We start from the raw sequence: 71,488 nt of genomic DNA on the forward strand, positions 1-71,488 counted from the left end.
CTCTCTCTCTCTCTCTCTCTCTCTCGGGCAGGCAGGGCAAGTTTGAAATATTATTTCAGCAGGACTGCAACACTTGCTAGCTAGCTAGCTGCTAAATACAACATGAAGTCAAGTATGGTGAAGAAGAGAATAATGGTGATAGTAATGTAACATACACGCGTTTTGCACTTTCACTAACCAAATAAACTTTTTGGTACATTATTATTCTAATTAACCAAAACCTACGTATATTTAAACGTACGTATATATCTTTATCTTGTAGGTGGGCGAAGTGGGGTGTGCTAGCTATATATTATATATTTTGGCAAAAAAAAGAAGCTATATATATAAATATATATATAATTCCTGTGTAATAATAATTAGTATTATTACTCCTACTACTAAACATATATATATTTGAACTACAAGTAGAAAGCATTTATTCACAATCAATATCCTACCCCTTTGTAGGGGAGACCAAAACCCTACCACTATTTGATCCTTTTGGTCCACCCCCTCTCTCTTTTCCATTTACATCACCACACATTCTCTCTCTCTCTCTCTCTCTCTCTCACGTGTAAAAACACACGCTTGCTTGCTTATCATTCTCATCTATCTTTTTGGAAATAGAGTGCATGAGTTATACGCTACAACATGGGGAGGTCAGGTCAGAATGAAATGAATGAGTGATTAATTTCTTGAAAGTTCAAAGCATATATATATATAGAGACATTTTAGTTGAGATCTCTCACACAAGTTTATTTAAAATGACATCCTTTTAGGTTTCATCCGTATTGTATTTTAATAATCCGAACTATCTATGTATTCATTCAATTATCATCTCTGCAAAAATCATTTAAATTCTGAATCCATTTAACCAAACCCACAATATATGTACCAGATAACCCACCACTATATATAGGTGGAGTAAAATTGATAATTCGATTTTTATGCTTTATATGCCATGCATTGTCACTATGCAAAGATCTTTGCCGTTTCATTAGACGAATGAATAGAAAGCAGAGGGTGTGTACTGTCTATATATCTATATCTATATCTAAGCAAAAGTATATACACTCACGTTCTTATCAACTGATGAAGCAATTGTTTTTCGACCCATCCTCGAACACTCAATGGCTCAACCATGCACAGCCTTCTCTGCTTAAAATCCCGAGACTGAAGAAAATCCTTTTTCTCTTTCTTCTCTAGTCCCAAAATTCATGTATATTTTTTGTATTTATATTTAATTCCAAGATACTGTTACCAAGACCTCAAGGAGACCAAGCTTCCCTACACGAGAATATGTATAGATGTTTTGTTTTTCTCTCTATTTTTCTTTTTATTTTCACCTTTGTATTCACATTCCAATACAGAGGGGGACAGCTTTGTCTCCTTTGGCTCGAATATCACCAGCTTTTCCGGTCATATTATAATTTAAGCCACTCATCTTTGCCTTGCCAATTCAATGAATTTTTAATTATAAATAAGTCCTAACTATTGTTTCATTAATTTCAACATATTGTCGGCAGAAGAATATATGTAAAAACAATTTCCTCATCTAAATTAAATTAACAAGAGAATGTGTATAAGATATTTCTTATTTAATAAAGTTGTGGGGTACAATCGCTGTGTGTTTGTTCTTTAAAATATTATTACTCTGGTTCGATTTTTAAGATTGATTTGTTGATTCAAAGGTGTCAAGCACTCATCTTAAATTGAACAGTTGAATTTCAATTGGCATGTGTCAGTAGTGATTAAGGATTCCACAAGCAGTGATGTAAAACCTTGGAAGTTTTTTAGTCTAAGTTTTGTTTGCCTTGGTCAAAGAGTTTGTTTACTATGCCAAACGCTTCTTCTTTTAAATAAGATCATATCAGTCTATGGAGTTCTTGTTCTTGAATCCCTAAATTTTAAATCTGGTAACTTGTGAGATTAAGCCTTAATTTGTGAATTTAAAACTTTGATTTGATTCGCCAACATGATTTAGCCCAATGAAAAAGGATCTTGACTTGCAGACTAGTTGTCTCAAAATCGAATCCCCATGGCACCAGAAGCCCCCTTCTCTCTGTAGTTTAGACTATCGCTTATACTAAAGAAGAAAAAAAAGGGACTTTGATTTGATTCAGATTGTCTTAGTTTTGATTCAGCTTTATTTGACTTAAGATTAAATCAAGAACATTGCTTGGCTCCTTACATATTAAGAAGTCATTCTTACTTACATGTGTGTGAGCAAATAATCACACACCAATAATTAAACGCCACATGTACCCGAATCTACTGTTTGGACCAATGACCCCTAATGAAAGGGGCAGGAGAACCAGAAGCACATCCCATCGCTCACTAATGAGTGGATGAGTGGCGTAATTGCCCCGAATTGCCATAAGTCAATTCCTCTTCCATAATTAAAAAGAGCGTGGGTCCACTAGAAAACCCACGCGCTCGTTAGGCCCAACAGGGCCTTCAAACATCTCGGGCCTTGCTAGGTCGCAGAACCCCAGCTTGGGCCCAAGAACTGGGTATGCTTAAGATAAGCCTTACTTAGGCTTCACATAACACGCCTAAGTAGGGCCAATCTTTGGGCAGCGCGCCTTAAAACATATCAGCATTGATCTCTAAGATCTTCGTAATTATTGCGACAACAATAATCTAGGAGATTATGCCCACAAATTTTGGGCGAATATCTCACACATTTTAAGCCAAGTGACTAATTGATTGGACAAGTGAAATAACGGGTCATAACCCAAGTAACGGCAATATAAAGCCTCTTACGACGACAAGTTAGCCACCAGCGGGCCATATAAAACCCAATCTCCACCGTGGGAGGAGGTAACGTTCATCAGCCTAAGAAACCCTATTTCTTCTAACCTTGGAACTGACTTTGGCATCAGGGATGGACCCAGGATTTCAAAATTAGAAATGCTAGATTTGCCTTATGGGTGGATTGTTAGTTTTGAACTGGACTAAACCTTAAAACTTATATACTAACTATAAGAAGAAAAAATATTTTTTTTAAATTGACCCAAGACGAAAAAATATATATATTATCATGGGCCATAAGCTAGGTCCATCTGTGTTTCGCATCTGAGACTCTTTGGCTCACACCACACCGGTGTGTACAAAGACTCACAATACTTCATTCTTCCTTAAATTTCAGGGGTAGTGAAGTCTTTTCCAAAAGTAGACGAAACCATTCTCCACAACCTGCAAATCACAGTATGAAAAATGTTCAAATTTACTTTATTAAAAATACAAAAAGACATTATTTTTGCAAACATGTTAAACTATGATATATATCCTCTTACATGCAGTAAGCAAGTAATATTTTCCTCTTCAATCAAATCCCGTGATAGCCAATTGGGGATATTCTATCATAATTATGGCATTCACTCAATTCCTTAATCACGTATCATGTGTTTTATGTGTCTTGATAAAATAAAAAATTTTGCATTGACCAAAAAAATTTTGATGTCTACAAAATGTACATGGGAAAATACACAGGGCAATTATTTATTAGCATCAAATATAGCTGTATATCTGGCTGAAAATTCAAAAAGGAAAATAAATGAAAGAATCAAAGTACTTTGATCCCTTAACAATCCATGCATGCTATAAATCGCAGTGGCGTAATTAAAGGTGATGTGTGTGTGCCAGATAGCTTTATGATAAAAGAAGTATGTTTGATGGGAATATTTTTCTCACCATTTTAATTAAAGGTGTGCGATCATTATTTTTCTTAATACTTGATATGTGTTCGTTAGCATAATTGTGGTTCTATAAATACAAAACAAAGAGTTATGGTTATGTCAATAAATACGTGTCAAGTGTTAAGTTGACACGTGTTAAGGATGATGAGAATACACCTTGAGTTAAAAGCGGTGAGAAAAACTAATTCCCTGTTTGATGACTATAATCCTGATGTACCTGCAAGATATGTGTCCATTAAACAAATGCCAACCAACCAATTGAAGGCAGATCTTAGCTTGCTTTTGATCCTCAAAGTATACGTACAAGACAACTTTGTTTGAGAGGCCCCAATGACTAAAGGGAAAAGAGCAAAAGGCAAAAATAATCTTGACCCCATAATGACTTTTAAAAAGAAACAAAAATACTATCAAAATTAAATAAAACACGATGAAACAAAAATCTTCTTTTGGACTATACCTAAGGCTATAGCTTCTCTTTTTCTCATGATCATTATCCATGACATATGCCTGCTTTTTTTTTTTTATCCATTTGATGGTGCTAAAGTTTTCTTGCTTTAATGTTATAGATTCTCCTAGTTGTAGGTATATGATATCATTGTATTGGGAATATAGATAAAAACTTCATGGAGAAGAAAGAGAGCATACTTCAACATAACACACAAATATTTTGGGAGAGAGGGAAGTCTAGCCTTTTTTACTCTGTACTTAAAGGACACAAGGAAAAGTTGTATTTGATGTTCATGCCTATCAAATCACATGGACGGGTATTATCTCATGTTCTGAGAATGGATATATAAAAACTCATAAATTCGAATTCTCAAGCTAGTTCCGGCCATTATATCAAGCTAGTCCCGGCCCTTATATCAGTTGAAAAAATAAATGAAGAGTGCTTGATCGAATTGATCGGGTCATGTAGGAACAAGGTTCAAGTCTACCAATCAATATATAGTCAATTTGGCTCTCTTAGCACAAAAGGGAAAAAAAAAAAACTTATCCATTTGGATATTAATTGCACAAAATCCGATTATATTGGTTTAAGTGAGAGAAAATTGACACTTGTCATGAGTAAAAGGGAGAAGGTCCAAAAAAGAAGGTTAGAGAGAAGGTTGCTAGCATTCCCCTACTTATTTATTAGAAGGCAAAACCCACACAAACACCCTTCCAAGGAGATACCATATGCTAGCTATATAAACTTGGAAGAAATATTCCATTTTCATCAAACAAATTTGAAAGGAAAAAATAAATAAATAAACAAGACTTCACATTTTTGTTGGATTAATAATGCAAAAATTAATAGGTCAAATAATAGTATTGATAACTGATTAAAAATATATATAGCCAATGGGATTCAACCCAATGGAAAAGGGTCTTCACTTGCAGACCAGTGGTCTCAGGTTCGAACTCATGGCACCTTGACTATTACATAAATATATATATATATATATATATTAGATAAAAGGGCAAGGAATTTATATATGTATTGTAGTTCTTATGTGTGAAGGCTTAAGGAAAAGTGTGAGAAATTTCTTTTAGATTGCATGTATCCTTTCTCTATCCAAATGCATATAAAACATTAATATACATTTATACATATATCATATATCATATATCATGTACCTTCATATATATCATCATTATATGTCAAGCGACAACTTCTTCTGCAGGCAGTCTCTTTATGACCTCCAACAAATTTTCAGCACCGTGCCCATACTTCTCAATTATAGATAGTTCTGAATCCACTTCCTATAATTCCTTCCTGTCAGTCTTCTGTTTGGACTTTTTTTTTTAGACATATGCAGCTTTTATATGATCTGCAAACATTCATTCACTCAAATCTTTAATATGGTTAAGAGGTATTTAACAACCACTTCCACTTCCATACAAATACTTCCCTCAATTTTATTTCACACAATGATTTTTTTAATCTCATTTGCTACATGTTAAGCCTTCGTTAAGCCACCCTCATGAGACCATCAAAGAGAAAGAAGAAAAAAAAAATCTCTCTTTTGGGTTTACATGTTTAGGGCAACCTTACATAAAACATAAAAGGGGGGAAGTAAAAAGGTTGGTTAAAAGGGGCGTTGGAATGAAAGTCCTCCAATTTTGAGGTCATACCCTCATTTGAAAGATCGATCCCTCATTTGAAAGATCTCTCTCTCTCTCTCTCTCTCTCTCTCTCTATATATATATCCTCTTTGTTACTCTTGTATATATGATGCAATGGCTTAACAAAGATGAGCCTTTTACAAAAGGGTGCAGTTAAGATGATTATAAGAGCACCTACATGTTTTGGTTTCCTTTTCGTCCTTCAGTGGGTTGAACACCTTTCTCTCTTTTGCTTTTGGTAAATGTCCTTTTATCTCCTTCTTTCCCATACCCTTTTCCCTGATGTAACTTTGGGAAATCCAATCAAAACCTCACCTTTCCCTACATTAGTAGGAAAGAGGACTAAACAAACAGCTTTACCTTCAATTAGTTTCTCTCTCATTTTTGTATCCCTTGCATGACATGTTTGGATTCAATATATCTCTAATCCATTTCAATGACATTACAGGTCGAAGGAGAAATTCAAGCCATCATCTACATGAGTTTGGCTCTGGATTTGTATTTTTTGACGAGATTATGCGCATCGTCTTGTTACAGATTTCTATTTAATTATCATTCTAAAAAACTATGTACTAAACCTTATATGTTCGTTCTTCAATTCATATGAAAATATTTTTTAACATAAACATAATAAGGTCCCTTGCTACGCGAAATCTCGTTTTGCAAGAGATGTGAACAACATGTCGCGTAAAATAGGGACCATCTAAGTAATTTATCATAAACATAATATTCAAAATTTATGTGTAAAAAGAGCCTTAGACCACTCAATTTAGATGGGTTGTGAACTTATGAGATTCTCTATAAAGGGTTCAGAAATTGGTTCATTCCATTGCCTTATTTGGGCCGTCAGTTTGGGCACTGGGAGCATTTCTACTATGCAAAATCATGTTACTGGTCAAAATCATTCTCTTCTAAAATTCAGTTATACTGATTGTCATATAGAACACAGGGACATGGGTTGTGGGGAAAACACATTAATGAGAGAGAGAGAGAGAGAGAGAGAGAGGATGACAAAAATGGGACTATGGCCTGCCCCTTTACGTGGTATATTTAACCTTATAATTGAATTGGCTGGAACGAAAGTGAACCACAAACAGGAGCTAGCATTAGGACCTTACATGTTAAATCCTTCAATTAAGCCAGATTTATAATCCAGTGGAAAGTTCAACTCTATGTTTTGATTGTAGTTGCGTGATCTGGGAGATGACATAGATCCATTATTTTGGATCTTTCGTATGCTTTGATTGTAGTTGCGTGATCTGGGAGATGACAGAGATCAAAGAACAAAAATTGAAATTCATCGGGAAAAATATCTAAACTCAATAACACTTCTTAAATTCACTAATGGGTGGTTAGTTGGATTAGCTCAAGTCTTTAGTGTGCTCCCAAGTGATCCTAAGTTCAAACCTCATGGCACCGGTGTGTGTGAATTTCACCCCTTCTCCTTCCTAACTTTGTTCAAACAAGTAAAATTAATAACACTTCTTAAATTCCTTAAATATTAAATTTTTAATCCATCCCAACGCACAGATCAGCCCGTTTGAGCTCGATAAGGCTTAGCCTGACCAATCTTGGCCCACCTTTGAAATATCATTTGTTAGTTTATAATATATTTAGTATATAAGATACATTGCTCTCAACGAAGTATATAAGGTACATTATATTTTGTCTACGATACACATATACGAAAATTTTCTATAATACAATTAGTATATTTGGAAAAAATTTAATTAAAAAATAATAATAATAAAGATTGTCACATGGCAGATCCAACAAAGCCCTGCCCAACCCATGATAGTGGGCTTGGACTAAGGCAATAAAATTTAGGCTGAAATGACCCAGTTTAAACTCAAACCAAACCCAAAATTTGAGGATTGGGAAAAAGCTTGCTTCTTTGTTTCCACATTCTATCAACCCCATCAAACCCCACCGGCACCACCCTTCACCACCATCGAGTCATTCTATAGTGAGGGCCTTATATATGGCCCTTAGGTGAGGTCCTATCTCTAAACCGTTGAATCAAGCTAACCAATATGATCCAACGGTTAAAAAATAGGGTATCACCTAAGGATCATATATAAGACCCTTACTATAGATTTCTTGCACAACCATCCTCCTCGACCTAGTTCTTCAATCTACCAATCTCTTCCGATTGGGCCACACTCTCCTTCACCACAAGCACACTCCTACCCAATAAACACTTACTCTTATAATCCAACAAGAATTCTATAGTGAGAGCCTTATATATGGCCCTTAGGTGAGACCCTATCCCTTAATCGTTGGATCAGGCTAACCAATTTAATCTAATGACTAACTATTTTGATCCAACAACAAAGAGATACGGCCTCATCTAAGGACCATATATTAGGCCCTCACTATAGAATGAGTCTATAATCCAATACCAAAACACATGCAGGCCAAACCTAATAACCCATTAGAATTATAGAGCCCACATGGACCTAGCCAGCCTATTAATCCACCCGCCAGCAACATGGCAAAACAAAAGTTTCTGTTTGGTTTAACCAAAGTATTCAAAACCAACCTTTTTCATTTTCATTTTCCAAGTATTGAAAGAGAGGAAACGGCCAAAGAGAAAATTCCAGGAACTCATAATTTTTCACCGCAAAAATTATTTCCAGGAACTCCAGCCTCTTACCATGAACACGTGTAGCAAATCCAGAGGCTCTGTGGTGATGGATCTCAGGAGCCACAGAATTAAAGATTCCAATGGACCCCATCAGAATCCCAACAACGTATAACGGTTAACAATATTCAGCTTCTTCCTCATTTCCCTCTTCTTCATTTTGTCCACAAAAGAAAAGAAAAGAAAAGAAAAAAAAAGAAGAAGAAGAAATGGAGCCTCTTTGCCCAAACTTGGATCTCAAGCCCGCACCTTTCTCACCAATTTCACCAAGATTCTCAAAACCCAATTCTCTGTCAGTGCATTCACATCGTTTTTCATGCTCGGATCGGCGTGTGACCAAGAAATGGAGGGTGCCAATTGTGCCCAGATGGTTCAAGGCTGCTAGTTATGTAAAGGCTGATGAAGCTCAGGTTTGTGGTCAGGAGCTGATGAGGTCAGTTGGAAAAGGCTTGCTTGCATTGGCTGCTGCCGCTGCTGCAAATTATTCCATCTTTTGTGATTCTCCGGCTATGGCAGAGTCGCTTACGGTTGCTTTTCCGGTTTCACGCACCACTGAGGTGATAGATTTTGTTTCCTGTTTGATTGACTGTTGTTGGGTTGTGCCATTTGTGTCCATCCAATACTATTCAACTTATGACTTTAATTAACTATGTCAGATAACTTAGATGATATTCATGAATTGTACAATATTTTAAGTAAAAATACACTCTAGAAGATTTCACACACTTTTAAGAAATGGAAAAGAAAAACAGATCATTTTGTAGAGTATGAATTAAACGTAGTTTTGTGTTTGACATTAACTTGACCCGTTTATTATTCGTATTAGTATGTGCCAATTATCTTATGTTGGGTTCTTGAGGTAACAAAATTGCCACCCTAGTCCCCTATTCTATTCTATTGCTGTTGTTTCTTTCTTCTTCTGTTTTTTGTTTTGTTTTGTTTTGTGTGTATGTATGTGTTGTTTTGATATATAATTGGAGTTTGTTTGAGTGATAACTGTAATGCGTTTTGCTAATTTCGTTAGATTTCTTTTACCAATTTTTTTGTGTGTGTTGCTACTTTTGCCAATAGATCACAATACAGTTAATACTAAGTTGGCTGTTTTCAAGTCAGAATTTGACTGTACTTGGATCACAAATTGATGACAGTTACTAAGTAGATCAATTTTTATTTTCCAGGTGAATTCTGTTCAGAGAACTCTTGTGGAGACTTGGGGTTTGATTAGGGAAACATTCGTAGACCCAACTTTTAATCATCAAGGTATTTGGTTACTTTATCCTTCTTTTATCGTTGTTAACTGACCGAGGAATGCAAACCAACGGTTGCTTTTGAAGATCATTTATACTCTATTCTAATGTCCAATATCTAATTGTGTGGTTCTTTTCCTGAAATGAAACTGCTATAATATTTGGAAAACTGTGTTCTTTAGTGTTGAAGACGAGAATTCTTTTTCTGCAGATTGGGATCTTAAGTTGCAGCAAACAATGGTAGAAATGTTTCCCCTGAGGTCAGCTGATGCAGCATATATGAAAATCAGTGGAATGCTTGCTACTCTCGGTGATCCCTTCACGCGGATTATCAGTCCCAAGGTCTTTCAATTCATTCCAGTCTCTGCTATGTCAATTCCATGTTAATTTAAGCTGACAATTGCAATACATATTTGATTAACAAATTGAGTTGAACTGTGATTTGTCCACTTATGGCTATCATGACTATGTTTAACTGTGATATGTCAAACTTACATAAAAAGTAATTATAGCTATCAAGCTGATTACGTTTTTCACTCACAGGAATATCAAAGTTTTCGAATTGGAAGCAATGGAAATCTACAAGGAGTTGGCCTTTTCATAAGTACTGAACCAAGAACAGGCCATTTGGTTAGTGATGGCAAATAATCTTTTGATATTTCCAATCTTTTCGTAAATAAGCATACGGAAAATTGATATATGTTGTTCCTAGGATATGTACAAGTCATTTGACCTTGTGCTTGACCAATATATGGTGGTTCTACAAAAACTACAAAAGTTTATTGCAATTTTGTCTCTTGTATTCTTTCCAAGCTAATTAGCCGTTCATTCTTTATATGGTGTTCTTAGTAATTTAGCTGTTCATCTAGTTGCCAATTATAAATCTTATCACCTTAAGTGCATATATCCAAATTTGGCTTATGTTATTTCCAGCATTTCGGAATGTGAAATGAGGAACTGTGCCTTTATGACTGACCCGGTGACTTTATATGAGAATAAAAACGTCAACTTTCCACTGTATATCAAGCAACCAATCTGTTTTATTATAAAATTTCTGTTATTATTTTTTAAAGAAGTTGTGCTGATGGAGGAGCTGTTGATATGCTAATTTAGATTTTGTGAGCTGTGTTCTGATGTAGGAGAAAGAGACGCATTAATATGCTAATTTACCACATGTAAATTTTATTTTTATTGGACATTGCAGGTGGTTTTGTCTTGTGTAGAGGGTAGCCCGGCTGCTCGTGCTGGTATACATGAAGGAGATGAGTTGGTTGAAATTAATGGTAAATCAAGATTCAAGCATTTCTTTCTACGAAGCTGAAAATGGAAAAATCCTACTTAAAATCCTTTTGGTGGTTGAATCCTAACAGTGGGACATGGTTGACAATGTTTTGATTCAAACCGTCAAAATTATTTCAATCTGTTGTGGATTAATCTAGCTCAAGCGAAATCACATTCTTCATTTATAAACCTAACGCTGCCATCAGACTACAGATACTTGAGATTGTCTACATTCCATTTCTCAAATTATAAATTGGGCCTGCTCCTTACCAGGAACAATGAAAATGCTCTAACGAGATTATCAAGATCCAGTGTCAAGTCCTAATACACTCGGATTCCCAGTAGTATGACTATGAACAATGAACACAGATTTATGTAACTCACTGCTGAGTTGATCTGCTTTTTCAAATATCCTTTTTTTTTTTTGGATAAATAAAAAATGAAACTAATTTTTCCATGCAGGATGCTCCTTAATCAAGAAATGTATACCCAAATTCCAACTTTTTCAATGTCTTCTGTTTCCATTTAAACTCACTTGTCATTATTTCAATACTCTGTATGAGTTCAGGAGAGAATCTTGATGGTGTTGACACTGAAGTAGCAGTTCAGAAACTTAGAGGTCGAGTTGGAACAACTGTTACAATAAAAGTTCAGAGTGTAATCACCAACTCAATTTTTTTTCAAGTTTCAGCAGAAATTAGTGATTGTGATCTATTGTGATACTGTAGAGTGTGGCCAGCAGTTGCAAATGGCTTCAGCTAACTAATTTCACTTTTCTGTTACACAGAGCAATGATTTGGGAAGTTATTCTAGTATACAAGAGGTACTAAGCCATCTATTATTTTGGCTTTCTTATAGTTTCATTCATTTTCAAATGCACTTGTTTTCTTTGTGATCCCCCATGCATCTTCAAAGTTTTTAAATTAACAGCATCAAGCAGAAGCATGTATTTAATTTCACAATGATTTTAGTGAATTGATCTGAAAAATGACTCGTCTGCTTGAAGGTGAAACTACCTCGTGAGTACATTAAGCTTTCCCCAATTTCAACTGCTACCATCCCTCATAGAACTCCAGATGGACGTCTTACCAAAACGGGTTATGTGAAGCTGTCAGCCTTCTCTCAGGTACTTCACTTTTTCTCTTGGCAATGCAGAAAATAAAATTTCCTAATTTATAACAATATAATTGGTTGAAAGTACTTTGTATATTCTAAAATGTCTTCCATCCCTTCTGACAGACAGCTGCAGCTGATATGGAAAATGCTATTAATGAAATGAAGAGTCAGGGTGTACACTCATACATACTGGATTTACGCAACAATCCGGTAACTTTTTCATTCTCATTTACATGAATGAAATCTTCTGATAGTTTATTTTCCTGCTTTGGATTTATGATTATTCAGCATGTTTATCTTCTTCCATTTAAATTCTTCAGGGGGGACTGGTAAAAGCAGGACTTGATGTTGCCCAAATTTGGCTAGATGGGGATGAAACTCTAGTGAACACAATTGATCGGGAAGGGAATTTGCTGCCCATCAACATGGTCAATGGGCATGCTATAACACATGATCCACTTGTTGTGCTTGTAAGTTTTGAACTTTATATGTGAAGTTACGTGCTTTTCATCAGAAAAGTATGAAGTTTTGTAAGCGTTGCATATACATTTATTTTCTTAAAAACTGGTGCAGTGCTGTCTAAAATCATGCCAAACGCATTCTTGTCAATTTTGCTATATCCTAGATATAAAGATTTTATTTAGAAATTCCAATACAAGTGGCAATGCATGATGTCCAACTTTGATTTAGTTATATTCTCTCATGCAAATTGATATGTGTGCAGATTGTCTAAATTTGTCACACAAATAGTTGTTTCTTCTTACATCTTCATAATCCCAATGGATTCTAAATCTTCTACTATTTCAAACAGGTTAATGAGGGTAGCGCAAGTGCAAGTGAGATATTGGCAGGGGCACTACATGACAATCTCCGAGCTACTCTTGTCGGGCACAGAACCTTTGGGAAAGGAAAAATTCAGGTATGAAAAATTGTGTGTAGCTAATTGCATCAACCAGAAAATTTGTTAACTCAAACTCTACTTGACTGTTACAAAATGCTTAAGCTCCATTTCCAAATTACGAACTTTATGGATTGCTGTGATGTCCTTCTCTGCAAGCACCATACCTCCTCTTGTTTTCTCCTTTCACTGAATTTAAATTACATGTAATTTGTAATCTCACCTTTGCTACACTTAATTCTAAATTTATCATGGTCAAAGAATCTGTCATGGTGTCTATTCTACATCTTTATTAAGTCTCAAACTAATGGCTATGTTGCTGCTTGTTTCCCTAATGCTCCTTGCTACAGAGCGTCACAGAGCTGCATGATGGATCAGCTTTATTTATCACAGTGGCCAAGTATTTATCGCCGGGGCTTCATGACATAGACCAGGTTGGCATTGCACCTGATGTGCAATGCACAACAGAAATGCTCAATCCTTCCAAGGAATCGACGTCGAAGGAGAAGAGCTCAGTCTCATCTTTAGAAGCAGATTCCTGTGTGTTGGTAGCAGAACATGAATTGGACATCCAGGAGTCCAAAGGCACTGCTTCTTGAAGACAGGATCATGCACTACTTTAAATTTGTATAGCGTAGAAATAGAAGATATACACATGTGAAAAAGAATATGAAATAGCACAGGGCCTGCTTAAACTTTTGTGCTTGTACATCTTGTGCAAGTAAGAAGTAGGTTACAGTGTATTCCTGATCAATTGAAAAATCAAATTAGCTTAAAGAAAAATCAATTGAAACTTTTGGGTTTTACCAGATCGATCAATTTCCTAACAATTTATTTTTAGGCTTTGTCAAGTTGGTGGCTACTTTTCCGAAGTTGAAATCTGAAAACCGGAATCAAAACGGTTGCCATTGAAACTTTTGGATGTAGGGTGTGTGGTCCTCTGATCTGAATTCCTATTTGATCAGGTTTGATGTTTTCTTTAACTTCAACTCAACAAGGAGCGTTTGGTGTTAACACAAATGGTGAGGGAAACGAAGAAACGAGTTAGAATGAGGATAGGTTAAGGATTTAATCCCTTCCAATATAACGGAAGGAAAAATCTTAAACTCAACATTTCGAATCATAGTCCTATTTTTAATTTAAAGTTGGATTGGATTAGGCAGGTTTAAGTTGAACCATCTTACCTTAACTAGAAAAGGACATTGTAACTCTTTCAAATTCTAATGATCAATAAACCATATCGTTTCCGGCAGAAAAACACCCAAAAATAAAATGTAAAAACCAAACACAAAAACAAATATTGGTGTTGTAGCTGGCCAAAAAGAAAAATTACGACTTGGACAGCTCGGAATTAGATAGCCACTTTTACTCAACACCTCAATACTTTGAGGCTGGCTGGCTGGTTGTGATTGGTTGGCTTTTTATAGGTCGGCTGGCATGGAGGACCATACCAAACCTCATGTGACAGGCCAATTATTTGGTTGATTAAGGTCGACAGTGGGTAGCCACAAATCAATTTTGTTTGATTTATTATGATTATTTGCTTAAAGTGAATTAGGGTGCTTCTCTTTTTCCAAACCCAATTATTTTGTGGCATTCATTCATTTAAATATAAAACTATTGGTCAGATAATTAAATTGTTCATGGTCAAGTGCCTCTCAACAGAGAGATCTCCAGGAGAGATATCAAATGTAAAACATACAAATTAAAATGAATATTGCCCCCTCTTTAATGCCTTCCCAACACGTCATTTTTGGTGTTATAACGTGTTGATTCGTGATATTATGTGACGGTATTTTAGTATTATACAATAATTTCTTCAAGATAGATAAATTTAAATACGTAAATAATGTCATCTTACCCAATGTATGTCATATACCGTTCTCCCACCTAAATACGTAAATTTGTGACAAGTTTTTTCAGGAAAAAAAAAAATTAGTCAGTATCTTTTTATTACAATGTAACGAATCAAAGATCTAACATATAATTCCGCCCAAACAAATAATGAATTTCCATCAATCTAAACAAAACCAAATGAACCAAAAGCCTTGGCGTCTCATATCATTATAGGAGACACATTAATTAAAGCGGTGTGCTTGAACAAGGCAATTGGTTTACTCCCCATTGCCAATTGGTTTTGAGGTGAAGCCTCAACTTCTTTTATGGTATCAGAGCAGGTTACCCAATGTGTATGTAAAATGTACATTTTTTTTTGGCGGAATCACTTGCAATAAACAAGTGTAAATGACTGTAAATATGCATCACAGTCGTGGATATGCAAAATGAGATGGGCAATTGCATTTTTTTTTTCCATCTTTTGCAGGCGGAACCCACACGAGAAATAAGTGACAAGTAGTTTCGGGAAAGAAGATATAATCAGTATCTTTTTATTGAATCCGGCCAAACCAATTAATGAATCAAAAGATCCAACAAAATCAATACCTCAAAGAAAACCCAACTACATATAGTACTAATAATCAAATAACAAATTTCCATGAATCTGAAATCTTTCAGCCAAACCAATATATAAAACCCAAGCTTGGCATCTCCTAAAATTAATTCAGGTAGCGTTTGAACAAGGCGCAAAATGAGACCAGAAGCGATGCCCCGACAACGACGCTGTTCACAGGCAAAGAGTAAGCCGCTCCAGCAAGCATCGGGGACGGCGCTGGGGCGCTCTCCTGAGCCGAGACCATCGCAGCCAAGACCAGCATCTGGACGAAGAAGAAGGCTCCGGAGATGCTAACTTGCGCCATTGGTGACTTGAACTTGGTAAATGATTTTTTCTAAAGTAATGAAGGAGGCTTTGAGTTGAGAATGTTTATGCGTTGTGAGCAAAATGGAGAAGCGGGGTGTTTCTTTATATACTGGAAGATGGAGCGGCGTGTGGACCCCACAATGTGAGAACGTTCAAATGGATGCTGGCAACGTCTATTAACAGCTAGTGTGTGTGTGTGTGTTCACCCACTTCGACAACGCTGCTGGTCACTGGTGTGGTGGCGTGTGAAAGTTCGTCGTTAGTCGGCGCCGTTATATGATTTTCACGCGCTAATTTTTATTTTTATTTTCCAAAAAATATCAATTAAGAATATTAGAGTCATATGGAATATTTTCAATATTGTGGTAACTTATTTCTACTTATGCAAATATTTTGAATGTTATGAATACCAGTTGTTTAAAAAAAAACATGAATGTTGACATAAACTTTTATATATGATTCATTTATATCTTATATTTTGGGGTTGATGAGGTGGATCTCCATAAAATCTTTGTGTTAAGAAGTGAAGCTGTTTGATTTTGTGAATTTACTATGAATTCGCGCTTCGGGTTTAGGAGTATTTGGTAGACGATGTGGCCATGTGTTACAATTATTAGGAAGACAATAATCAAATATTAGCCTTAAAAAATTATTGTTTAGGTGTTAGCCACAATAATTAGTTTTAAATTTATTATATTTAAATCAAATGTCACCAAATTATTAAAATGTGAGAGAATTAGTCACAAATAATAGTGAGGAGTAGACAAAATCATTAACCAGCCATTAACCTGTCACCAATACCAATTTGGTTACTTTAAAAAAGGTGGCTTTTGCCTTTTCTTTCTTTTTGTGGTAATGACAACTCTTATATATTTATCTTTATAGATATTTATAAAAATACCCAATCCTAAACATGTATTTATATAAATACCCAAGCACTATTTAAACATAGAAACATACCCAAAATCAACCCCACAATCAACAATTGTATATTTTTTGGGTGTGTTTATAAATGGGTTTTGAGTGTGCGTAATGATGGATTTTGGGTATGTTTATAAAGTGTTTTGGGTGTTGGGTATTTTTATAATTTCAGCCCCCATTTTGGGTATTTTAGTGAAACTCCCTTATCTTTATTACAATGCCCCTGGAGTATATACTGAATTTCAGATTGCACTCTAAAATACAAAGTGTTGCAAGCAATCAAATGTAATCAACTTTAAATTGTTTATTAATTTCAGCTTGTTTTTATGATGCGGCACGCGTGTAAAACCACACATTATAGATGATATGAACACAAATCTACGAACAAATGAACAAATTGAAAAAAGAGAACAACTTGTCTCTTTTTTTAATTATAAATTTTAGTAGTTTTTTTAATTCGCCGTAGATGCAAATTGTTAATTTTTATGACCTTTCCTATTATATCAAGAACAATTAATAGTTCCGGTAACATTTGGGTATGGTTTGTGCAACAACATTGCCATACGAATTAGTGACAAATTTGTTTCGGGAAAAAAAAACAGAACTTTTTATTACAATGTAAAGAATGAAATATCCAACAACATCAACCCCTTAACAAAATCCGCATACACATTATCCCCCAAAACCAATGCATAACAAATTTCCCACGAATCCAAGCTTGCCGTATCTCACTCCGAACAAATTAATTCAAGTAGTGCTTCAACAAGGCAAAAACTGAGACCATAAGCGACGCTCCAACAGCTGCGCCGTTTACAGGCAAAGAGTAAGCCGCCCCGGCATCCATCTGTGCTGGTGCGGGTGCCGGCGCACTCTCCTGAGCAGAAACCGTTGCAGCCAAGACTACCAAGACCAGCATTTGGACGAAGAAGAAGGCCCTGGACATGCTACTAATTTGTGCCATTGCTAAGGAAGTTATGAAGTTTCTTTGTGTTTTGGGGAGTGAGGTGATGGGTTTATATAGGGGGGTCGAGGGGCGTGTGGAGCCCACAGCGACAACGTTCAAATAGATGGCAACGGCTATCAACAGCGCAGGTCTTCTGTACGCAGTGTCCCACTGCGACAGCTTTATATTAATTTGTTGCTGGTATGGCCTGTAAAAGTTGGTCGGTCGACGGCCGCCGTATACTGTTTCGACACGTACGAGCTATTTGGTAAAAGAGAGAAACATGTGGCATTTGCCCCACACCTTTGAATGAAAATGTTGTTGATAAATTTACTCTTCTGCAAACGACCTCTAAGGACCCAAGTAAATGAAAAAGAAAGTAATTATAACATATCCACCAACCTCTCTATATCCATCTAAAATTATCATCTCTCATCTCTCATCTCTCATATTCAATTCTTTGATTGTTTGCTTTTCCACAATAGATAAGAAAATTGTTGTTGGAGTAAACTTCCCTAGTGAAATAGGTAAGAAAAACAGTCACATTTCATCATGTTTTCACAATTTTTCATGCACATTATTACTTATAATCTCAAATTAGTGGCCTAGTTTGATGGCACCGCCACACTAGTGCCATTAACATATCTACCAACCATCACCCCACATTTATAGATCAATGTCTTTAAAAGATAAAAATTAAGTTATGTGTTTAATCCTACTTTATTTGAAGGTTAGTTAAACAAGAACATTAACTTCTACTATTTTCGCAAAGTAGTCTTAGATTTCCTCATCCAAACGCAGTGTAATGTTGTGCATAATGTTTTCTCTACTTTCTATTTGTTCTTTAATGTTTTATGTGATTCATTTGTGTTTTTTTTTTGTGTGCTTATTTGAGTGTATTTAGTGCCCGTTTAGCATTGCTTATTTGGAGTAATAAGTGATTTTTAAAAAAATTTGGGAAACCTAGTCTGTTTGGTAAATTATAAGAAAATCACATATTATTAAAAATTACTGTGAGAGAAAGGTATAAGGAAAAGCAACTAATGAGGTGCTTTCATTTTCTGATTATGCTGGAATTAGTTTTGAAGAGGCGCTAGGTTTAATGATTATATGGGAATCAATACCAACAACATTTTTAACAAAAAGTTTACTAAACGCCAAACTGCTTTCTCTCACAGCAAATCTGATAGCGATTATTTTCACAGCACAACAATGCCAAACTAGCTCTTAGTATATTTTAGGATTTATAGGTTTAAGATTCAAAATCTATAAATTAGACTTTATAAGAGTTTATATGAGTGATTATACTGCAAAGTTATAGAGATAATGGCGATTACTGCAGTGCAATTTGTTGGAAATTATGAAGATACATGAATGCAATAACTAAGATAAAAATGAGAATTTTGAGTTAAAGCACGAATTAGATTTGCTTTAATTCAGATTATTTTTGTGTTGTGCAAATCTCAAGAATAATTCAGGGACGAATTCAGCTATTGGGCTGTATGGGCTATAGCCCATGCCCTTTTTTTAAGTTGTCAATACCCATGTAGTCTCTCTCTCTCTAGCCCATGCTTTTTTTATATTATATTTTATTTATTTTTATAAATGGTCTCTCTTTTTCTTATTTTCTCTATCTCTCTCTCTCCTCTTCCTATTTCTTTTTTTTTTCTTCCGCCTTTCTCTTGTTTTTTTTCCCCGTTTCTCTTATTTTTTTATGGTTTGGATCTACTACGAAATGAGCTTTTTCCCACAGTTTCTTATTCCTATTTCTTTTCTTTTTTTTTGCTTTTCTCTTCATCTTTTTTCCCTTTGTTTCTCCTCTTTTTTTTTCTTCAACGTTTCTCTTTTTTCTCTCACACGTGTTGCAAAGTCCGACTTGGTGCAATATGGCCCTCACTGTTGAAATTTCCTACGTACGTAAGGTAAATTTAGCCCATGGAGTTTTGAAATCTTGAATTCGTCCCTACTTTAATTTAGATTATTTTTGTGTTATGCAAATTTCAAGAATAATATGAAGTGAGTTTGAGTCGATAGTATCCTGGAGAAAATTTATTTTAAACTCTTTTTGCACAAAGGAATAGAGCGACAAATTAGCCTTTTAAAAAAAAAAAAAAAAGCAAATTCAATTCGTGCTTTAGCTCAAAATTTTCATTTTTATCTTAATTATTGCCTTCATATATCTTCATAATTTCCGACACAGTATGATCGCTTTAATGTTTATAACGATCAATCTACACTAGCCAAGGACCTATTATTTCAAAAGAAAAAGAAATATGGTGCACATTTCCAATCAATTACAAAGTGTATGTCCTTATTAGTGACAAGCACTTTCTTCTTCAAGTTTCTTTTAAACTTAGGATGTAAGTAAGGTAAATTTCTTGTTCTCTTGCCAGACATGTTATAATATCCAGAGATGTTCGTTTAAACGCAAAAATAATCATTAATTTATTTTATACTAATAAACAAACAACATAATTTATAAATGTGTCATGTGTAATCAAGCCATAGATAACTTGTAGAACTTTACAATATTATTCAAATTATGTGATGGTTAATACCAATTAACCATCAAATTACAGAGAAAGTAGGATATCGATGGTGTTCATATGCCTCAAAATTCAAAAACAGTATGTCTTTTCTCCGGATATTAAAGCATACCAATCACCTTATCATTATCATATATTACACAAAATAAAACATTCCAAAACACACATAATAAGGAAAATGTGTCAAATCCAACAATGTCCGTGTATCACAACAGCTCCGCTGCACATCCAAAACTCAAAACTCCACATCCATCCATCCATTCTAGCAGAAAACAAAAGCAGCTGTAAGAGAGACCAACATGGAAGAACAGATCAACGCCACGGAAACTGGAGAAGCAAACCCGGCTCCAGTCACCGGTAACGGCGTAGGTGGAGTGGCGGTACTCTGTGCCATAGTTTTGGTCACATAAAGTAGTGCAGCAACCATGACCATAAGAAGTCTAGCTGAAGATGTGCCAAACCGTGCCATTTCTCTGTAAAAAAAAATTGGCACAGAAACAGAAAGATTTAGACGAAGGTAAAGGAAGGGAATGAGGAATTGATTTATTGAGTTTGTGTTTTTGTTGAGAGCAATGTGGTGCATGAATTTATAGGAGACTGGTTTGTATGTGAAACGTTCTTCAATTTTCAAGCACATAGTACAATTTCTTTGCCTGCCTTTTTGGACACGGCTAATGGGACCAATAAAAGCAATGGCTGGCTGGCTTCACCATTACATGGACATGGGAACTACAGACGTTTCTTGATGAATGATAAGAAAGTTGGTATGCAATCACCTTCATGCACTCAATCCTTTTTGCCGTGCCTTAAATTAATTTTAGTACGGACTTGTGAGTGCACACACACAAGTTTATTTGACATATTATCAAATCAAATCCCCTATGAATTTCAAAGAAAATGGTACCATGTATGAATACAAGTTTAGTGTTTAGTTGGGTCAGTCTTAAATCATTTTGTCCACTTTCTTCTTTCAAACAATCATTTTATACACTTGCAATTATTAGAATTAGTTAACGTAGCTGCAATAAATTTGTAGCTCAAGTGATTAAAAGTAGTTACCTCTTACATTTGAGGTCCTGTGTTTTAAATACGCCTCCCTCGATATCGATTGTATTATAAAAATAAAAATAAAAGTTAACACATAGCATATACTATGCAATGTTTGCCATCTGAATCTGGTAAAGTGATGCTATCATAAAGTAAGCTGTGGTGATTCGTGTTGTGCATCCAAAAAAGGTTAAGCTGTCCTTGTAAAAGAGCAAACTTGTGCAGAGAGATGATGAACCTAATAATATTAGTGATTTTTCACTTTGCAAATGTTACATTATTAAAAGTGAAAAATATATGGGCTCAAATGGATGAGCAGCCGCTTAAGGGGAAAGTCTTGGGCTTGCATTGCTAGGCCTAGACTTATTTGTGGGTAGGTTTTGTTCAAATTAAAACTAGGATTTTGTGTTTATAAAATGCACCCTACTCTTTTGAAAACCTTAAAACTAAGAATTTGTACCTAGGATGATTTGGTATTATAAAATGCTTTCTTTTTGTTATTGGTATGGGATTTGGTATATTTCGACATGATAAGATAACAAGGCGAAAATATGCTTGAAATAATTTCATACTACACGAAACTAATGTGCTCTATATATTGAAACACGACAGGTTGCCACGTCTATGGACACATCCATCCTAAAAATTCACAGTATCCCAAAGCAAACCTTAAAATTTTGTCCTGAAAAAACTACTTGCCTAAAAGAATTTTAATTTTATTAATCTCAAAACTTGAAAAAAAGAAAAGTAAAACCTAACAAAATTGAAGAAATACAGACATGAATAAGAATATTTGTATTCTCTCTTACAATGATGTTTTTGTGTTTTTCCCCTTTAAAACACTAGGCTATTGAGATCTAATCAAGAGAAGATTGAGAATCAAAAAGTAAAAAACACCATTCAAATTCCTAACGTCATGCAAAGCCAAACACGCAAGTACGTAGCTAGCAATTCGTCAACTACAACACTTACTTGACCACAAGTGTTTCATATTCTAATAATAACCAAAATTCTCCCTATAAAATTGTTCATAATTGATTTGCCCAAAGCAAAACTAACAAAGTGTTCTCATTATTTTCATCTCTAAGCCAATCAACTCAAAGCTCACATTCATCAAACACCAACCATGGACATGAAGATCAAGATCTCCCTTGCCATCCTTCTATTGGCTGCCTTGGTGAGTGTGGTCTTGGCTGATAATAAGGAAGCTCATCCCCCGAAGCACTCAGGCGGCGCCCATGCCCCAAAGCACTCAGGCAGTGGCGTGCATGTCCCGAAGGGCGCAGCTTCTGCCCCAGAAGGCTCAGCTTCGGTCTCAGCTGAAGCTCCTGCCCCGGCCAAGGACTCCGCTTCGGCCCCGCAGGCATCAAGCAGTACTACCCCCGCTACATTGTACCTTGTTGGCTCTTTGGCTGGTGCCTTCCTTTCATTTTTCGTTTTCTATTACCTGCAATACTAATTAAGCTCAGAGAATAGGAGATTGTTTTTAGCTATATATATGAAGGAGAATGAGGTAATGACGAGATTTTTATGTACTTGGAAGAACATGGTGGTCTATATCTTTGTTGATATATTCACCATTAGATAATCATCGAGTGAAGTTTGCACGCTAATCACCTTGTCATTTTAGTTACATTAAGCAATAAACACTTTATTTTTTCAAATGTTCTTTCCATTTTCAGAATTATTTTATTTTATTTTATATATGTTGAAAGATTGTACAAATTAATTTAATGTTTAAGGAATTTATACGGGAGCTTTGCGTTCATGGGTTTCAAAATGAAGTTTGATCAAGGTTGATCGTTAAGTAAACTTGGTACTATCGTAAGTGATATTCAATTTTGACAGTGGATGAAATAATACGCGTATCTACTTTGGTGATTCTTCATCATCTTGATGAATAGTATGGGAAGTCTACTTGATTGTTTTATTTTTTGCCATATGTTTGGCTGGTTTTTCCCTAGTATGAAGGTCTCCTCTTTTGAATAAGGATCGAGTATCTCTTAATATGAAGGATTCAACACTGTTAGCTTCTGTTTAGCTGATGTTTTTAGCTTTAATTCCTTGACAAACTTGTAATCTTGTATGTAACCAATTAAGCTCAAGGAATTTAGGGTTGTTTAAGTTTGCATTTCAAGATGATTACATAAGTTGAGATCAACCTTGTCATGACTCAAATGGAATCAAGATCCTTGAAGGTAAAAATCATACATTGCATTGCATGCATTATAGTGTTCTTCTGTATGACTAGTCAAATATGTATGTCTATTCATCATTAGTTGTCATGTATGTAATTCCTCTTAGCTCATCTTTAGAAATTAGGACTAGGAGGGTATTTGCTAGAAAGTTGAAGTACATTGAAGAGCTTTTGAGGCTACAAAACAAAGATAATTTGCGCATTCATTAATAATGGGCATTCTTAGGAAAATCAACATCTACATCACAATACTCTCTGTGTGTGTGTGTGTAAAATCACCATGCTCATGCTTAATTAGTCCACTTGGATTGTAACTAATGACACACTTGAATTTGGAAAGATCTCCAAATGGATGTAAGAATTAATTTGGAAACCTTTTAAAATTTAACAATAAAAATAATTTACCTATTATCTTTTATGAATAATTTACCTATTATCATGATTTAATAAAAATAGCATATATACTATTCAAAATTATTATGTACCTGTTTTTCATTTATAAAAAATGTACAGAATTTTGCTATTACAAAGTAACTACTTGTATAAAAAATAATGTACCTACTTTTTAAATAATTTACCGATACAATCTAATTAAATTAGCATACCTATTTTTTTAAAATAACATATAGGTAAATTAGTATGATATTTTTGAACTAGTATACCTACAAAATATAAGTAAATTAGTAGGTGAATTTTGTATTTAGTATAGCTGCAAAATATATGTAAACAATCTTTACAAGTGTAGGTAAATCAACCTCGTCAATGGCCGGGTCAGGCTAGCTCGATCCAAATTTAATGGTTTGGGCTGGGTTGGACTGGGTTTTAAAGAGGAGAGGGAAAATAACGAGCCGGACTGGGTTTTTTTAAAAAATTCAAAGTCCAAACCCGACTCATGGGTTAGGCTTGAAAAACCACATCGAGCTGGGCCAAATTAAGCTCAATGGACCGGGTTGAAATGGGCCTACTTTATTTTGTATTTTTTTTAATATTGATTTTTTTGTCAATTCTTTTTTTTTTCTTTCTATGTTTTGGTGTGTTTCTACGTTTCCCTTTTTTTTTTTCATAGTTCTCTATTTACATTTATCTATATGTTTATGTCTTCATTTTTTTTCTTTGTTCATTTCATAAATTCATAATACATAAATTAAAATTTAGAAAACTACAACAAAAATTCATATGAATTCTTGTGACATTCTCTTCACCGTAAAGCTCTAAAAGAGGACATGGAAGAAGTGCCTTCTAAGTTGACATAGTTTGATGTAGCTCCAACATTATTGATATGGCTTAAATTCAATTGTGGCAAGGTGTTTGATAAAGCATATATAAATATCAAATGGTGTAGCATATAATCATTAAGTTGTTTATGGCATGGTGGATATAAGTTGTTGATTGGGATGAAAGTGGTAGGTAGGGGCTCGAAACCCCTTGTGTGTGTCTCCATTTCCTTTCACTTTTAAACTAAATTTATATTTATATAAAATATATGGGCCTGCGGGCCGGGCCTTAATAAGCTTTGTGGGCCGGGCCTTCATGGGCTCAAACAGACCTAGCCTATGGGTCGGGTTGGATTTTAGACATCTAAGCCCAAGCCCAACCCACTAAATATCGAGCCGGGTCACCCCATGGCCCACAAAGGGCCGAGCCAGGCTTTTTCTCAATGGGCTGAACATGGTTTTTTCTTGATGGGCTGGGTTGGGCTTTTTCTCGATGAGCAGGGCAGGCCCCCATCGGCCCACGGACCCGTGGCCAAATGATGACCCCTACCTAAGTTTACCTACAAATTTCTATAGATAAATTAGTGGGATCTTTTGTATGCAGTAAGTGTATTATGATCTTATTTCTGTAGGTGTATTGCTATTGCTTGTATATGTAATTACTGCTTACGTCTTTTACAAATTTCACCCTTGTCGTTGTAGTTATATTAGCCAATATGTAGTACTAGTAACACTAGGGAGTATCTAGTATTGTTCTAAATATTATGATAGTTGTATCATTTGTCTCTCATAATCTGCTTTTAATAATATTTCTTGCTTTTACTTTTTGATTTTTAAATCCTAAATGCGCGAAGTCCTAAACTGACCCTATTTCGAAACCTTTCAGTTTCATGGTGAGGATCAAGGTGTTGTCCTAAACTGACCCTGATACAAGTATCAAATATCAAGAACTTAAAATGTAATACAAAAAGAAAAGAATAACATCGATTTCAGTATATTGGGACATCCAATTTCAAAATAGTCATCTTGTACTCTTTAAGGAAAAAAAATATAAGAGAAAAATGAGTGAAGGATGACTATTTTAGAGTACTAATAACAATAATTCCTTTAATATTTTCGAAGTCTTAAAATGAATCTCATCACAACCCGATAGTATCCAAATATGATGCTTGTTTGATATGGTTTGATACAAGTTCAATTCAATAATTTGAATAAGATTAGAATACGATAATCAGCTTATGGATCAACAACACCCATTTCCTATCATCTTGTAGTAGTGCTTTATGCGACCCCACCCCCACCCCCCCACCCCCCCCCCCCCCCCCCCTCTCTCTCTCTCTCTCTCTCTCTCTTGTTATGCTTGTGTCCATATACAGCCCAAGTGTTACGAAACCATACAACTGTTTATACTTGTATCCATATAGCAGCAGCATGGTAGACCAACCCCATAAAATTAGAGAAATTGCAAAAACGTTTGGCCAAAAAAGAAGTAAGAATGTGTAAAAACGAGATTGATTTGGATATGTTTCATACCACTCGAATGAAAAAAAATAAAAACAAGTGTTAACAAAATTCCTCATTACATGCAAAACCAGACACGTAAAGACCTATCCTAACTAATAGCACAACTGAAGACAAGTGTTTCATTCTAAAAATAACCAAAGTGCTCCCTATAAACCTCTCCAATATTTCCTTACTATTCCTCACACTTGCTACAACTAGAGCAGAGCTGTAAACAAACAAGTTCTTCCATATTCGTCTCTCCAGGAACTCTAGATTTATTTTCACTTCAAAGTTCACATTCAACAATTATCAATATTCAACATGGACATGAAGAAGATCTCAATTGCCATCATCGTCATTGCTGCCTTGGTGAGTGTTGTCTTGGCAGCTGAGAAGAAGGAATCCCCAAAGGCTGCTGCCCCAAAGGCTGCTGCCCCTGCCCCGGCAAGCGGCGCCACCTCCACCACCTTTTCGGTTGTTGGGTCTTTGGCTGGTGCCTTCATTTTTACTTTCTTTGGCTATTACCTTCAGTAATGGTTCAGATCAGAGAATAAGTCATTCTTGTAAGGGAAATTAGGAAAATGAGATTCATGAGATCGTGATGGATTAATTTCCTAGAGAAGAAAGGATCACGTTTATTTCATGTATTTTGACTAGCTATGCTAGTTTCGTTAATTGAATTGCCTCTATTCTTTTAGAAATTTTCTATTTAAGCCCCACACTTCTCTTTGTTCACCCCATATTCTAAGTTCACCCCAACTTCTAACTTAAATTTTCACAATTTCTAAGAAAACCCCACTATCTTCCCGAACTACCCTTAAATACACCTCAAGTTGGAAAATAAATAAATAAATAAAAGAGTTTTTCTATTTACACCCCACTATCTTCCTACTACAAACTATAGAATAAAAGCATATATCTAAACTGAATAGTGGGGGAAAAGATGAAGAAGGCCCCTATTTTTTGAGAAGAAGATGAAGGTCCCTATACATACTCGCTAACTATTACAGTATATCGTTTATTGTCAATGGAAAGAGATCCTAGACCAAATAAAGATTTCTAATTAGAAATTAAATGAGGAGATATTTATTTGCATTGTAGACAAGAATGTGCAACTTACCTCGGCAAGAACAAATTTCACTTACATGAAAGGTACAGTAGTAATCATCTACTGTTTACTTTTGAGCATATAAGATGTCAAGTAAATATAAAATTTTAAATTAAAAAAATTAGAACAACTAAGCAATCAACAGCCAAGCAATCAATAAAGGGAAGAGAATAAGATCATTGCAGCCAAGCAATCAACAAGCCTTTCTATCAGCTCCCACACATAATTTAAAGAGATAGGCTCCTCAACGTTTTATATCTTCAAAGATAAGAGTAATCTAGCAATAGAAGTTTGTATTTTTCTAAAACTTAATATGAAGAGTAGTGGGGTGTGTGAGGTGTGTGGGGTGTGTGGAGTGTGTGTATAGATGTACTAAGGTTAAATATTAAGTTGGATGACCTTTTTTGTCTTTTTACACAATAATAAAACTTACACAGCTTAATGATTTAAGTATTATGGTGAAAAAAGAGAAGTGCTGGGTTTAAATAGAAAATCTCTTCTTTTAATTGAATTGCCAATCTTATTGAAAACAAAAGTGATTAATGTCCAAAGAAATTCTAATTTGGATCAAGTGGTAACAAAGCAACAGGTGATTTATGGTCTTAACTCGTGGCCCAAAAACTTGTAGGTCCTTGGCCTTGGATACGTTTGAATTGAAAATAAAAATAAAAATTGAGGATCAAGTCGTGAGATCCTGAGGGCTCTACCTCATAGAGAAGTGTTATGATTTCGGATCCTCTGTGTTGATTTTCTCTATCATGATTTGCTTAATTTTTGCTCTCCATATGCCACTTCATTTAAATTTAATCCAAGGGTGTTGAGAGTTGACACATCACAATATTTTATTTTTAAAACATAATTTGCTTAAAACATAAAATAAAAACTAAAACCCTAAAAGCTTCAGCGTCTCTCTTCTCTCTTCGTCGTTTCTCTTTTTTTTTCCTTCTAATTTTTCTTTTCAATGTCTTCTATTAATTATGCCCAATAACTTATTCTACCCCTTTGATCATATAATCTTTTCTTTTTCATATACTGATTCTGATATGGGATGAAAAAAAACTGTGAGGTGCTGTTTACGTGGGAGACTTGGTTTCCTTCCCCTTATTGACAAAAAAACAACAAGATTTTGCAGAAAAGGGAGATGATTCTTGTGGAGTCGTGAAAAGAATTATAAAAAAAAAAAAAAAAGGAAAGTTGCAGGCTCGTTCAATAAGGTCTACTTTGTTTGCTGCTAGTAATTTCCTATTTGTATTGGAATCCTTGTACGACAAGGATTGTGTTTTAGGCTGAAAACTTATTTTGTATTAAAGAGTTCTGGGATTACGTCAAATCCTATTTAGACAGTTACTATTTGAAAATCAAATTACAACACTATCAAACAAAGTCTGAAGGCCACAACCCTTCATCTTAGTGGCTCATCTCTTCTCTCTGCAATCGGGTAAGTTTTCGTCAGGCTTTTTATTGGTTTGATTTATAGCTTCTTGTGTGTATGTAATTCGATTTCGTTTTCATGAAGTTTTGTGTGTGATTTTTTTTCTTTCTGTTTTTGCCATTTGGCCATTGAAATTGCAACCCCAGAATAGTGAAGCATGTGACAAGAAGTAATCTAAGATGGATTCATGCATATTCCTAATTTAATTTAATCTGAGATTCTGAGCATTGTTAATTTTTGATGGGTCATAATTCAAAGGTTCCTAGTTTCTGAAAAAAAAAACGAGGTGCATTCACGGTGTGATGCTAAATTTCATCTTGATATTGATATCAGGGATGCATCATGTTGCCTCTTCCGAAATCTTTCCTTTCCAACACATGAATGATCTAGAAATTCCCAATCAATGGTTGTCGCTGTCATTATGAGAATATATTTGTATATGTTTATATGAGAATATAGTTATATGTTTCGTATCTTATATGTTCTATGCATAGAATTTTAAGTTTTTTGTGTGGTATAATTTATGAATCATGTCCTTTATAAAATTTGTAATTGGTTTGTAGATGAAGAAACAACCTAGAATTGATGGATTTTTCAAAAGAAAACATATTGAAATATTTGAAGTTATCTCATCTGTACCTGATTCTTATATTGAGACAGTAGCATCTGAAAATTGTTTTGATTATGTGAAATTGCAGAAAATTTTGATATCTAATTAAATAAACAATTGTTTTTTGTCTTTTAATTTTCCAAACATTGTTAAGGTTGAAAAATTGAAATTTTTTAATATCTTGTTTGGTTTATATGTTGGCCCCCAAACACATAATTCCTAGCTCCGCCCAATGCCTATTATGTGTTGCCACGTAGGTCATTAAAGTCTGTCTCAATGAATCAGTATCCAGGATCTTAGTGAAGTTACCGGTTGCTAAAAGTCCAGCTTGATTTGAATGAAATCATATGACTGCTTTCTCCCTCCCCAAAACCAATTTGAATTTCTTTTTCTTTTTCTTTTTTGGGCTTAATAAAGGATTAGGTTGACTATATTAAAGTCTGAAAATGGTAATTTCTGATTATCTGGAGTGGAATGGAGACATAACAGGGAGGGGGCATAATGGTACATTTCCCAACGTATATTTATAGGTTTCTTCAACGACCTCTTACCGAACTGAGATTTCTGAGAATTTTCCCAAGGCTGTAAGGCCTGTAGGTGCCTTGGATCCATCATCACATTCACATACTGTGTTGTCCTTGCCTTGATGCTTTCAACTTTGAGGGCAAGGGATTTTTAGAAAATCTTTTTTTGTTTTTGGTTTGAGCAACTACTGGGCGCAAGTACAGGCTGGGAGAATGGGAACTCAATGATATGTTTGTTTCTTACGTTTTTGTGCATAGAATATGAAACGTAGGATTTGATTATATGTTTGTTTCTTACGTTGTTTTTGTGTATAGAATATGAATTTGTTATTGATTAAAATAGGAGTTTATGAATTTGTTATTAATATGCAAATAATGTGTTGAGCTATCTTTAGGTGCCTCTGTCATCTGTCAATCTGCAAGTAGCAAGATGACTACCACAGTTGAAAGGGCGCAATATTCCGATAGAGTCCCCATCCGATCCATCATTTTGAGGCCTGATGGAGGGTCTGGGTTAGCAGGGCAGCATGCCCGGGTTGGTGGGTGGGTGAAGACTGGCCGGAAGGCAGACAAGGATGCATTTGCATTCCTAGAGCTGAATGATGGGTCATGCGCTGGCAACCTTCAGATCATTGTGGAGGCAGACAAGGGTGACCTTGGGCAGCTTGTGCTGACTGGTGCCTGCTTGCAAGTGGATGGCGTGCTTAAGCTACCCCCAGATGGGAAAAAGCAGAAGGTGGAGCTTCAGGTTGAGAAGGTGATCCATGTGGGTGTGGTTGACGCATCGAAGTACCCGTTGCCGAAGACCAGACTGCCCCTTGAGCTTCTAAGGGACTATGTCCATTTGCGTGCTAGAACCAACACGGTAATTAACCCTGTTTGCATTGTAGGACCTGTTGTGCTTTTGATAACTAGTATTTGATTGTCGTGTATTTGCTTTCAGATGGGCGCAGTCGCTAGAATCAGAGATGAACTGTCATATGCAACCAAGAGATTTTTCCACGAGCGTGGATTCCGTTACGTGAACACTCCAAATATCACCACCAGTGATTGTGAGGGTGCTGGTGAGATGTTTCAAGTCACTACCTTGATTAGTGAAGCTGAAAAGTTGGAAAAAAATCTGATTAAGAACCCTCCTCCATCAGAAGTAGACGTAGAATCTGCCAAGCTTATTATCAAGCAGAGAGGAAATGACGTTGCTCAACTCAAATCTGCTAAAGCAAGTAAGCAGGAAATTGGCATTGCTGTGGCTGAGCTTCAAAAGGCGAAGGAGAATGTCTTGAAGATGGAGGAGAGATCTAAGCTTCAACCCGGTATCCCTCAAAAGGATGGGAAGATTGATTATAGCCAAGATTTCTTTGCCCGTCAAGCCTTTTTGACTGTTTCTGGCCAACTACAACTCGAATCTTACGCATGCGCTCTTAGTACCGTCTATACATTTGGGCCAACTTTTCGAGCTGAGAAGTCACATACTTCAAGGCATTTGGCAGAATTCTGGATGGTGGAGCCAGAAATGGCATTTGCAGAGCTTGAGGTACGTGAAGCTTAAATTTAGTGTAGTTTTTTCAATATACATTTATGATTTTAATGTTTAGTTTGTGCATATGCAGCATGATATGGATTGTGCAGAGGATTATGTGAAATTTATGTGTCAGTGGTTACTTGACCATTGTATGGAAGATATGAAATTTTTTGCTGACAAGATTGATAAAAGTTGCATCGACCGTATAACAATGTCCGCTAAAACACCATTTGCGCGGATTACTTATACAGAAGCAGTGGAGCTGCTAACTGATGCTGTAAAAAATGGAAAAAAGTTTGAAAACCATGTAGAGTGGGGGATTGATTTGGCATCTGAGCATGAAAGGTAGTTTTCATATCTTTATTCTATTGTTCTGTATTGTTACAGTTTCTGATTAATTCAGCTTACCAATTTATCGCTTTGGCTTCGTGCAGATACTTGACTGAGGTGAAGTTTCAGAAGCCTGTTATTGTTTACAATTACCCTAAAGAGATCAAAGCATTCTACATGAGGCTCAATGATGACTCAAAGACTGTGGCTGCTATGGATGTCCTGGTACCAAAGGTGGGCATTATACTCTGAACATTAAATTTATATCATTGAGTTCATTGCTCTGTTGTATGTACTTGAGCATTGTGTGTAATTTGTGTGTTGTTTATGCTTTTCTTATATTTCAGGTGGGTGAATTGATAGGGGGAAGCCAAAGGGAAGAGCGTTATGATGTTATGCTCAGCAGGTATGAGGGTTTTGGTTTGTATTAAGTGATTTTTATCTGCATCTGTTTTTTTTTTGTTTTTTTTATTTTGGAACTCCTGTGCACAATGTGTTTTCTTTTTTTAATATATAAAAACGATATTGGGGGAATGAGGTTTTCTCACACATACACTGCTAAGGTAATGTGAAAATTCGAATCTAAGGCCACTGGCGTTTTCCACAAAGCTAGACCCGTTGGCTTGTGCACAATGTTTTCTATAGCAGCTGTTTTGCCCCTCCCCATAAACCCTCCCCATAATTTGAGTAATGGATAGTTTGAACTGAGAAATGTATGTATTGTTTGATGAAACAATTATTGCAGGATGAAGGAGATGGGGCTGCCCATTGAGCCATATGAGTGGTACCTTGACTTGCGGCGCTATGGGACTGTAAAGCATTGTGGTTTTGGTTTGGGTTTTGAACGAATGGTTCAATTTGCTACTGGGCTCGACAATATTAAGGATTGCATGCCATTCCCTAGATCTGCGGGAAGAGCAGATCTTTGAATGAATTACCAGTCTATGCGTAGCAAATTTTATAAATTTTATTTTAGGCGAATTTTGTACCTACATTTTTGGTGTACTTCTCAAACCAATTCTTTTTCATGTAACTATGTATGATGGAAGGCCTATGCCAACTGTTTAGCTTAAGTTCTGAATTTTTCATAAGCGACTATACAAATTTTTCATAAGATGATAAATGGTCAAAGATATGATTCAATCTGAAGATTTATACGAATTGTTGATGAAATAGGTAATCCCACATTGGATAATTTATCCAATCTAAACATGTGATTAAGTTGTCAACGGGGTCTAGCCGAGTGAAAAAGGACATTGACTTGCAGACTAGTAGTCTCATGTTCAAACCCCTATGATACCACATGAACAAAAATTCAACTCGTATATGATGATACTAAAAATATAAAGGCATAAACTCCTATATGAATTCTCAGCCATAATTAGATGATTTGGAAATTTTTGACATGGTAGAAGAAAAGAAACATTTGTTAACTTTGGATACATCAATGCTTTTAGAAAAATGCCCAAAGTGACATTTTTTGTTGTGAAGATTAATAGGGTGCAATTGCACCAAACAAATTAAAATGGTGGTTTCTTAATTTGGTTCCATTTTTCTTGTTTGTTTCATGCAAATTAAGACATTTGAATTCGTTTCTGACCACTAATATGCAAAAATACCGTTCAATAATTCCTTATACCGTGCAAAACCAAGCACGTAATGGCCCAATTTTAACCAACAACAACTGTTTGATTCTAATAATAACCCAAAATGCTCCCTATATATTGAACTCTCCAATTCCTCAACATTCATCAGCACCTACAGTAAACAAAGAAGAAATAAGAAGTTACTTCATATTCATCTCTAAGGCAGCTGTTGTTGATCAACTTATTCTCACTTCAAACAATTCATCATGGAAATGAAGAAGATCTCCCTTGCCATCATCGTCGTCGCTGCCTTCGTGAGCGTCGTCTTGGCGGCTGACCTCCCCAAGGACCCACTAGCAGCTGCTGCTGCTGCTGTTGGTGTTGGTGCTGCTACCCCCAAGGCCTCAGCAGCCCCCGTGGGCTCAGCAGCCTCCCCAACTCCTTCCTCTCTAACCGGCACACCAACCTCAGCTCATGCCCCTAGCCCATCAGGCGCCGCCTCTGCCATGCCCATTGTCGGCTCTTTGGCTGGTGCCTTCCTGATGTCCTTCTTTGGCTATTACCTGCAGTAAGCTCAGGGAATACAAAATTCTTTATGAGACTATGAGAGTTAAAAATAAACTTGGAAGATGGGATTCCCAAGAGAAATAAGGTTGTTTATTTATGTTATCAATGTTGTTGAATCTTAATGATTTATATATGCTACTTGCTTAAATTCAGTTGCCTGTATTCTTTCAAAACTTTGTTCTATTCTATGGCTCACCTCATAAGGCCAAAACTAAAAGAATAAATGTAGCATTCAATTACAATGCATATTTAGACAGCAGTAAAAGTTTTCACATCCAATTTCTATTAGAGCCAATGTCCAGTTACATTCAGCAATATGTTATTTCCGACTCTAATCTTCAATGTTCAAACACCACTCTGGTTGACAAACAAATTTATGTCAAGAAGATGAAACAAATACCTTTTCTTTTTTTTCTTTTTTTAAACAAGATTGAATAAATTACAGACAAATGTCCATCAAAACTTAGGATCCTCCATTAGATTTTTGTGCAGACATGAGACTCTTTGTCAACCAGATGGCTGTTTCTCTAGACGAGACAGCGTCTTCTCCGAATGGTCTTAGCACCCCAGCAAGCTCTTCAAGTTTGTCCTGCTTTAGTAGCCGCGCGCATAACTCTAACAGAGACTCCAGGGCATCAGCTCTTTGCTGACTTGGATTTTCCCAGTCACTCTTGGAATCATCACCACCTACTGCAGTTAGTGTGCTCAAGGAGATGTCACTTGGTGCCTGATTAACCACATGAGAATCATATTTTTCTGTCTGCGTGGAGCAATTATTATTGTCTGCCTTTGCTCCCACTTCATCTTTTACTTTCTGTATGGAGCAATCATTTTTGCTTTCAGATGACAAGTAGTCCAGGTGACCACCTTCAGGATATCCATTGGAACTTTCCTTCGGTAAACAGCTTCCGGGTTCCACCTCAGATTTAGCTGATGACGAGCATTTATCATCAGGGGATCCAACTTTGTTGGCACAGCCTACATTGGACACAACCAATTCCCTACAATTTTCTTCTTTAGCACCCTCTCCTTCTGTTCTAGCTCCTTCAGGAACTTGTTGGTCTCTACATGTCTTTCCATCTTCATTGTTTGGAGTCTTGACATCAACCTCTGGCAACTGTTTGAAATTTGTAGCAGCAGGTTCTTCTAGTTCTTCATTCTGAGAATTTGGTGTGCTCTCTGATGTAACCTCAATGTCAGACTCGGTATTTTCCTTTTGGTGTATTCTGATAGTGTCAGCTTGCTTATCTCCATTGCAAACAGATGCTTCTGAATCAGTTGGTCCATCTTTTGAACCATCAGTGGCATTGGATAATTCCATAGAACGGCTAGTAGGATCAACCCTCTTCATTTCAAGCTCTTCTGCACTAACTGTGAATACAGGGTTATCAATGTTTGTTATATATCTATGTGTCACATCAGCACCGCTCTCAAATGGATGGACCTTTTCCAGGTGGTTCAGTGTTCCAGCCTCTTTGTCTCTGTTGTCTTTGCCACTGCTGGGTTTGCTAGGCGGTGATTTTCTAGGAGTTTTATCTTTCAAGCTGTTTACTGGCTTTACTGGAAGAAAAACAGATGATGCATTGCGACATTGAAGAAGGTATGGTTGTAAGTGTGGATGCCTTAATAACTCTGCAGCCTAACGTAATAGATTATGGGAGTATTAGAAAAAATAACGGTCCTCAAATTCTCTACATCATGCAAGTCGGGTTAGCTAACTCACTGTTGGTCTGTGTTCTGGACTCTTCCTGAGCATGCTCTTTATGATTTGTTTCCTATGATCCGGAGGCCATACCATATAAGTTGATATAATTAGAAAAGAAAAGACAGGAAATATGCAGTAAGAATATTCATTTAAAATAGCACCATTATGTCTGATGATTTTGAAGATATTACTCACAGTGTGGAAGAATACACGATTGGTAGAGGAGAAATGGTTGATCTGTTAATTTTATTGATGAGCCCAGCCATGTCCTGTTTAATCAGGTAATTTATAGGATTTATTTACTCAAAAATATACGCCAACAGGTTTAGACACATTTTGGAAGCCAATAATATCAATGCAACATCAAACGCTCAAGCTTATACTTACAGGAGCTCTAAATGCAGGCTGATGTGCAGCAATCTCAAACATACAGCAACCTAAAAACCAATAGAAAATAAAAATTATATCTATTCAAAATCATGGGCATGAGCCTGTGAAAATATAACTATAAGATTCTAGAGTTCTTACCAAGTGACCATATATCAGATTTATAGCCATAAGGTATATCTGCGAGGAGCTCAGGACACATGTAGTTTGGAGTTCCAACAACCTATGTTGAAAATATAGGGATTGAAAATTAACTGACATAAGTGGATTTAGTGAAGTAGTTGCAGGTTTTAACAGATCTTAATACTGTAGGTGGGCATAAAGACAATTAAATAATGTAAATGCGAGTTCATACCGAAGAAGTAAGATCTTCTGTGTTGAGTAGTTTTGCGAGTCCAAAGTCACCTACAAGGTCCATGTAAGATACATATCTTTAAAAACATCAACACATGGAAGCCAAACCTTATGCAGCAAAACATCGCTTCTCTTAGCAATCATTATGTCGACATACCAAGTCTGATGTCATTGTCCTTTGTAAGGAATATATTGGAGCACTGCAAACATTATATTTGTATTAAAACAAACATCATATGTATTTATCTTCACTGCAACTACGGGTACACTATATTACCTTAAGATCCCTGTGAAGTACACGATTGGAGTGCAGGTAGTCCACAGCTAGCAACAATTGAGTCAGCCATTTGCAGAGCTTCTGCAGGGCAAAACAGAATGACAACAGAGAGCAGTTGGTTTCTACCCTTTACACAGGTACATATACAGGACGCGAAGTTTCACTGATTACCTCCTCTGGAAAAAATTGTCCCCTGGCCTTCTTTACCATCTCAGCTCTGTTAAGAAATGAGTTGTTTCTCATTTGGTAATCATGGGAAGTATTGTGATTGATTCTCTAATTCTTATGTAATATTGAAAAGGCAAAATCAATAATCTCTGAAGTTCCTTAAATGAGATCTTAGTTCTCATCTACTACATTAGATATAGACGGTTGAGATGCATCACGACTGTCCAATATCTGGTCTAAGGACTGAGAAACAAGACTTCATTGAAGGACTCTATTTATGGACTTTAGAAGAACAGGACTGAACAGTATATATACGTAGTTTCACATGTTGAATATGAAAAATATGATACGAGATCACCTCCTATATTTTGTCCAAAAATCATGTGGATTATCAATGAGTTTCAAGCTAATACTTGGATGAGAATTACGGACTGAAATAAGTGTTTTAACTCATTACAGAAGCAAAAGATGTTTCAAAAATTGGCTGTTTCAAATCAATTCCTCATTTAAGGAAGAAAAAGGGCATTCTATCATAGCAGAGAACATATCTAGAACAGCAATGATCCACATTGTTGTTACTTACATGTCACCTCCTTCGCAATAGCCCGTTACAATGCACACGCAGTCTCCCTACGGAAAATATAAACGTTTAAGCATGCATGTATGAAGTGAAATATTGTTACATCAGCTAAAGACTTCTCCAAATTTATACTCTCAAGCCGTATTCAAATATAAAGAACTTTATAAAAGAATCACAAATTTACCTTGTCAACCCAAGCATCTTTATAATCCACAATATATGGATTGTTTAGCTTTGCAATTAAATTCATCTGCAGAAGAAATTGAGGGAACACATCTTTCAGTATCACTTCAAGGACATTGACAATTAAGCTTTTCTTCATATATGGTGGGTGGAAAACTAGACACAATATCAGAAACACATTAATGAAAAGAAAAAAAAACACTAGTGATACAGTATTGAGCTGGAGGACAAAACAAGTTTTATCGTCTTTTCTAAGTGAGTATAACAGGGGATTATCCAACCAGAAGGTTACAATCCAGGATCATTGTAGTAATGAGATACATATTTCAAATGTCTGTGCAAAAGCATGCTTGTTTCTTCTGTTTTCATATGGATATCGTTTCAAGAGCGCACTTCCCAGTAGATTGTTACATAAACAGATCTTGGTATTTGTACAGAATGAATTGTAGCCCAAGAGGCAGAAATCACAGTACTGATATGGACAAGCAAAGAATGAAGTTGGAGCTTATATATCCTAATTTGACTGCCAAGAAAACAGGAAAGATGGATATTTGATGCTACATTTGATTCATTCTCAGAGTACAGCTGATATGCAAAGAGGGAAAGAACAACAAAACAAAACCTAACCTTTTGATTGGTAATGTATCATGTTGAAAAATGAAACAATTTGAAAAATAAAAAATTGTAGCTGACAGCCAGTTCTACATTTAACAATATGCAAACAGTTTTCGAGAAAGCAACCTCTTGGTGAGCTGTGCGTTTGAACTTCTCTGTTTGCTTAGCCAAACGAATCTTTTTCAATACATACCTATCAAAAGAAAAACTCAATAATTATTAATTAAACGCAGTTGGCAAAACATAGGTTTAATCAAGTTGAGCTGGGTACCAATTGTACTATCAATCAAATACAGAATTTTGGATTCTCGACTACCTTTCTTGTGAAAATTCATACCCTGAGATGTAAACTTTGATAAAGTGTAGAAAAAATCAGACAGTCCCCATTACCCCATTATTCAGTTTTCTTGCTAAATTCTGTCTTCAATTACATAATTGTCTAGCAGATTACAAGAATTACATTATTGAAGAAAAATTCCCTTTAAAAGTATACAAAATTATAAAAAATTATAAATAAAAAAGGTTGGTAGAAAATACTCTTACTTCTTCTTCTGAGTCTTATGAAGAACAAGAAAAGCAGCTCCAAATGCCCCTCTCCCAATCTGCTCTATCACTTCATAATCCTCCATCTTTGACTTCATCTCACCATCATCAGTCTCCATAGCCACCTAATAAGACCTTCAAAACCCAGAAGATACACAGTTCAGTAAGTCAACCCAGCTTCGGGGGTCCGAGTCAAAATTGCTACATTCACCCAATTTGGATCAATTTCATAAACTTCAATACCAAGAAAATTTGCTGCTTTATAGCAAAATTCGACCCAAAATTAAAAAACCCAGAAAAGAAAAACTTGCAGAATTAACAACAAACAAAAAAAAACAGCAATAATCAGCTTGTAAAGCACCAACAGCTCTGTAATGCTCCTCAAAGGGAGAGTCTTGAGACTTTGAGGCTACTAAATTTCCCAAAAACTAGAGAGATCTTATAGGTAAGAGAGAGAGAGAGAGAGAGAGAGATAAATGAGTAAAGCTAAATTCCAGAATAATAATGAGTATCACAACAATACATGAGACTGAGACAAAGACAGAAGGACAAACTCAAGTAAAAGCAACAAGAGCACTGAAATGATGATTAAGAGTGTGATGACTTACCAAAAAAAAGAGTAGAGAGAGTTAGAGATGAGAGGGTGGAAGGGCAGTCTCAAAGTAAAACCAAATGAGGCAGCTAATTGTGTAATCTTTAATAAAACTATACTTAATTGGAAGTTGATTATCTACCAAATAGAAAGTTGGTTTGTGGGGAAGAGAGAGAAAGGAGAGGGCTTGGGAAGCCAAAAGCTAAAGTGACAGGTATTGAAGAGAATGAAGACTTAAAGGAGAAAAGCAAAGCATTGCTTGCATTTTCAGATTCATGGGAGAGAGAGAGAGTCTCACCAGGGAATGTTTTTTCCAGCGCGTAGTTGTGATGTCACTGTCCTTGGAACTTAAAAATCTGTTTTGTTTTTGTTTTTTGGGTTTCTATTTTGGGTTTTCTACAATTCGTGCTGGTCCACTTTAGTCGCTGTGGTTCCATTTAATACTCGGTCTCTAAAATTGTTTATTACTGAAATTATTCTTTTAATATCTCATGAGTTGTCTCTAAAATTCTTTAAGAAATTTGAAGAAGAAAAATAAAAACTCACCAAGATGTTTGAAGTTGACCATGAATCCATGATGGCTTGTTAAAAGAAAAAACTAATCATGTAAACATCCTCAATTACAGTCCAAAAATTAACTTTGGTGATATTTTACTTTGATCTATGACTCTAATCTAGCATTTCGAAAACCTTGTATTGCGTTCATTAGGTTGACTGTCAAGTCAATTGACGTGAACGTAAAATTTGTGAAAAATAAAATTTACCTTATCTTTATAGAATACTGAAAAAGAAAAAAATGTTACCAATATTTTGGGTTGAAAGCTTCAACGCTACACCAAAATCACCTCTAAAACCTAAAGCTATTGGGAGATGTATCGTTCATCCCAATTTGACGGGTGATAAATACTCCATGGTTTACCAACTAACACAGAAAAGGAATCAACATCTTCAAAATTTTCAACTGGCTAAGAAAGACTTTCAAGGAGCAATTGGCCATGTGGACAGTTGCAGCTACCCAACAACACCCGAAACTTTCATTGTAACGAAAAATTCCAACACCACCAAAAACCCTCATTGAAAATGATAAATTAACTGACTGGTCACAAGCACATTAGCATTGGGAAAATGCATCTAAAACCACGAACAGAAGAAAAGGTCACATACAATTTTCATGCACATTTGGATATCTAACAAAAGGGCATTACATTGTTTGCAAAAATAAATTTGTGCACGCTATCAGGAGGTCAAGTTACTTGTGCTTTGATTTTCTGGACATTTTCCTTTCAAGTTTTTTCTGTGTTGCCTCAAATTCTTCTTCTGAGGGTTCTGAAGCAGCACTACTCCCGCCGTATTTGGAAATTAGAGAAGAGAACATAGAATCAAACTGGTTTTTCCTCTCATTTCGGCGCTGAGATATGATTGCATACAGATCCTCTGACTGTTTCTTTGGTCTGTAAAATATTTAACCATAAAGGTTTCTCATTTCTTGATTGAGCTAAACATTAAATTTAAGCAATTAAATAAACTTGTAGCAAAGTACTCACTTGTCCTTCCTCCTTAAAGGGCTAGTAGGAGGTTTTGCTTCAGATACTTTCTTTGCCCATTTCGTGTAGACTTTGGTTGATTTCAGTTCTCCTATGCGAGAGAGAGAGAGAGAGAGAGAGAGAGAGAGAGAGAGAGAGTCAGCAACATGAAAGATACTCCAGCACACCCTTAAATGCAGGAAAATTCAGTATGCCAAGTACATCAACTTTGTTAACATTACTTGCATAGAAAGTCTGACTTCTATGACTTTAAAGATGCGCCAATAACACCCATTGGAGATCAAATGAGAGACCCAACCATGACAGTTAGGCATGTTCAACAATTATTGATAGATGCACCAATCAGGAGTGACTTAATCAAGATAGATGATGGAGCTTAGATGAGTAAAAGTAATTATTAAATATATGACAGGATGTGAATTACATGAAATGATTTGTCATAGGACAAAATGGAGGACCAAGATTCGTGTAGCCGACTCAAAATGATTGGAACAAGACTCTTATAAAGGTTCATTCATTGAACCCAAAAAAACTGAAGCAATGTCAAGAGGAAAGAATCCAAATGGCAAGACCACACTAAGGAGCTAACTAAAGGGGGAATCTGCTTCAACATTCAGGTTAATCTGATTGTCTGCTGTTGTATTGTGGACATCTATAATTTGAAACAATCAAACCATGTCCAACCCCAGATTAAATGACACTACGCAAAGAATATGATGTAAGTTTTGTGGTTGGGCATCTATAAGTTGAAGCAAGCAAACTTGGTCTAAGACATCATTTAAAACAATAAATTAGGATCTTGAGTTTGACAATAAGCTTATATTTGGTAGAACCATAAAAATACTAAATACAATGTATTAGAATTGACTAGATATAATGTAACATCATGAATTTGAAATGACTAGGTTTGATGAATCATTAAATCCATGTACTCCTTCAACCACATGGATAAACTTGCATTGTCAACAATATATTCAAGTAATTAAACTAGAAACAACTGAAAACCCTGTTTTGAAATTTCACATTGAAAATTTAGCTTAAAAGACATCCACACCTGCAGCTATTGCCTCATCAAGAATATCCTTGAAACGGTGTGAATCAAGTTTAGGGTCTGAACAAAGCATTGAACAGAAGAGTCTGCAAGGGAAACAACTGTCAGCGCCAAACAGGAAAACAAAAGGGAAAAAGGATAAACACAATGCTAATACTGCCAATACCTGTTCATATTACCCTTGTACTTGCTATACAGATCAATCAAATCTTTCTTCTCTGAATCGGATCCTCTATAGTTTGCTTCAAACTCTTCAATATCAGCTTCAGTGACCTGCAATTGATGTATATGTTGTCATAAATCTAAAGAAAGCAGAGAAAGTACAAATAACGTTATTACATCAAAAGACAGCATGAAGAGGTGAAAACATTGTGACCTTTTTATATATGACTCGGAAATATTCACGCAGATTCTGAACAACATCACCAGCAAGGTCCTGCTCATGAAAAAAGCACAACCAAAATAAGCACCATTTGATTAGTAAGGCAGCATTGGATTTCCCAAGGATCTAAACCCTCAATTTGATCTTCCAAAGTAGTTGAGTGAGTACGAAGTAGTTATTATAATTTGAGAACACCAGGATTGACACATTTACTTGTCATTTCTAGTAATGAATCCAATTTATCACACTACACAGCATTGTCTAAAAATGAATGAATTACAAAGGATGGGTTTTCTTTAAATTGCAAAACAAAGAAATTACACTCACATCATCGTCAATGCAACCAGTCTGGTCATAGAGTGCCCGTTTCTCCTCATCCCCAAGAATTGATATCACTTTTTGCAATTGCTGAAACTTCTCTTTAGCTTCCTATAAAACAAAACTGACAAATTATACTTGCAAAAAAACCACAGTTCACAGTTGAGAGAAAATCATCAAACAAAAACACGATTTTTTTTTCGACTTTCACCTCATCGCCGGGATTTTTATCAGGATGGAGTCGCAACGCTAACTTATAATACGCCTTCTTTATTTCCTGTTGAGAGGCGCGTCCATCGACTCCAAGAACCTACAAAACAAGAATAACCTAGTGCCTTAAAATCCCCAATTTTCCAAATTAGGAAAAAAAATCTAATTTTTCTAGCTTAAAGAAAGAGATCAATAGGTTAATCAAATCACATCAAGCAAAATTTTGAATATAATTCTTAATCACCTCGTAGAGGGTCTTCTCGTTGGTGGAAGTGGGGTTGTGATCCTCGTCGCTTTGTTGTTGTTCTTCTTCTTCTTCGACTTGTCGTGCTTGCTTTTGCTCAGAAACCCTAGCTTTCTTTCTTTTCCCCATTTTCGAATCAGAGGTTTTGAAATTTGGAGAAATGGTTTAGCAGAAGTAGGGGCTGTATTTATATGTGAACTTTCTGGGCTTCGATTTGTTCCCGCCAATTCACTCTCCAATTTACCCTTTTCCCGCCGCAAGATGTGGTGGAAGAATTCCTACTGGTAGTTAGTGGACCGGACCCAGTGCAGCTGGGCGGGCAAAAACCCGATCCAACTGCCCACACCAACCAAACCAACCGAGTGGGGTCGGCTCAATTTGTCAAATAAAATAAATTGTTTCGATTTAAGACTACGAATTGCTTCAAATAAATGAATTGAATTTTGAACAAATAAATGAATTGAATTTTGAACAATAAGAAAGTGGAGATAAATGTCACCTCACGACACTACTTTTTGTTTCTTCACTATTAAATTCCAACTCAATTTTAAATTACAGGATCCAGCACTTTGAGCCCAGCAAGAAAGATTACAGAGATTGACTTCAGGCCGTGGATTACAACGGTTGACTTGAGGCCGTTGATAGGTCCCATCCGTAACCAATATGCCAAACGTAAGTAAATTACTTGTCATCTCTTTTTTTTTTTTTTCTAGATTATACTAATTCAAAATCTCTCTTATTAGCATACTGTTGGGTTTTTGTGGTAACCGCGTACGTTGAGACCTTGCATACCTTACGCATTGGGAGGAAGACTACACTTTCACCCAAAAGTGTAATTGAACGTCTCTTGGTCGTTTTAAAGAGCGTGCCATAGCTTATAGCTCCGTCAGGGCTCTAGCATTCATATGGATGAATGAGATATATCTAGAACACAACTGTATATGTATATGTGTGTATGTGTTAATTTGTTCTAATTGTGTGTGCTTGTAACACTACTTGTACAATTCAGACAAAGATTAGTATGTTGTTTTGGTGTAGCTCCTTATTCTATGGATGATCCCAATATTATACCTCCTGCCAATTTTACCGTGAAAGAGTACAACAAGGAAATTGTTTGAACATAACATAATTGTTGCAATTTTTTGAAATAATCATTAATATTTTACAAATCGTAGTGATTTTTTTATTATTAATGTTTAATTGTTTGAATTCTACATAATGATCTCCGTTCTATTTTAAAATGCCCAACTGCAACTTGTGAGAGTTTTAAGGGCATGGTGCAAACGTTGTGATCATCATTATTTTCTGAACTTGAAGGCAGTTGATGAGGGTGTGGTTAAAGTTTACCAAGCATTGATTTTTGTATGTAGCCACAAAAGGGAGCTATAATTGTTTGATCTTCTTAATGTTGATAACAAGAGTTTGTTAAAACTAATTTTTAAAATACCTACAATAACTTATAAAGGACTATTTGATTGCAAAGCTAACTAATTTAATTTCTCAGGTATTATTGGACTTATTGGATACGTCGCAGTGCCTTAAATTTGTTTTGTGTCCATGTCAGATTTCTTGAGTATCGAAGCTCAATGAGTTGCTGTAGATGAGACCGGTGAGGTATGTGTTAATCAAGAAAAAAATGATTTAGAAAAAACAAATGCAAATCCAAAATGCACTCAATTCCCCCAAATTCATTCACACATCAATCATACAGGAAATATAATTTTTCTTTCTTTTTTAAATTACGGATTTTTTGTCATATTTTTCTGTCACACTTTCATGTAAGAAAAAAGTTAAAAGTGTTATTATTATTAAAGAAAACGGTAAGCCCAAATTAAGTTCATCATTCTCCCCCTTTTCCCAACATCATTCCCGCTTTTCCTCCTCTCAATTCTTCTCGCAATGGCCATGGCCATGGCCATTCTCCTCAAATTCCAAATAATTGGAACAAAATCAACATTCGGATCCAAACCGCAAGTCTGTGTTAACTCTTCAATTTGATTAAATTTGGAGATTAATTTTTTTTTGTCAAATCAAATTAATTATTATTTTTAGTAATATTTTTTCTGATTTTCAAATGTCATTCAGTTTGTACACCTTTTTTGGTTTTTTTTTCTTATTTTCAATTTTCAATCAGCTTACGGTTTCAGCAAAGGCATGTACAGAAAATGTTCTGCAGTTTCGCTAGATCCAGGTACCAAAAAGTGTTCTACAGTGCATTTTCTTTCTAAAGACATCTAATGGAATTCATAACTTCAAAGAAGATTCGAAAAGTTTTGTCTAAGTACCATTTGATAAAGTTATTTTTTGTTTCTCCACTACTAAATCCCAACTCAATTTTAAATTACAGGGGTCTAGCACTTTGAGCTCAGCAAGAAAGATTACAGAGATTGACTTGAGGTCGTGGATTACAGCGGTTAACTTGAGGCCCTTGATGGGTCCCATCCGTAACCAGCATGACAAACGTAAGTAAATTACTTGCTCTCTCTTTCTTTTCTTCCTAGACTATACTAGTTCAAAACCTCTCTTATTAGCATACTTTTGGGTTTTTTGCGGTAACCGCGTACGTTGAGACCTTGCACACCTTACGCACTGGGAGGAAGATTACACTTTCACTCAAAAGTGTAATCGAACGTCTCCTGGTCGTGTTAAAGAGCATGCCACAGCTTATGGCTCCGCCAGGGCTCTAGCATTCATATGGATGAAGGGAATATATCTAGAACACGACTGTATATGTATATCTATATGTGTGTATGTGTTAATTTGTTCTGATTGTGTGTGCTTGTAACATTATTTGTACAATTCAGACAGAGATTGGTAGGTTATTTTGGTGTAGCTCCTTGTTCTATGCATGATCCCAATATTATACCTCATGCCAATTTTACCATGAGAGAGTACAATAAGGAAATGGTTTGAACATAACACAACTGTTGCAATTTTTTGAAATAATCATTAATATTTTACAAATCGTAGTGATTTTGTTGTTGTTTGTATTAATGTTTAATTGTTTGAATTGTACATAATGTTCTCCGTTCTATTTTAAAATGCCTAACTGCAACCTGTGAGAGTTTTAAGGGCATGGCACAAACATTGTGGTCATCATTATTTTCTGAACTTGGAGGTAGTTGATGAGGGTGTGGTTAAAGTTTATCAAGCATCGATTTTTGTATGCAGTCGCGAAAGGGAGCTATAATTGTTTGGTCTTCTTAATGTTGACAACATGGGTTTGTTAAACTAATTTTTAAAATATCTACAATAACTTATAAAAGACTATTTGATTGCAGAGGTAATAAATTTAATTTCTCATGTATTATTGGAATTATTAGATACGTCGCGGTGCATTAAATTTGTTTTGTGTCCATGTCAGATTTCATGGGTATCGAAGCTCAATGAGTTGTCCTAGATGAGACTAGAGAGGTATGTGTCAAGTAAAAAGAAAATGATTTAGAAAAAAACAAAATCCTCCCATCAATTTTCTCCTCTCAAGTCTCAACCCAACTTACAGAAAACCAACACTTATGCACGAGTCACTCCTTATCGACCCACCAAATAATGATTTGTGCAATTATGAGTTCGGAATTTGTGAAATCGACATCATCATCTCAACTATTGATTTGAGCCCTAAATTATAGTGTGCCTAACCTATCCAATCAATGCAATTTTAGGGTGGACGAAAAAATGTCTACACCATTCAAACCGACTATTAGTTTAGTCGAAAATTCTGTGGTACATCAATTGTACCAGTACAACCACTTATCAAAGAGCTGAGTTTGCGTTTTAAAAATGGATGGCTAAGATTGAATGATTGAATAATATATTCAGCCATTTGTTATTGAACACGTAAGTCACATGTGACTCTGAGAAAGGGTAACAGAACCCAGACGCACGCTCTGTAGGTCGAAGACGACGCTCGCTTCAACTCTTGCCTTTGCTTACCCAAATCCAATCACAAGTGCCTCCAACTCTTGTCTCTTCTTGCCTAAATCCAATCCTAAGCGCCTCTAACTCTTCTCTCTGCTTGCCCAAATTCATCCGACGCGCCTCCAACTCTTCTCTGTGCTTGGCCAAAACGCATCTGCAAAAATCAAAATACGAGACGCACTCCAGAACTCAAGAAACAAGAGAGAACGGATGCCCGAAACGACGACATTTGAGTTGAAGGCAAAAGGAAGTGTAAGGAGGAGACATTGAAAGTTTGGAAACATCAAGTAAGAGTTCAAACAACCCTTTTTTTCTGGTTTAGGAGTTGAATGTATTTTGGGTAATGAATTCATGCAATGAAATGTTTTTGGTTGCAAAACAGTTATCCGTGCGACAATTATTGACGTGACTATATGCAATTGCATGTTGAGATTATTCATTTGTCTGTATTGAAGAGAAAGTATGTTAGCAAATAGATTATAATGTAATTTTAGTTTGAATTTATGTTACTCAGGCACAGAGAGGTCTACTAAGATGGACAGGGGCGTAAAGACATCAAAGGGTGGTTGTAGTGATTCAGGGTACCTAGGTTGTTGTGAAAGGTCGAGTCACGGGGCACCGAAAATAGAGAGTGGGCATATGCCAATCGAACATCCAGTTAGTCAAAGTTGTGATTATAATGGTGTTGACATTAATCTACTGAGGATTAGCAAAAGTTTAAAACGTTTAGAATTAGCAAAAAAATATTATATGAGTTATGGAAATGGCGTTGGATTTAGCGTGAGAAAGGACAAATTGATTCATAATACGAAGGAAAAGTAAGTAGGAGACAGTGGTGTTGTTCTAAAGAAGGTTTGAGAAATAAGAAGTTTAATGATGTACCAAATAAAATTCGGCAACCAAAGCCAATTACAAGAGAGAATTGTCCGACCCATTTTTTGGTGGGTTAGGAGAAGAAACATGATACTTACGTTGTTATGAATTTTGAACCACATCACAATCATGAACTAGATACTCCACTTCAATCTTCATACCTCCGATGTAACTATGTTGTTCGAAATTCCAATTTAGCACAAGTAGTGGGAATGCGAAGAGCATTGATCAGAACATGTCATACATATGAGTATATGATCAACCAATGTGGTGAGTATTTAAATGTTGGTTTTCAAATCAAAGATCTATACAATAAGTTGGATGCATCAAGTAGGGAAATCTTGCTCGACGGTGATACAAAAGTCGCACTCTCTTACTTGAAAGCTAAAGGAGCAATCGATCCTGAATTCTTTTGTAAGTTTAGTGTTGACAAGGAAAATAGGCTTGGTAATTTGTTTTGGAGGGACTCCACTTCACTTTTGGATTACATTGCCTACGGTGACGTCCTCATATTCGACAGCATGTACAAAACAAATATGTATGACAAGCTGTTGTGTAGATTTAGCTCCACCAAAATGGATTAAGCTGCATCCTCAACTTGTGATACTCGCAAGTGCACGAACCGTTGGTAGTATAGCATATGTAAGTGCGAGGTCGATTCCACAGGGATTGGTGATTGAATGATCCAATTTAGTTTCCCTACACAAAATAGAAACAAAAACAAAGAACATAAAACAAGGAAGAAAGAAATAAGTAACTCAAGCAAATAAGTTCCCAAGTTCAATTTAGATTAATGGATTGATTCTAGCTAAAGTATGATTAAGCCATGGTGTGTGGTCATAACCTTGTGTTCCTAATTCCCTAATTTGATCATTTGTTGTCTAACCTAAAATTAAGCATTAGGAACCCATTAAGCATAGAAGAACATTTTAAACAACCAAGCATGTATCTAATCCCTGTTGTCGAATGTCCATACATACTCTTCCTATTCATAGTTCAATTCGAATTAAAGCATGGTGTATACTCTTAATTCAAACCAAGATAGCTAACATGCAAGCCTAAATGGTGATCAATCATTCAAACTAGCATATTAACTTATAAGCATAATGAATAAGAACAAAAACCATAATTGAAACTTGGAAACTAATTAAACTTGAATACTTAAGAAAGAATGTACATTACAAGAAAAATAAATTACAACTAAGAAAACATTAAAGAAAGCTAGAATTGAGAACTAGAAAGGAAAACTAAGAGAATTTGAGGGAGAGAAGGGAAGGGAGCTCTAGAGAAGTGTTTGAGAGCTCCCCCCCTTGGGGTGTGTTTACAAGCTTAGAGAACCTCCCTATTTATAGGCCTAGGGGAAGTGAAAATCTGAATTCAATATGGCTAATGCATACAACACTTGTTTTATAAAATCTGAAATGGTTGATGCACTTGTATTAGAAAATCTAAATTGGGTGATGCACTTGTATTAGAAAATCTTGAATTGGTTGATGCACTTCACCAATAGATCCCACCAGCAGCCCTAGCTCATCTTCATGTCACCATGACCAAGCTTCCAACCAGAAATGATAGCTCATACCTAGCTCACCATGACCAAGCATCCAACCAGCACATGCTGAGGTCAGCATGACCAGCAACTTCAAGGGCTTACAACTTGGGCTTCTCTTAATCAAATTAGGACTTTAAGCACTCGAAATTGAAGTTCAGAATGTCTTCTTTCCAGCCATATTTTATTTGGGCCAATCCAAGGTCGGAGGAAGAAGTTAAGGCCAAAACAAATTGCTAACTCATTTTGCGCGCTGATAAAATCCATCCTGAGCATGGCTCTGTGTTTGCTAGGTAACAGACTCCATATTTATCCAATGGGGCTGAATTGTGGATATGTTATAGTACACACCCATTGGAACAACTTTCATGAAGAATGCTGCCTCATCCGAGCTGTGTAGGTTACTGAAACAAAGCTTGCAATATGACCTACGGAACTGGACTAGCAGGGGGCTGTAGCCAAAATGAGTTTGTCTTTTAAGCTCTTCATCCATTCATCCAAATTAGGCCTTAACATGCTTGAATTGCATGAATTATGCTCTCTTGCTCTATTTGCCTACAAAACACACAAAGGGAGGCAAATAACTTAGAAATCTAAGAAACTAAGCAAAAGAAGTAAGTAAATAGGGCATGTATATGTATGAAATTATGAGCTTAACACAAGCCCCTAGTATTGTTTGTCGATTCGAACAACCACCGTTCTACTGTAATATTTGGTTGTGCATTATTGCTTGATGAGATATGATCGGTTCATAATTGTATATTATTTCTTACCCTTCTAGCTTATGATTTGGTTATGTTTTTGAGTTAAACTTGTGCTTTTAATCCTTTTTGTGTTTATCTTTCAGTTAATTGAGCTTTAGGTAACAATGATGGCTTTGGAGAACATAATTCATGCAATTCAAGCATGTTAAGGCCTAATTTGGATGAATTGATGAAGAGCTTAAAGACAAATTCATTATGGCTACAGCCCCCTGCCAGTCCAGTTCCGTAGGTCATATTGCAAGCTTTGTTTCAGCAACCTACATAGCTCGGATGAGGCCACATTCTTCATGAAAGTTGCTCCAATTGGTGTTTACTATAACATATCCAAAATTCAGCCCCATTGGATAAATCTGGAGTCCGTTACCTAGCAAACACAGAACCATGCTCAGGATGGATCTTATCAGCGCGGAAAATAAGTTAGCAATTTGTTTCGGCCTTAACTTCTTCCTCCAACCTTGGATTGGCCCAAATAACATATGGCTGGAAAGAAGACATTCTGAACTTCAATTTAGAGTGCTTAAAGTCCTAATTTGATTAAGAGAAGCCCAAGTTGTAAGCCCTTGAAGTTGCTGGTCATGCTGACCTCAGCATGTGCTGGTTGGATGCTTGGTCATGGTGAGCTAGGTATGAGCTATCATTTCTGGTTGGAAGCTTGGTCATGGTGACATGAAGATGAGCTAGGGCTGCTGGTGGGATTTAGTGGTGAAGTGCATCAACCAATTCAAGATTTTCTAATACAAGTGCATCACCCATTTCATATTTTCTAATACAAGTGCATCAACCATTTCAGATTTTATAATTCAAGTGTTGTATGCATTAGTCTTATTGAATTCTGAATTTCACTTCCCCTAGGCCTATAAATAGGGAAGTTCTCTAAGCTTGTAATAACACCCCAAGGGGGGGGAGCTCTCAAACACTTCTCTAGAGCTCCCTTCCCTTCTCTCCCTCAAATGCTCTTAGTTTCCCTTTGTAGTTCTCAATTGTTGTAATAAGATCATTCTATTAAATTTTCTTTGTACTAAATATCAAACACTTTTCCTTTCTCTTCTTCTAATTCTCTAAAGCTTTCAAACACATGTTCTTCCAAAATCCTCAAAGCTCTCAAAACACCTCTCTACTTTCTTCTCCAAATCCTCCAAGTTCTCAAACACTCTCTTCCAAATTCCCCATGTCTTAAACACATTCCCTTCCAAAATCCTCAAAGCTCTCAAACACATGTTCTTCCAAAATTCTCTAAAGTTCCCAAACACTTTCTTCTCCCTCCTCAAAGTTCTCAAACACTTCCTTTCTTCCTCAAAGTTCTCTTAGTTTCCTTAATGTTTTCTTAGTTGTAATTTATTTTTCTTTGTTATGTAAATTCTTTTCTTAAGTTTTCAAGTTGAATTAGTTTCCAAGTTTCAATTATGGTTTTTGTTCTTATTCATTATGCTTATAAGTTAATATGCTAGTTTGAATGATTGATCACCATTTAGGCTTGCATGTTAGCTATCTTGGTTTGAATTAAGAGTATACACCATGCTTTAATTCGAATTGAACTATGAATAGGAAGAGTATGTATGGACATTCGACAACAGGGATTAGATACATACTTGGTTGTTTAAAATGTTCTTCTATGCTTAATGGGTTCCTAATGCTTAATTTTAGGTTAGACAACAAATGATCAAATTAGGGAATTAGGAACACAAGGTTATGACCACACACCATGGCTTAATCATACTTTAGCTAGAATCAATCCATTAATCTAAATTGAACTTGGGAACTTATTTGCTTGAGTTACTTATTTCTTTCTTCCTTGTTTTATGTTCTTTGTTTTTGTTTCTATTTTGTGTAGGGAAACTAACTCTATAAAAGAAGAGGAGAAAGAGTTGGGGAAAAACACACAAACGTAGAAACACACAACAGAGGAAAGAAAGAACAAAAGAAAAGAAAGTTCAAATGGCTTCTTCCTACCCATTCTCGTTGGATCTCAACCTAGCTCCACCGACTCAGACTCGGGGCCAAGCAGTGGCACCAGTGTGGATGCCCTACTTTGCCTCTGCACGGGGGCACGTGACAGTGAACGACTCGATACTGCTGGACAACGATGTTGCCCTTGGAGTTGCTAGAAATCTAGTAACTCCCAAGGATATACGGGTGCTGGGATCAAGAGATGACAACCGGGTCGTGAGCGATGCTCTGGCACTAAGCGTGCAAAGCACCGCAACAGTCGCAAGTGTGGGTCATCGCCTACTTGCGAAGTCCCATGAGGTGGAAGTGCTGAGAGGTCAGTTGGCGGCGGAGCGAAGTATGGTGGAAGAATGCCAGAGTATTATTAAAAGCTTAAAAAGGGAAAGGGCAAGGATAGTGGAGGTGAATCGACACCAGCTGGAGGCGTTGCGGGAAGAGAACAAAAATCTCTCAAAGATGGTAAGTGTTTACGCCCATGACATGAGAAAGCAGCTGGAGGACCTGGACCAACCGGGTAAACGCAAGAAAACAGATCGCGAGAGTAGGTATGCTCAAGCTAAGAGTGCGATCTTTGGGAGCTCGAGTGATGAGCCCCAAGAGGCTGTGTGTGAAGCCCCGGAAGAGGATAGCCATAGGGCTAAGCTCAAAGGTCCAATGGCCGAGACACCGAGCACTGTGAAAGAATAATTTCTAATGTATTAGTGGTGTGCCTGGTTGTCTTTGCCCTTTCCGTGTATTTTATTTTATTTTATTTTATTTTAAATTTTAAATTTCTCGTTTCCGGAAATAAAAAGAAAAGAAAGTTGCAAAAGACAAAGAAGAAAAACAAAACGCACTTCCCCAAACCGGAATAAAAGGAATGCGACAAACGAAAAAGACACAAATCACACTTCCCCAACTGAAATAAAACAAAAACGACAAACTGAAAAGAAATCAAAACATAATGCACCAGAAAACAGGGAGGAAAAGAAAGCAAAGCGAAAGTAGAAATGCTTCCCCTTTTAACCGGACGCAACCGCAAATTGCGCAGGAAATGCAAAGTGGTGTCGGCTCCCTTATGAGCATATGGCTATTTAAACCACTTCTCGGTTGAAAGAAGGAGCATCCTGGATTTCAACCTGCAAACTCAAGAAAAACCATCAAAAAGCCCAGACAGAAAAATCAATGGCATCCCCAGATATGCTTGTTGATGACCTTAACCTTGAGTTGTCCCTTGCACCACCAAATGCCCAGACACGGGCTCCTCCAAACCTTATCTTCCCAAACTCCTCATACCATCATGGTTCGGCCTCGAACTTCTCTGAGGTGGTGCCGCGTAGGGCAGTAATGCCGGAGGGCATGACTGTCAGCAGACTGACAGTTGCAGATCATCTGCATGTGGCGCAGAGGTCTGACCAGATGGCAGTGGACGAGTCCCACAATCTAACCGTGCTCAATTGCGAGTTAACATAATATTCACTTGTTGAGCGAGTTATTTTAAGTATTGTTTTGTTTTGTTTTTGTTTTTGTTTTTTATTTTTTAATAAAGAAAAAAAAACACTTAAATAAAAATTGGATTTCAAGATATTTGAAACTTACAAGTGGTTATTGGAAACATTCATGGCGTCCATGAAAAATAAGAAGCCAAAATCAATATTGACAAACGGTGATGAGGCGATGCGTAAAGCCATTGATGATGTGCTTCTCATGTCCAACCATCGGTTGTGCTCATAACATGTGTCAAGAAATGCAAAGAATAACTTGAAGGATGATGAACTGATAAGAGATTTTCAGACATGTATTTGGGAACTCTTTGCGTTGGACGAGTTTGAGAAGAAATGTGAGGTTTTGAGAGAAAGAGTCAGTACTCCGAAACAAACAAAAAATGGTTGTAATGGGGGATCACCGTTATCTTGTCCATGAGGTATCCGCACTAGTTTACTTTCATTATCAGCGCTCCAGCTTGGTATTCGCACTGACCATGCATGTGGAGAGATGTTTCCAACCCTTATATTCGTAGCTTCCGGAGTTGTATGTTGTCCTTCTTGTGGAATCGATGTATCATGTTAGGTTCTAAAAGAAAAAAAATTCAATTTAATGTAGTAAGAGTAAGTACATAACACATGTTCAATGTAGAACCTACTACTTCACGTAAGTCGTCATAGTGTTGGTATCTTATGTACTCATCTCTGTACTTGGCATAGTTGAACGAATTTGTAAGCCATTCTTAAGCTAGGTACCCATTAAGTGCTTCCTTAATTTCTGACTCTTCAGTAAGTGTATAATTTGAAAGCATTGTCCTCAATGGAATTTTGGGTACTTGAGGTTCTGTGTTGCCTAAGCTTTGCATAGCCACTAGCTCTCCCAAATACGAGGCAGAACCACCTTGTCCCTTTAGTAGAATTTGTTTACGCGTTGCGGGCATGGTATTTTTGACTTCGTTCGGCAAATTAACCTACAATACAAAGTGGTTATCTTTGCGTATCATACATATTTTTGCTAATAAAAGCTCAGTTCAAGAGTAAATGCTTTATACTTGATCATTTGTTAAATGTCGTATCATGACTCTATATTGTACAAACTGATAGTGCAAGTCTCACTTTACTTTTGCACCTAACCATCTCAACGCTCATGGCCACGTGTTGAAGGTCCCACTAGGTCTTACTAAAGCAAAAGACTTTAGGTACTCACATGCCCATACCTAAACAAAACAAGAATACAAATTAGCAATTTAAGCAAAAAAAGTCAGCTGCACTTTGGGTACATCCAGTTCGATTAAACTAACCTCCCTTACCTTCCAATACCTGCCCATGCTTGAGGACCTACTCCTGGAACAAAAATCCATTGATCTATACAAGCATGATAATGCCACCTGCCCCAATCATAATTACCAATTTCTGACACTATTTTCAAATATGGGGCGTAGTGCATACTCACGTATTGGCTCATTATTTAGGAATGAGGATCCAATCAAGCAAAGTATGAATGCCCGTGCAATTTGGTCGGCTTTTTTATCATCTTTGGGCATCTTCTTCTAGTACGGGGTATAAAGGCTTTCATTAGGCACCCTCATTTCCCCCGCCAGTAGGTCTGCAATTGGTTTCACAAACAATTTAACCAACTTTTTCTTATTTTTGTAAATCTCCATGTCGTACTTTAATCGCTTCCCACCTACACGCAATCCTGTGATTGCTGCGAAGCTCGTTAGGGTCATCGTCATCTCTCCAACTTAATCGAAGTGGAATGTGTGGGTAGTATCCCCTCATTTCTCAACTAAGACCACAAGTTATGGCATATCCCTTTTCTTTCCATGCCCCAACATTGACACAAAGGACCAAAAGCTAGCTTCTTTGACCTTCGCTTTTACAATATCATGCATTACTGTGTTATACCATGTAGCACACTTGTCATTGTTTCCACACCCTCTGATTTGTTTTAAAGTAAGCTGTATAAAACACCAAAGATCATTCGTCTTAATTAAATTGTGAACCACTTAATTACAATTCATTCGAAAGTGAGAAATGCGAATTTAAAAATAAAAGAAGAATATCTTGAAGAAGATATGTTCCTCCAATTTCACGTGAAGCAAGGGTGAACAAGGATTTCGGTCCTTCGGTATAAACACAAGTACATCGAACACCCCACTACCCATAAGACTTGAGAATCGTTTTGCTGGCATCCATTTTTTCGAGCTTAAGGTCGCAATTGAAGACGTACTTTTCCTAGGCTTTGCACGTGCGGTCTTCCGTGGCGAGGAACCTTCATCAGATACTTTAACAATGGACTTCTTCTCTTTCATTGTCGCTTGGAATATCCTTCAACCTTAATACAGTAACAATAACTTTGATAAATATGTTCATACTACAAATTAGTTTATCATTGAAACATATGGTACATATATTTTTTGAGCAATAGAAACATTTTGTATTCCAAATTAGAAAGGATCAACAAATAGGACATTTAGAACACAGACAAAAAGAAAGAAGCAATAGCCAATGAAAAAAACACAAGGCCACGCAACACAGAAAACAAAACACCCAATCAAAAGACAACCCTTTAAGATACTGCAACCAGCAGATTGCGCATAATTGTAGGATAATTGCACATAATTGTGCATATCCTTAAAAGCAAGGGAAGTTAACGCTTAAAAGGCAGCCCAAAACTTCACTCTATCCCATAACTCTACCACTCCCACTCTCTTATAATCCACACGCAATCCTGTTACGTTCCCGCCAAAAGTTCTAGATTACTGCTTGCATCAGACTGCCCCAAAGAATTTTAGCTTTCTTTACCCTTCACAAAGCATCAAATTTGATGAAAAAAGTTCGAAACAGCCTTTCGGTAATACCCACACATTCTGAATATGAGAACAGAGAGAATGACAGGAGAATAGACCGGAGGGGTCTAGCTTCCACCTTCTCTTATCCAATCTGGAAGTGACCAACCTTACCCCCTCTAATAAGTCCAACAATCTAGCCACCTCCGCAATATCTAATTCATTGAGATTCCTCTTGACACCAAAATCTCAGCTGAGGGGGAACCCATCTAACCCTAACTCCACATCCTACCACGAAAACACAAGCTTGAAGGAACAAATTATAACCACTACAAATGTCTCTCCAAGGGCTACGGCAAGACCCTCGAATTGTGGATTTAGCATCCCACCCATTTGTATAATCTAACCCTAACTCCACATCCTACCACGAAAACACAAGCTTGAAGGAACAAATTATAACCACTACAAATGTCTCTCCAAGGGCTACGGCAAGACCCTCGAATTGTGGATTTAGCATCCCACCCATTTGTATCCATTCCATCTACCCAGACAAAAGAATTACAATATGAAAGAGGAACCCTAAATTGATGAACCATAAACCCTCATACAAATCAATTTGTTAGAAACCCAATCCCCTTACCATTTTTCCTCATATGCACAATTAGAAACATAAATGAATGAAGTGTTAGAAATGTGCCCTAAGAGCCAATACATTTGATGTGATCTCCTTAGAATACATTTCATATATGATATATAAAGGGCAAACTTAATTTGTTATCTTTTACATCATGTAAAGAAACAAATGTCCAGGGTATGCTAAATAAGAGATAAAGTAATCTAAAGAAGATTAGATTCGGGAGACCTTTAATCTCTAACTGTAGCATCCCAAAATGTTCCTAATCATAGGTTATCAAATGGGCATTGATAAACCGTCAAGATTAGCACATATTATGTATGCTCAATTGGGAGGATGTTAGTCTCAAACCATTTGTGTAGTTGACACTAATACAAGTATGTGGGTGCTCATTAGTGAATGAGTACACTGAACGCAATCAACCGTAGTTCTCGTATGGAGTATTTATCTATATGTCAAACGAGAACTCATAGTTGCAATAATGCAAATTAGTCCTTAGACCTGAGGCATCATGGTTGTCCTATGATGCGTTATTGATCTTTGATAGCTCTTAAAGGCAAGCCGTAAAAGATTTGTCTCAAGTGTTGTTGGGATCTCTTAATTTATCATAGGGGCATGTGAATGTACAATAAGGAATCTCTACTTTCGATAAAGAAGGAGAATGTTTCAAGATGTGATTCAGCAAATCTTTGGCCAAAGTATTTTGAGCTTGATTTAGAAAGTTGTTCTTTTGAATCACATGAGGTTATAAATCATATTAGGGGTTTGACATAATCAATCCGTACCCTAATAATATGATTTGAAACATTGTATAAGAGAAGGACCGTATTGCATTGCAATTCCAACTGAAGAGGTTCTTCATCTATTCTGGTTAGCTTGGATAGCCTTTATATATTGCTAGATGTCACTCTTGGCTTGTGGAAGTCCTATGATTGATTGTGATCGATCCAAACAATGGAAGAATTAAAAAGGGGTTTTAATTCCAGTTGGTTAGAAAGAGTTCTAATATTTTCCCACTACCTTGCTAATTAGAACCTAATGGATCGCACACCTTAAATGGTTAACTTTGAGTAATACAAATGAGAATGAGGAAATCAATTTGATTGATTTGATGTTGATGATTTATGTTCGGTTCATTTTTACACATGATTTTTCATGTTATTCACCCACTATTTTGAGTTAGTTCTTGACATTTTATAGCTTTTTACTTCTTTTTTGTGTTTTAATAGGTTTTACTTTGGTTTGTATGAAAATGAGCTAAAAGTGCATTATTTGATATAAATTCTGTTTTTGTTCATTTTCGTAGGTCAACTTCGTGGCCTTGGATCAGCATGTTCCGGTCCTTGGATGAGGTGATGATCTTCATAAGACTTGTTCCAATGGATGTTGACTACAACATATCCAAATTTGAGCTCCATTGGATAAGTATTGCCTATCCAACCAATCCAGCATGTTACCACAGCTCTGGAAATCCGAGTTGGCCAGTTTTCACCTCCACTTAGTGTGATCTTACTTCTACTTGTTACCATGCCTTTCGTAACAATATTTTACTTTAGTTAAGTGGAATTTTCTGAGAGTATATTTGTGAGGACAAAACTTCATCATGAGAGGAGACAAGAAAACAAAGGCAAAAGTGTGCCATGATGAAAAGGAGGAGAGAGAGGAGCATAGAGAGGAATCAATTGACTTTGGGGCAGCAGCTAGGCAACGGATCATTCATTCAGTTTTTATTACAATTTGGAGAGACTTTCTAAAAGCTGGGAGCTAGAGAGCTAGAGGAGGAAGACAAAGTCATCCAAGCAAGAAGTGGAAGAGATTTTCCACCATTGAAGACCTTGAGCTTCCACCTTCACAAAAGCTGTAACTTCTTTCTAGTTTTATTTCGAATTTGTGTTTGAAATGATTATGAGGAACTAAACTCCATAGCTAGGGCTTAGGTTGAAGCCCTAAACATGAATACCTTATTGTTTTGATGCTTGAGTGTATGAATTTCTAGATATTGTTGATGAATTCCAATTCACCAAATTAATCTATCCTTGATGTATGTTCTTCTTTGATTGATCACCTTTGAAAGCATGCTTCTTGAGATTGTTGGGATTATGTGTATCCTCATGTTATCCTAAGCAATAAATGGATGAAGTAAGAATCATCCATGTGAATTGGTTTCTTGAATACCTAATGTAAACATCATGCTATTAGGATTCTTGTGATGTTCATATTCTCTTTGAACTTAATGGGTTCTCCTTGTAATTGAATCGAAGTACGAACCATACCTAGGTTCGGTTATGAGGAGGGCACAAGTATTGTAGCACGAACCATGCACTTTACGTATATTAGAGAGAATCAATGCGTCTTGAGCCACGACCCATGGTCTTGATTGCGAACATCTTCATCAACACGTTTAGAGTTCATCACTTGAGTATTCATGAACTTGGGTAGAATTGTTTAGGGTGGATTCCGAAACCCTAGTGTTTGTTACATTTTGATTTCACATCTTGATAATTCATCTCTTCCATTCTCATTTAAATTCGAAGTCCATTTACTTACATGCAATAGAAATAGATCACTTGAACCAAATCAAAACCCCCCCCAATGTGTGTGTGAGTTGCGTGTTTGACACGTTACGTGTCTTTGTTACTGAATTTTATTTCTTTCTGTAATTATTTTGGACTTTTGGTCCGCGTTGTGTTCTTCCATTTTCTGTGCTGAATCCAACCGTATAAAGAACGTGAATTTTGGACGTACGGTTGGAAAGTTATAGGCAAAACACTGGACAGAGGTCGAAACTGAAAAACAGAGAAAACGAATCTGCCCAAAAACGACCGGTCGCTTTTACCTGACGACCGGTCGCTTTTCAAGTCAAATTTTGAGTTTCGAATCTGCCCAAAAACGACCGGTCGCTTTTACCTGACGACCGGTCTCTTTAGCACTGTTCATAGGTGATAAATGGGTGATAAAAGGGTGATAGAAAATGCTGTTTGTGTTTTTGTTTAGTTTTCTTGTGTTGTTTCATTTCTTTTACACTTCTTTACTCATTTTTAGTTTCCATTTTGCATTTGTGCATTTGTGGTGTGTCAATTAAGTGTTCTTTACGTACTCAAATTAGAACTTATAGGAAGCCGACAAGTTCTTCGTGGGATCGACCCCGTACTTACATAATCTATACTTCAATAGATTCGTGCACTTGCGGGTATTTTTAATTGGTTGTTTGCACATTAATTTGTGTCCTCTTAGGAATGCAACAATTTTTGGCGCCGTTGCCGGGGAACTGGCACGGTTGCTTATATGTTTTGTTTGAGTATATTTAGAGTACTTAATTTTATTTTCATTTTTTTTCTTTGTTTGTCATTTCATTTTATTTGAGTTTGTTTTTGTTTTCTTCTTATTGCAGGAACATTTTGCTTATGTCCCTTCTGAATTTGGATATTTCATTATATTGCACTGTAGAAGATATCCAAGCTCAAGCTTTGAGAGAAAGGAACATCCAACTAGCTGTGTCTACTCCATTGCCTTTTTCACTCTCGCCATTTTCATCATCACCAAGCTCACCAAAAGTCGAGTCACCTCCACCTTCACCAATGGCGGCAGCAGCTGCAAATGCGGAACTTACTATGCAAGAATACTCTTCACCGCCAACAACTGGACAACCATCTTGCATAGTATATCCCGCAAGCACTTTGGAAAACTTTGAGTTGAGATCGGGCATGATACATATATTGCCTAAGTTCTTGGGAAATCCTGGAGAAAATCCTAATGCACATATCCTAGACTTCGAGGAAGTGTGTTCCACAATAAAGATCGAAGGCATGAGTAGTGATGAGATAAGAATGAGACTTTTCTCATTTAGTTTAAAGGATACAGCAAAGGAATGGCTTCACTATCTACCTCCAAATTCCATCACAACATGGACGGATCTTGCTTCAAAGTTCTTGCAACATTTTTTCCCAGCACAAAGGACAAATGAACTCCGAAGTCAGATTACAGGAATTCTGCAAAGGCCGGGAGAAAGCTTCCAGGATTATTGGGACCGTTTCAAGAAGCTTCTAATCACTTGTCCGCATCATAACATACAAGCTTGGCTTCTAATGCAACACTTCTATGAAGGACTTTTTGAAGCGGACCAAAATAATGTGAATGCAGCTGCAGGAGGAACTATAATGACCAAGACTCCAACAGAATTGCGAGCAATATTTGATCTTGTTGCTGCAAATGCTCGCCAATATAATTCAAGGCAAAGACTAGTCAGAAAAGGGGAATCCTATGATGTAAGTACCCTTTCTAGTATGGAAGCTCAGATTGCAAACCTAACCAACATGGTGAAGAAATTGGCACCGGGATCATCCAAGGTTTGTGCATTTTGCTCCACAATTGGTCATGACACTGAAGATTGTCCCTTGGCACATGAGGAAGCAAATGCAGTGGGCTCATTTCAAAGAAATCAGTGGCCTAAGAATGATCCTTTCTCACAAACATACAATCCGGGGTGGAGAAATCATCCAAATTTCAGGTGGAGTGACAATTCGAATGTTCAACAAGGGCCAACTCAACCACCTCAAGGTCAACAACATACTCGCCCACCTCATGGTCAAATGCACTACTACAATCCACCACAACCACCACCTCAACCACAATCTACAGGAAAATCTTTGGAAGAACTTGTTGCTTCCATGGCTAGAAACACAGATAGTTTCATCACTGAGACAAAAAGCTACATGCAGAGGAATGACACCCACATGCAGAAAACGGATAAGGCCATTGCCAATCTAGAAAATCAAGTGGGGCAAATTGCTCAAGCTTTGAGTCAAAGGGAACCTGGTATGATGCCTAGCCAACCAGAGATTAATCCAACTGGGCGTGAGCATGTTCAAGCAGTTACCTTGAGAACTGGTAAGGTAATTGGTGAAATTGATGGTTCTAAAGATTTAATTCACAATGTTGATGACATGCAGGTTGAACAAGTGGCTGAGCCTAAAGAAAAGGATGAAAGCAACAAAGAGAGAGATAAGCAAGCAGCTTCTTCATCCGAGTGGATCCCAAAGCATGAACTTGCAAGAAGGGCAAGAAAGGAGAAGGTAAGTCGTGAACCTACTGACGAAGAAATCTTACGTGCTCCTTTTCCTCACAGGCTTATGAGTTCTAAAAAAATTCAACAAGCCAAGGAAATATTGGAAACCTTCAGAAAAGTGCAAGTCAATATTCCTCTCCTGGATGCAATCAAGCAAATTCCGAGTTATGCAAAGTTCTTGAAGGACCTTTGTACCAACAAGAGGAGATTCCAAGATCATGAAACGGTTGCACTAACGGAAGAAGCTTCTGCTGTTTTGCAAAGGAAGCTCCCTCCCAAATTAAAAGATCCAGGAAGTTTTACAATTCCTTGCATTATTGGAGATAAATTGTTTGACAAAGCTTTACTTGATTTAGGTGCTTCAATTAATCTGATGCCTTATTCTGTTTTTGAAGCCCTTAACTTAGGTGATCTTAAACCAACTTCTGTCAGCATTCAATTGGCGGACCGATCAGTGAGATATCCAAGAGGAATTTTGGAAGATGTACTTGTGAAAGTAAATGATCTCATTTTACCAGCTGACTTTTTGGTGCTAGAAATGGAAGAAGCTCCTATTCCGGGTGCGGATCTTCCATTGATTCTTGGCCGCCCTTTCATGGCCACTGCAGATACTGTGATCAATGTTCGACAAGGAACATTGACAATGACAGTTCAAGGGGAAACAATAAAGTTCAAAGTATATGATGCCTTCAAACTCCCCAATGATGAACATGAATGTTTTCGTATTGATACATTGTGTCATATTGTGCAAAATACATTTAATAGTACTCATGGTACAGATTCATTAGAAAAGGTGTTGACACAAAATCCTCAAGTTGCTGAAATTGTTGATAATGAGTTACTTGAGGCTGTGAAATTCCTTGATGCATGTCCAGCCATACCACGTAAGTACACTCCAAATTTTATACCTTTGCCAGTCAATACTGAAAAGCTTGTTCCTTCTCTTGACAGGGCACCCGAGTTAGAGCTCAAACCATTGCCATCCCACTTGAAGTATGTTTATTTAGGTAAAACAGAGACATTGCCCGTGATTATTGCTAGCAATCTCAATGTGGAAAATGAACAGAAGTTGATGCAAGTGTTAAGAGAACACAAGAGAGCAATTGGTTGGAGTATTGCGGACATCAAGGGCATAAGCCCAACAAGATGCATGCATAGAATTTTACTGGAAATTGATTCCAAACCCACAAAGGATGCTCAACGCAGGTTAAACCCAATCATGACAGAGGTAGTCCGAAAAGAAATTCTGAAGCTATTGGATGTGGGTATAATTTATCCTATTTCCGATAGCAAGTGGGTAAGCCCGGTCCAAGTGGTTCCTAAAAAGTCAGGAATAACTGTTGTAAGAAATGAGGAAAATGAACTTATTCCTTCTCGTGTCAAAACGGGATGGCGTGTTTGTATTGATTATAGAAAATTAAATACCGCCACCCGAAAAGATCATTTTCCATTACCATTTATTGACCAAATGCTTGAACGTCTTGCAGGTCACAGTTACTACTGCTTCTTGGATGGCTATTCAGGATACAACCAAATTGCCATCGCTCCTGAAGACCAACACAAGACGATGAAGTGCTCCACTTCATTGATGTACCTGCTGGGATGCAACACTGAGTTGGGAAGGTAAGTCCCTAAATATATATATATATATATATATATATATATATATATATATATATATATTATAAAAATAAAAAAAAAATAAAAATAAAAAACGACCGGTCGTTCTTCCATCGCGACCGGTCGCTCTGCGCGAATTGCTGAAGATTTGATTCTGTATAAAAACGACCGGTCGCTTTTGCCTTGCGACCGGTCGCTCATTTGGTGTTTTAAAAAAAAATAAAAAAAAATAAAAATTGAATCTGTGAAGAAACGACCGGTCGCTTTTCACAACGACCGGTCGCTCTTCGCGCAATTCTCTTATTTTGAATCTGTTTCAGAACGACCGGTCGCTTTGCACTTGCGACCGGTCGCTCGTTGCGTTTTTTTTATTTTATTTTATTTTTCTACAACCGCCTCTGTTTTTCTTCTTTTCCCTCTTGTCTCTTCTCACATTTTTCCCTCAAGTATTTCATCAATTCTTGAGAGATTTGCAGTTAGGGTTCCAAGCCATCCAAGGTAAAGTTTCGTTTCGTTTTTTCTTGTTCTTCCTCTTTGATTTTCTAACTCTAATTGTTTTTCTTATTATTTTTTTTCTTGTTTCTAACTTGTTTTTCTTTTGAATTGTGGCATATTTGTGCATAATTGTGGTTAATTTTTTTGGGTATAATTGTGGCATATTATAAGTTTGGGAAGTGTTTTCAATTCATTAATGCACAATCAGAATTGGGCGTGAATGCTTCTTCTATTTCATAACATGTGATTACATACATACTAGTGAAAATGCGTACAGTAAATTCCTAATCACATGTTCATTGTTGCATTCTGCGCCCCCAGAGGCTTCTGCTAATTGCCTCTGTCTGTTCTTGCTTGTAGAATCTGCAGCAGCTCTACATGATCTTCGTTCCTTTTCTGCAGCATCTCTACATGCTGGTTGGCGCTGTAGAGCCGCTTCTGCAGGTCCGCCACCAGAGCTTTCAGGGCCGCCACTTCCTCACTCAGTGCCCCGCACTCCCGTGTTCTCGCCAGTAGGCGCATGCCCAAATTTGTGGCCGAGACCGTGTTGAGCACGGTTAGGTTGTGGGACTCGTCCACTGCCATCTGGTCAGACCTCTGCGCCACATGCAGATGATCTGCAACTGTAAGTCTGCTGACAGTCATGCCCTCCGGCATTACTGCCCTACGCGGCACCACCTCAGAGAAGTTTGAGGCCGAGCCATGGTGGTATGAGGAGTTTGGGAAGATATGGTTTGGAGGAGCCCGTGTCTGGCCATTTGGTGGTGCAAGGGACAACTCAAGGTTAAGGTCATCAACAAGCATATCTGGGGATGCCATTGATTTTTCTGTCTGGGCTTTTTGATGGTTTTTCTTGAGTTTGCAGGTTGAAATGCAGGATGCTCCTTCTTTCAACCGAGAAGTGGTTTAAATAGCCATATGCTCATAAGGGAGCCGACACCACTTTGCATTTCCTGCGCAATTTGCGGTTGCGTCCGGTTAAAAGGGGAAGCATTTCTACTTTCGCTTTGCTTTCTTTTCCTCCCTGTTTTCTGGTGCATTATGTTTTGATTTCTTTTTAGTTTGTCGTTTTTGTTTTATTTCAGTTGGGGAAGTGTGATTTGTGTCTTTTTCGTTTGTCGCATTCCTTTTATTCCGGTTTGGGGAAGTGCGTTTTGTTTTTCTTCTTTGTCTTTTGCAACTTTCTTTTCTTTTATTTCCGGAAACGAGAAATTTAAAATTTAAAAAAAAAAAAAAAAATACACGGAAAGGGCAAAGACAACCAGGCACACCACTAATACATTAGAAATTATTCTTTCACAGTGCTCGGTGTCTCGACCATTGGACCTTTGAGTTTAGCCCTATGGCTATCCTCTTCCGGGGCTTCATGCACAGCCTCTTGGGGCTCATCACTCGAGCTCCCAAAGATCGCACTCTTAGCTTGAGCGTACCTACTCTCGCGATCTGTTTTCTTGCGTTTACCCGGTTGGTCCAGGTCCTCCAGCTGCTTTCTCATGTCATGGGCGTAAACACTTACCATCTTTGAGAGATTTTTGTTCTCTTCCCGCAACGCCTCTAGCTGGTGTCGATTCACCTCCACTATCCTTGCCCTTTCCCTTTTTAAACTTTTAATAATACTCTGGCACTCCTCCACCATACTTCGCTCCGCCGCCAACTGACCTCTTAGCACCTCCACCTCATGGGACTTCGCAATTAGGCGATGACCCACACTTGCGACTGTTGCCGAGCTTTGCACGCTTAGTGCCAGAGCATCGCTCACGACCCGGTTGTCATCCCTTGATCCCAGCACCCGTATATCCTTGGGAGTTACTAGATTTCTAGCAACTCCAAGGGCAACATCGTTGTCCAGCAGTATCGAGTCATTCACTGTCACGTGCCCCCGTGCAGAGGCAAAGTAAGGCATCCACACTGGTGCCACTGCTTGGCCCCGAGTCTGAGTCGGTAGAGCTAGGTTGAGGTCCAGCGAGAATGGGTAGGAAGAAGCCATTTGAACTTTCTTTTCTTTTGTTCTTTCTTTTCTCTGTTGTGTGTTTCTGCGTTTGTGTGTTTTTCCCCAACTCTTTCTCTTCTTCTTTTATAGAGTTAGTTTCTACGTAACCCTAGACACGGCGCTTCTGCGTTTTGCGCGGCCCTTACGGCCTATCCCCTTAGGTCACCTCACCTAGTCCCCAACCCCTTTAATTACAGTTTCGCCTTTCAGCGCTTTTGAGAAACGAAAGTCGTCGCGCCTTCCTATGAAGCCAATAATTCTGGCTTGGGACCGTGAGAGAGACCTCTGCTTGTCGACACGTCTCTCACTTTGTTTCCCGTGACTCACAGGTGTCGAGACTTCAGGGCCCACTTTTTCTATTTTACTGAGTCCTCGCTCTTTGTGCTTCTGACTTGGTTTCTTTGTTTTATTTACTTTCTTCGCTTTTGGGCTTTCGTTTGGGTTGGGCTTTCATTTGGTTTGTGCGTTTCATTGGGTTGGATTTCTGCATGTGTAAGACTGTTGTTAGGGCTTACTGTTTTATTTGTTTCTGTTTGGTTTCGTTTTTGTTTTTGTTTTTGCAACCGTGTTGTAGTTGTTTTTCGTGTTTGTTCTTGTATTTACTTGCTTTATTCCCTTTAATTCTTGTTATAACGTTGTTGGTGCCTGAATTCTTTAACATTGAGGACAATGTTTGTTTCTAAGTTTGGGAAGGGATAGCAAGTCTTTTTCGTTTCACTTAAATTCTTACTTTCTTTTATTTTGTTTTCTTTTCTGTTTTGAGTCTTTTTTGTTCTTAAGTCACTTTCCGGACATATATGATGAGATTGTGATGAATGTTTAAATGACTTGATTGAAAATGCTAAAAAAAATAATAATAATTTGTTATTCACTAAATGGCATCGTTCTAGCATGATATGTTTGAAACCCTCTACGCACTTGCCATTTGTTTCATAATTCTCTAGTTGAGGGACTTGCATGATCCAAAGAATTGTATCAAGCATGAATTAGACTTGTATAACTGATCGGTTCATAATTGTATATCATTTTGTACCCTTCTAGCTTATGATTTGGTTATGTTTTTGAGTTAAACTTGTGCTTTTAATCCTTTTTGTGTTTATCTTTCAGTTCATTGAGCTTTAGGTAATAATGAGGGCTTTGGATAGTAAATGATGCAATCCATGCATGTTAGGGCCTAATTTGGATGAATGGATGAAGAGCTTAAAGACAAACTCAATTTTGGCTACAGTCCCCTGCCAGCCCAGTTTCGTAGGTCATATTGCAAGCTTTGTTTCAGCAACCTACATAGCTCGGATGAGGCCACATTCTTCATGAAAGTTGTTCCAATGGGTGTATACTATAACATATCCGAAATTCAGCCTCATTGGATAATTGTGGAGTCTGTTACCTAGCAAACACAGAGCCATGCTCAGGATGGATTTTATCAGCGCGCAAAATGAGTTAGCAATTTGTTTTGGCCTTAACTTCCTCCTCCGACCTTGGATTGACCCAAATGATATATGGCTGGAAAGAAGACATTCTGAGCTTCAAGTTTGAGTGCTTAAAGTCTTAATTTGCTTAAGGGAAGCCCAATTCGTAAGCCCTTGAAGTTGCTGGTCATGCTGACCTCAGGATGAGCTATTATTTCTGGTTGGAAGCTTGGTCATGGTGACATGAAGATGAGCTAGGGCTGCTGGTGGGATTTATTAGTGAAGTGCATCAACCATTTCAGATTTTATAATGGAAGTGTTGTATGCATTAGTGAAGTGCATCAACCATTTCAGATTTTATAAAACAAAGTGTTGTATGCATTAGCCATACTTAATTCAGATTTTCAGCTTCCTTAGGCCTATATATAGTGAGGTTTCCCAAGCTTGTAAACACACCCCAAGGGGGGGGGCTCTCAAACACTTCTCTAGAGCTCCCTTCCCTTCTCTCCCTCAAATTCTCTTAGTTTCCTTTGTAGTTCTCAATTGTTGTAATAAGATCATTCTACTAAATTTTCTTCTCCAAATCTCTCAAACACTTCTCCCATCTCTAAAGTTCTCCAAACACTTCTCCTCCCTTCTCCAAATTTCCCAAACACATTTCCCTTCTCTTCCAAAAGTCTCCATGTCTCAAACACTTCACAAACACCTTTCTCTCCACTCCCTAAGTTTCCAAAATTCTCTAAAGTTCCCAAACACTTTCTTCTCCCTCCTCAAAGTTCTCAAACACTTCCTTTCTTCCTCAAAGTTCTCTTAGTTTCCTTAATGTTTTCTTAGTTGTAATTTATTTTTCTTTGTTATGTACATTCTTTCTTAAGTATTCAAGTTTGATAAGTTTCCAAGTTTCAATTATGGTTTTTGTTCTTATTCATTATGCTTATAAGTTAATATGCTAGTTTGAATGATTGATCACCATTTAGGCTTGCATGTTAGCTATCTTGGTTTGAATTAAGAGTAGACACCATGCTTTAATTCGAATTGAACTATGAATAGGAAGAGTATGTATGGACATTCGACAACAGGGATTAGATACATGCTTGGTTGTTTAAATTGTTCTTCTATGCTTAATGGGTTCCTAATGCTTAATTTTATGTTAGACAACAAATGATCAAATTAGGGAATTAGGAACACAAGGTTATGACCACACACCATGGCTTAATCATACTTTAGCTAGAATCAATCCATTAATCTAATTGAACTTGGGAACTTATCTACTTGAGTTAGTTATTTTCTTTCTTCCTTGTTTTATTTATTTCCTTTTTTTTTCATTTCTGTTTTGTGTAGGGAAAATGAATTGGATCATTCAATCACCAATCCTCGTGGGATCGACCTCGCACTTACATATGCTATACTACCAAACGGCTCGTGCACTTGCGAGTATCACAAGTTGAGGATGCAACTGAATCCATTTTGGTGCAGCTGAAATCCACACAACAAGTTTTTGGCGCCGTTGCCGGGGATCGGTAACATTGTTTGATTCTATTTGGCTTTCCTACTTTATTTTTTTTTCTTAACTGGACAATTTCAAGTTTTAAAGTTAATGACGTTAATGGACAAGTTGTGTTTGTAGTCCAACAGAAAAGGACAATTGCCCAACAAGCAAGAGAACTGGGTTTAAGTCCCAGCTTACACAACCCATTGGTGCTTGTTGCTTTGAAGCATGGAATTGGATGTGTGTTGATTTTCCTTTTCATTTTAGTTTTTATTTCTTAATCCTTTTAATTCCATTTCAAGTTTGTGTGTTTGTTTTAGCAATTTATGATAGCTTAATAAAAATGGAGAGAGATGGCAACCTCAATCATAAGAATGGGAAGTGTGGAGCAATGGGAGAAGTCGCGACCTCCAAGTGCATCACATTCGACCTAATCGCTTCAAGGGGGAGCATTTCAATCCTTTCTCTTCTTTGAATTATGTTTCTTTCCGTCATTGTTTTTACCTTTTGGTCCGCGTTGAGTTCTTTGTTTTTCTGTGCTGAATCCAACCATATAAAGAACGTAAAATTTGGACTTACGGTTGGAAAGTTATAGCCTAAAAACTGAACAGAGGTCGAAGCTGAAAAACATAGAAACGAATCTGTCCAAATGGTGATAAACGGGTGATAGAAAGTGCTGTTTGTGTTTTTCTTTGGTTTATTGGTTTGTTTCTTTTAGTACAACAATTTATGTTGTTTGTTTGAATTTGTTTAGAGTACTTAGTTCATTTTCGTTTATGGTTTGTTGTTCCATTTTATCTTAATTTTTTTTTGTTTCTTATCTTAAAAATTTTAAAAAGATTTTTCATATGAGCTGACTTATGGTAACTCCAGTGAGCACTTCCGTCAATACAGTGTCTAGGAGTTCTATAGGCGACACCTTCGGTGTCTAAGAAGTTTGGGTTTTAAGCGGGACCATTGTGACCCCTCCAACCTTCCCGGATCCCCTGGCTGTGTTTTCTGAGGCCCTTAACTGGTCATCCATGAGTTGCTTGTATATTCGTGTGTTTTTAAATTAAGTTTTTTTTTTTTTTTTTTTTTTTTTTTTTTTTTTTTTTTTTTTTTTTTTTTTAAATTTTTATTTTCTTTGTTTTCTTTTCTGTTAAGTCTTTGTTTTTGTTTTGTTAAGTTAGTTTATGTATTTATTTACGTGGTATGGTTAGTTAGTTTTTTTTTTTCTCTGAGTGTTAAAAACAAACTTTATTTCAATTCAAACATTGCATAAAAACAAAAAAAAAACAAAAAAACAAAAAAAACAAAAACAAAAAAACAAAATAACAACATCATCATCATCTTCATCATCATCTTCTTCATCTTCTTCATCTCCATCATCATCATGGCTTGCCTCTATTTTCTCGCACTTGTAGAATCTGCAGCAGCTCCACATGGTCCTCATTTTTTCTCTGCAGTGCTTCCACGTACTGATTGGCACAGTAGAGCCGCTTCTGCAAGTCCGCCACCATAGCCTTCAAGGAAACTATTTCCTCGCTCATCGCGGCACACTCCCTTGTCCTCGCCAGTAATCGCATGCCCAAATTGGTAGCGGAGACCGCGTGGAGCACAGTTAAATTGTGGGACTCCTCTACCGCTGCCTTATCAGACCTCTGTGCCACATGCAGATGATCTGTCGGAGTGAGCTTGCTGCTAATCATGCCTCCTAGCAGCACTGCTTTGTTCGACAGTGCCTCAGAAAAGTTCGGTATTGCCTCAGCAAAGTTTGAGGCCGTGCCGTGATGATATGAAGAGTTTGGAAAGACAGTGTTTGGAGGAGCCCTTGTTTGGGCATTCGGTGGTGCAAGTGAGAGCTCAAGGTTGAGATCATCAAGGTGAGTGCATGAGGATGCCATTTGTTTTGCTTCTGAATTTTTTGATGTTTTTCCTTGAGTTTGCAGGAAGAAATGCTGGGTATCATCCGCTTGCAGAGGTGTGGTTTAAATAGACATATGCTGATGAGAGAGAGCCAACACCATTTCGGATTTCCCGGGCATGCTCGACCTAATCGCTTCAAGGGGGAGCACCTTTACTTTACTTTTCTTTTTTTTTTTTCCTCCGTGTTTTCTGGTGTTTAATGTTTTTGCCCGTTACTTTCATTTTCTAGAGCTTTGTGTTTTTGCTTTTCCCTTTCGGCTATCATCTTTAGTTTATTTTAGTTAGGGAAATGTGTTTTCTTTTCCGTTTGTCGTCTTTGTTTTATTTTAGTTGGGAAGTGTGTTTTCTTTTTCTTTTTCTTTCTGCAACCTTACTCTTTTATTTCCGAAACAAAATAAAGAAAATACAAAAACAACAAAATAAAATAAAAACAACAATAATGCAGTAGGAAATCATTTCTTCTCGGTGCTTGGTGTCTCGACCATTGGAGCTTTGAGTTTGGCCCTCTGGCTGTCCTCTTCCGGGGCTTCACGCACAGCTTCTTGGGGCTCATCACTTGAGCTCCCAAAGATCGCAATCTTAGCTTGAGCGTAACTACTCTCGCGATCTGCTTGTTTGCGTTTACCCGGTCGGTCT

General features: G+C 36.9%; 4 protein-coding genes and 1 non-coding gene across 9 annotated transcripts; 2 read left to right on the top strand and 3 right to left on the bottom strand.

Moving 5' to 3' along the window:
* Positions 1-8,572: 8,572 nt before the first annotated feature.
* LOC110771469 (Peptidase S41 family protein) lies at positions 8,573-13,781 on the top strand. The gene is made up of 12 exons (XM_021975772.2): positions 8,573-8,990; positions 9,612-9,693; positions 9,892-10,022; positions 10,224-10,310; positions 10,885-10,963; positions 11,530-11,618; positions 11,749-11,784; positions 11,968-12,087; positions 12,201-12,287; positions 12,398-12,547; positions 12,889-12,996; positions 13,326-13,781. Exons 1-12 carry the CDS (start codon positions 8,643-8,645, stop codon positions 13,572-13,574), a joined length of 1,566 nt encoding a protein of 521 aa, XP_021831464.2. The 5' UTR covers positions 8,573-8,642; the 3' UTR covers positions 13,575-13,781.
* A 14,698-nt stretch (positions 13,782-28,479) lies between these two features.
* Positions 28,480-32,753, top strand: LOC110771489 (asparagine--tRNA ligase, cytoplasmic 1-like). Its single transcript, XM_021975797.2, has 7 exons — positions 28,480-28,650; positions 30,174-30,643; positions 30,722-31,312; positions 31,389-31,645; positions 31,735-31,864; positions 31,978-32,036; positions 32,376-32,753. The coding sequence occupies exons 2-7, from the start codon at positions 30,209-30,211 to the stop codon at positions 32,557-32,559; spliced, it is 1,656 nt and encodes a 551-aa protein (XP_021831489.1). The 5' UTR covers positions 28,480-28,650; positions 30,174-30,208; the 3' UTR covers positions 32,560-32,753.
* Positions 32,754-33,317: 564 nt separating this feature from the next.
* Positions 33,318-39,614, bottom strand: NEK5 (Serine/Threonine kinase catalytic domain protein). Of its 5 annotated transcripts, XR_015825656.1 has the most exons (15): positions 39,204-39,461; positions 38,596-38,730; positions 38,179-38,245; positions 37,439-37,504; positions 37,258-37,304; positions 36,678-36,723; positions 36,507-36,587; positions 36,387-36,429; positions 36,231-36,280; positions 36,017-36,098; positions 35,876-35,925; positions 35,684-35,757; positions 35,507-35,558; positions 34,184-35,422; positions 33,318-33,779 (listed from the first exon to the last, which is right to left on the bottom strand). XR_015825656.1 is itself a non-coding variant. In XM_021975788.2 (14 exons), the coding sequence occupies exons 2-14, from the start codon at positions 38,712-38,714 to the stop codon at positions 34,247-34,249; spliced, it is 1,953 nt and encodes a 650-aa protein (XP_021831480.1). In that variant the 5' UTR covers positions 38,715-38,730; positions 39,486-39,614; the 3' UTR covers positions 34,032-34,246. The 5 variants fall into 5 exon arrangements, 4 of the variants coding, with proteins under 4 accessions (XP_021831480.1, XP_021831479.1, XP_021831481.1 ...); XM_021975788.2 differs by lacking the exons at positions 33,318-33,779; positions 39,204-39,461 and adding an exon at positions 39,486-39,614 and having other exon boundaries at positions 34,032-35,422; XM_021975787.2 differs by lacking the exon at positions 33,318-33,779 and having other exon boundaries at positions 34,032-35,422.
* Positions 39,615-40,237: 623 nt separating this feature from the next.
* Positions 40,238-43,190, bottom strand: LOC110771470 (chaperone protein dnaJ 6-like). The gene is made up of 8 exons (XM_021975773.2): positions 42,937-43,190; positions 42,694-42,792; positions 42,492-42,593; positions 42,159-42,218; positions 41,949-42,055; positions 41,786-41,868; positions 40,732-40,822; positions 40,238-40,638 (listed from the first exon to the last, which is right to left on the bottom strand). Exons 1-8 carry the CDS (start codon positions 43,063-43,065, stop codon positions 40,437-40,439), a joined length of 873 nt encoding a protein of 290 aa, XP_021831465.1. The 5' UTR covers positions 43,066-43,190; the 3' UTR covers positions 40,238-40,436.
* A 17,648-nt stretch (positions 43,191-60,838) lies between these two features.
* On the bottom strand, positions 60,839-60,945 carry LOC148293227 (small nucleolar RNA R71). Its single transcript, XR_015825969.1, has one exon. It is a non-coding gene; the product is annotated as a small nucleolar RNA R71 (small nucleolar RNA).
* Between the last annotated feature and the right edge of the window lie 10,543 nt (positions 60,946-71,488).

The sequence above is a fragment of the Prunus avium genome, chromosome 7 (genome assembly GCF_965620075.1).
Source record: "Prunus avium chromosome 7, drPruAviu1.hap1.1, whole genome shotgun sequence".
NCBI classification, from domain to species: domain Eukaryota; kingdom Viridiplantae; phylum Streptophyta; class Magnoliopsida; order Rosales; family Rosaceae; genus Prunus; species Prunus avium.

Bases quoted from the DNA above. Each gene is read 5' to 3' on its own strand.
- LOC110771469 (XM_021975772.2), top strand. From the start codon at position 8,643: ATGGAGCCTCTTTGCCCAAACTTGGATCTCAAGCCCGCACCTTTCTCA. The intron at 8,991-9,611 runs GTGATAGATTTT...TTTATTTTCCAG, and splicing joins CGGTTTCACGCACCACTGAG to GTGAATTCTGTTCAGAGAAC. The intron at 10,023-10,223 runs GTCTTTCAATTC...TTTCACTCACAG, and splicing joins CGCGGATTATCAGTCCCAAG to GAATATCAAAGTTTTCGAAT.
- LOC110771489 (XM_021975797.2), top strand. From the start codon at position 30,209: ATGACTACCACAGTTGAAAGGGCGCAATATTCCGATAGAGTCCCCATC. The intron at 31,865-31,977 runs GTGGGCATTATA...CTTATATTTCAG, and splicing joins TGGATGTCCTGGTACCAAAG to GTGGGTGAATTGATAGGGGG. The intron at 32,037-32,375 runs GTATGAGGGTTT...CAATTATTGCAG, and splicing joins TATGATGTTATGCTCAGCAG to GATGAAGGAGATGGGGCTGC.
- NEK5 (XM_021975788.2), bottom strand. From the start codon at position 38,714: ATGGAGACTGATGATGGTGAGATGAAGTCAAAGATGGAGGATTATGAA. The intron at 37,305-37,438 runs GTAAATTTGTGA...TATTTTCCGTAG, and splicing joins AAGATGCTTGGGTTGACAAG to GGAGACTGCGTGTGCATTGT. The intron at 36,724-37,257 runs GTAAGTAACAAC...ATTTCTTAACAG, and splicing joins TATTGCGAAGGAGGTGACAT to AGCTGAGATGGTAAAGAAGG.
- LOC110771470 (XM_021975773.2), bottom strand. From the start codon at position 43,065: ATGGGGAAAAGAAAGAAAGCTAGGGTTTCTGAGCAAAAGCAAGCACGA. The intron at 41,869-41,948 runs GTATTGGCAGTA...TTTCCCTTGCAG, and splicing joins TACAAGGGTAATATGAACAG to ACTCTTCTGTTCAATGCTTT. The intron at 40,823-41,785 runs GTGTGGATGTCT...TCTCTCGCATAG, and splicing joins TGATGAGGCAATAGCTGCAG to GAGAACTGAAATCAACCAAA.